The sequence below is a fragment of the Limanda limanda genome, chromosome 19, assembly GCF_963576545.1.
Source record: "Limanda limanda chromosome 19, fLimLim1.1, whole genome shotgun sequence".
NCBI lineage: Eukaryota > Metazoa > Chordata > Actinopteri > Pleuronectiformes > Pleuronectidae > Limanda > Limanda limanda.
In genome coordinates this window covers 1,833,433-1,905,521 of record NC_083654.1, presented here as the reverse complement: position 1 = coordinate 1,905,521, position 72,089 = coordinate 1,833,433, and the positions used below count along the sequence as shown (strand labels likewise).

Here is a 72,089-nt window from a genome sequence, read left to right as displayed (position 1 = left end):
ATATGCAATTAATTTTGGTCAATTTTCAGCGTGTGGTCTAAAATTGATGGAGTGGACTGTAATGCATGATTATTGGGCTTGGTCCAGCACTGCGTGACGGAAGCAGGAAGTAAAGAGTTTTTCTTCAGGTAAACCTCAGTTGTATGGCGCTGACGTACTACGGTAAGCGAATTGCATCATTTCCTGTTTTCCTGCCGCTGCTGGTGGCCACTCTCTCTAACACCGATATTTCTCTATATTACCACGGCTAAATGGCCTATAGTCTATAGTTAAACATCCACACATATCAAACCTTACTCTCTGGTGCTTTAGCGACTCTGTGTCTCTCCATCTGCTTGTCACCGAATTTTTCAATTTGAGCTGACAGACTAATACTATATATTAGCAATGACTTCTCTCCTCCATCTAGCTCCACTGCTCTCTCCTGCTTCGAGTGGCTGATGTTCATTTACTCCTCTGCCTCCTTTAACAGTAATGGTACATGAAACAAAAGTAGTGTATTGGAAGTCTCTTGAGTTTTTATCAAACCTAGTCCTAAAAACAGGTAAATATATAATGTCTGTGACTTTAATATTCATGTTGACAATAATAATGATAGCCTTAGCGTAGCATTTATTTCAGTAAAAGACTCAATTGGTTTCAGTCAGTGTGTACAGTGTACACCAACCTATTGTTGAAACCACACACTTGACCTTGTACTATCATATGGTGTCAAAATTGAACACCTAATAGTAATTCCTAATAGTAATTCCACGTAATCCAATTCTATCAGACCATAATTTAATTACCTTCGATTTCTCATTATCCAAATATATGGCACTAATACTACCTGATAGTACTGTAGCAAAACTTAAGGACATAATTCCAATTACATTTAACCCTGTATTATCGGTCGATATAACCAACAAATTCTTTAAAAACCCTAGCTCCACTGAGATTGACCATCTTGTCGATAGCTGTTTAAAGTCATTAACATTAAACTCAATAGCACCTCCAAAAAAGAAAATTGTAAAACATAGTAAATTAGCTCCCTGGTATAATTCAAACACACATGAGTTAAAACAAGCATCAAGTTTACTAGAAAGGAAGTGGCGCCCCAACAACCGGGTTTAAAATCATCTAGCCTGGAAAAGTTGTGTTAAAGCATTTAAGAAGGCCCTCCACAAAGCAAGAGCTACCTACTACTCCACACTAATAAAATAAAATAAAAACAACACCAGGTTTCTCTTCAGCACTGTAGCCAGCCTGACAGAGAGTCACACCTCCACCGAACCAAGTTTTCCTCGATCCCTGAATAGCAATATCTTTATGACATTCCTTAATGATAAAATTCGGACTATTAATAACTACTATAATAACTATTATAAATAAAATCAACCAAGAATAAAAATCGCAGAAACAGCTGAGAATCTTAGTAATTATTTAAACAGCTTCTCTATGATCACACTTCATCAGCTCACCAAAATAATTCTCATCTTCTAAACCCACAGCTTGTATCTTAGATCCCATTCCCACAAAATCACTTGTAGAATTTGCAAATTCTGCCCCTAATTGATAGTAAGTTACTGAACATCAACCATCTCTCATCATTATCAGGATTTGTACCACAGTCCTTTAAACTAGCTGTAATCAAACCCTTTCCAAAAAAAAAATCCAGGGACAGAGATTTTACCCAACTACAGACTTATATCCAACCTCTTCTTCCTGTCTAAAATCCTTGAAAAGGTTGTAGCCAATCAGCTGGGTGAGTTTCTCCAGGAAAGTAACGTATATTAAGACTTTCAGTCGGGGTTTAGAGCTAAGCACAGCACGGAGACAGCCTTGGTAAAAGTCACTAATGACCTTCTAATAGCTTCAGATAAGGGATTTGTGTCTGTCCTCGTTTTGTTACATTTTAGTGCAGCATTCGACACTATTGACCATCAAATTTAATTACAGAGACTAGAACAGTTAATTAGCATTAAAGGAACCGCCCCTACTTAAATCCTATTTTTCAGATCGATTCCAATTTGTGCAAATTGATGAGTCATCTCTGCACACCAAAGATAACCACGGTGTTCCACAGGGATCTGTGCTCAGCCCAATTTTATTCTCATTATATATGAGTAGGGTTGGGTACCGAGAACCGGTTCCAATACAACCGGTACCTACCCGGACCAAAATGCAACGGAGATTTCGGTGCCTCATTTCGGTGCCGGAGCCAATTGAAGACTGAGGTCTCCGCTCGTCCCGCCTCCTCACACTTCCACTCCTTCCTTCACGGGAAGCGCCAACCCCCGCGGGGGTGGCTGCCGGTGGACAATCTCTTGTCCCCGCGCCGCCCGCGCCCCGCGTGCGTCAGGGCTCCCGTGCAGGTGGTGGGGGGGGGGATCTCCTCGCGAGACCTCTCCCCGGCGCATTTCCTCCGTGGTGGTGCGCTGCGACCGGCTCCGGGGCGGTTTGGAAAGGCTCGGGGCGGGAGGAGCGAAGACCACGCCGAGAAATGTTTCATAAAAGCGACCGCATTTTAGGGGGACGAAGGCGGGCCGAAGCCTGCCTGCGACAGCCCCAGCCGCGGAGACACGGGGGTCTCTGAGTTATGGGAAAGCGACCCTCAGTCTTCATTTGGCTCAGGCACCGAAGTCAGAGTCACGAGTCAGAGTGTGTGTGTTTTGTATTTATTTTTATTTATTTAAGTATAGTGTGAACTTTTGTTAACAGTTCGTATGTTATTCATAGTTTTAAGTTAAAAAGGGTTTTGTATATGAGATATATATAAATATGATATAATGAGTGTGTTTATTGTGTATTACTAACTCCTAATTACATCTACATTTGAAAATATTTTCATTTTTAAACCTTATAGCAGTTTCAACTGCTGGACGTGTTTTGTCCCATGTCTCAAGAATCAGTTAGCACAGTCATGTTCACAAAGGCGCCGTGTTATAGAAGATATTATTAAAAACTGTTATTACCTTGGTTCTGTAAGGGTTATTTTCGCACAAATAACAGGTACCTTTTAAATAGGGTCCAAAAAATGCGAATGCAGGGGTTATGGCCCCAGCCCTACCTAAATTTAAATCCCCTTTGGTTCTCACATAGACCCTTTGATTAGCTAAAACTACAACCTATGGTTTTAGATTTGCCTTGAGCTAACCATCCACACCCCAAAGCTCCCTTGTATTAAAACAGTGTACCTGCTGTGCAGTGATACCATTGGCGATGGCCTGTTGTACTGACTCCCTTGTAACTTGAGCCACAACTACATTAGGAAAGTGATAAAGCATTTCACTAAAGAGAGCCACCAGAGCGATCTGAAGTTCGGAGTCTGGAAAGGACAAAAGAAAACACAGATTATCAATTTGAATTCTGTAAAATCATCCTCAGTAAGGCATCTTTTCAAAAGCTACAATATGAACCATATGAATGATGATTCTGAAACAGAGACCAATACCATAATATAAACATCCACAATCTTGAAAAATTATGATTTACGATGAACAAACCAGGATGACCCCGCCCACAATCACTGCTACAAGTGCAGACTGTTAAGTAATGGCTGCATATTTTGTAAAGATTTCACATTGCACCCATTTTATTGTTGATATCACCTTGACTAAACTCAGGAAGTCATAAATAGCCAGCCCCAATCACAAAGAGTTTAAGTAACAATTTTAAATACATTTTTATGCAGCATTAAGGGGGCTTGCACCTTTGTGCGTATCAGGGGATTTGCACATGGCCTGCCCTACAAACACATGATGCAACACCCTTATGATCTTTGGATTCTGCAAGCAGGAGCACAGTGTTCTGTTGAGTGAATGGATCATGCACATGTTGGTGGTGGACATAGTTTCTACTTTCTAAGACAGTAATGCATGTGCACACGTACACAAACACACACTTGGAGATTAACTCAAACCTTAACTATAGTTACTACTCTTCTAATCCTGATCCTTACAATAGTTTCTAGTCAATGGCATGTATGCAAATAAAAGCAGTGCTGAAACCACACCATTTGATGAAAACTCAGTTAAATTAAGCTAGCATATAATAAACTTACATGTTAACTTAGTAAATATGAGATATGAATAACCTGTTTTTTTAAAGTAAACTGCCTACAACTTCATGTTGCCTGCAACTGAATAACACTTTACCTACAACTTTTCTAGTCTCATCGACCTATCAAAGCACTTAACAGTACAAGTCCCATTCAACTATTAACGCACAGTTTCATACAAGTTTTAAACACAGCTCTTTTTTCTATCATACACCAATTATATACCATGCCAGCACAGCCGTCATGGGTAATTTAAGGTTCAGTGTTCAGCCCAATGACACTTCAGCTTGAGGACTTGAGGAGCCAGGGATCCAACCACCAATCATCTAGTTTGTTGCAACACACTGTTCCTCCTGAAGCAAAGATGATGACTCAGAATTGACATGTACATGTCTTAGGTCATGGCTGTGGCTTAGAGATGGAGCTGCTTGTCCACTAACCAGAAGGTTGTGGTTCAATCCTGGTCTCCCTCATTTTGCGTGCCAAAGTGCCCTTGGGCAAGATGCTAAACCCCTAATTGTTCCTGACATGGCAGTGTGTGATTGATATGTGATAGAGAAAGTGTTGCCCATAGATAACATGTATGAATGTGTGTGTAAATGCTTAAACTATAGAGTGCTTTGAGTGGCCATCAAGACTAGAAAGGCACAATATAAATATATTTAACTCTGATGGTGTGAAAGGTAATAAAAATCAGACTGTTTAGAGTCTAGTTACAATGAACAAATATACTGCCAAACACAGGTGCAAAGTGTCTATTTAAGGCAGAATATATCAGGGTTTAAATAAGAGGGGGAGACCAAGTTCATGGTATGTTAAGATTGAGTTAGAACACATGCATTCAATTTTTTCTGAATAAAACCCAGTTGGATACCTCTTTAATGTCACAAACAAGATCTAAAGCAGAAATACTCTTCAGGAAGAACCATGCACTATTTTCCCCCATGAAATCAAAAACGTGCATGCTGGTTGATGACAAAAAGGAATGAAAAAAAATTATAATTCAACATCCAGTATTTTGAAACAAAGATGAATTACACTGTCATAGAGAAAATATTGCTTATTTCTTAGTGTTTGCATCCAAAATCAAAAGTTCCCAGTGTTCTGACATACTTGTGTAAGCATAGATACGATAATTTGTTTCCACCACAATGAAGCCTTCATCTCCAGTACCAGGAGTGGAAGTGAAGTTGGAGCAGGAGGAGGCGCTAGTAGTGACCCCTGCAGCCAGAGTGATGGCAAGTCTGGTGGGGTAATACCGCCTTGACTTTCTCTGGTGAAAAAAGACATAAGCAGAAAAGAAAAAATTACATATAAGTGACATAATATATAGCATATCTATACAAATGTTCTCATTATTGTTTCGTGCAAATTCTCAAAACTAAATCTTTTCTAAATTCAGTCAAAAAGGACAAAGGCAGTGCAGTGTTTAATTTTGTTGACGAATACTATGATGAAAAATATTCGTAAACAAAATTTTTCCCATGACTAAGACAAGACTAAGATAAGGAAATAAGGGATCTTTCAAAATAAAAACTATGACTAAATCTATTTTAACTTTCGTTGACGATACGAGACGAAAATGTTGGTAGTTGACTAAGTCACAATAATTTTTTAAAACATCATCGTAGCAGGCCGTCATGAAGTACCAGGAGCAAGCGAGTGTGTGTTTCTGTGCTCCCAGATAGCGCACACACACCGGTCCCGGGGCTCCGCCCCCCGCTCCCACTCACTTGCTCAGAGACACATTGAGATTAGAGCTCGTTCATGTGGAGCAGCCGATCACTGACTCACCGGCTGCTTCATAACAATGGAAAAAGTGAAAACACAGAGTTTCTCTGGTCTCAGCTGCTCAGAGATCAGAGCAGAAGCTGCAGTTGGTTTTCACCGAGCTTCAGTTTCTGTGTCCGCCTCCAGTCTGACCTGCTCTCACTTTTTGTTTTCACATTTTGCCAACTAATATATATTGTTTTAAGCTATTAGGCAGCAGCTATATGTTTTAATTTATTTTAAAATAGGGTACTCCTTATTTCATACATTTCCCACAAATATGGGGAGGACTCAAATAGCCCTACATAGTTCTGTGTTTAATTTATTTCAAAGTAGGCCTACACTTGCATGTGTATTTTCTTCTCCTCTTCATAAGCGTTTGGTGTTTTCCTTTGTTGTAACAGGTAAAAATAGCAATAAAATAACAGTTTTCTTTATAGTCGTTCTATAATTTCATAAATTCATAAACAAACTATACTTCAGTATAGTATAACTTTATATAAACTTTATTAGCTCTGTGTTCAAATATGTTTTGCGGCTCCAGAAAAATTTTATTTTGGGGAAGAGGGGGCATGGGCAATGGCTCTTTTGATAGTAAAGGTTGCCGACCCCTGCAAGCTAGACTATTATGCAGTTGTAGACACAACACAGGGGGTCCCTGCGCCTGAGGAGGGAAGAAAAAGAGTTTAATGTGGCTATTAAATGTGACTAAAACTAGACTAAAATGTTCAGAGTTTTCATTGAAGAAAACTAGACTAAAACTAAGAAGGATAAAAAGGACTAAATGTGACAAACTGATTTGCATTTTCGTCTAAAGACTAAAACTAACACTAAATCAAAAATAGCTGCCAAAATTAAACCTGAGGCAGTGGCATAAATCTCATCACATTTGGCTGTCATTCATCAGTCACATGATGGAAGTATCACCTATGTAATCTTTAAATAACTAGCACTAACATTTTTACTTTGACGTACTTGTCGTTGCACTTTCATCAGATCAACAAGAAATCCCAAAGCGAGACCCTTGCGTGGGGAGGTTGGTCGGGCTGCCTTGGTCGACCGAAAAAAAATCGCATATTAAATCGCAACAAGAATGGCCTTGGCAAAATAACTGACTAATGCCCCCTTATCTCTAGTATGGATATGCTAGACCAAACAGCAAGCCCGCCATTTTGTATTTGGTGGCCATTTAGGCCATTTTCTACAATTTTACTCTGATGAACTTGTCCTTGGGATTTCATCAGATCAACTTCAACTTCTGGGGATGCCATCTCAACAAGATGGTAATATAAACAGACTTGGTATATTTGATTTCATCACAGTGTGTGGCCGTGGCGTGGCATCATAGTTTGATGACACGCAGTCAAAACACGAGCTTCTGTATCTCAGGCAGATTTGGTCCAATCGAGTCCAAACTAAAAATGTAAGACTAGAGTTGCGAAATCATGACTTAACATCACAGCGCCACCTGCTGGCTACAGGAAGAGAACTGTTATCCATGCCGCAGTCAGATAACGCATGCAACGCGGAGATGTGCGCTTGGTCATCGATTGCTCTCTCCAGAGTATCCATCTTTTACGAGCACAAGTACTCTTAATGACCAGGACAGTAGAAGAACACAAAATTAAAGAAGAATTACTCAGGAAGGATAAAGACAGAGCAGTCTGTGGCCATCACATGCAAAACCACGGCTTAACCCTAACCCTTTGTGGGGGTTGTCTTGATTTTGTTTATCCATTGCACCTGTTGGCACTTTAATTTGCACGAAAGCAGGTGAAACTGATTCATTATCACTTGTGCTTCCTAAATAGACAGATTTACATCCCTGGAATTTAACTGACTTGCTGTTATACTGTGACGATTAAGCGTTTCATTATTTTTTTGAGCAGTGTATAAGATCCCACCAGTGTGAAACAGTGGAAGACATGAGCACTGTCTATTGTCTAAACATAAAGAATATAAACGGATCTTCTAACCAAACAACATCTGGTATGTTGAGCCTTAAGCAACAGATTGTCCCTCGTTGAATTCAGATAAATTATATGTAAATAACTTGATCCACACGCAAAACCTTGAAAAAACTAAACATAGTGCAACTTGCTAACTAGACAACACTAGAAAAATAGAATTACCGGACTGCGGTTGTAGGCCTCCACCAACCAGTGCAGTTACCCTGTACATATTTCTTTCCCGAGATTCATATAAGATCAGTGTGACCTTTACCTTTGATCAATGAAATCAAATCACTTCATCTTTGAGTCCAAGTGACCACTGATCAAAGTTAAATAGAGTCACTGGCAAAAACCTCCTCCACCTTTCATCGGGTGACAAGGTTATTATCGCAAGTTGATTCCTCTCACTTGCTTTCCTCTTCATCATCATTATTTTTTCTGAGAGTTAAAATTTTTCAAACTTAACAAATGTGGTTTTTGGCTGTTGAACCCCGGTTTATTTCTGTGGTGAAGATGTCAGGAAACGCTAAGAACACATTTTCACTGATTATGAGGTTATGTCCTGTTGCAACTGAACAGGTAGGAGCAGCCTTTTTGGTCAAAAAACTGGAGAAAACAAATCCTTTAAAGGCGGATTAACTCTGAAAGACTTATTTAAAAACACCTTCTAGCCTTGTAACATAATTACAACCCTGTACCCACAAGTTATGAATATTTACACAGTTGACAATAAGGACTTAAGATGGTAGGGATATTAATAGATGAAGAACTTAAATCCCTTCTGTAGTCTGTCCATTGCATTTAATTACATAAAAATGTGCTCCCTTTTGTGTTGCTGCTTGAGCCACTCAGCATCTATAATGGTCATTGGTGCCGACAGTGTTCCTCTCATTATCATTCTCACCTTCCTCTGGAAGACCAGTCCAAACTCCCGCAGGTGCTGCAGGAAAGTGAGTAATGACTCACTCATGCCCTCCACTGAGTAATCCTGAGACAGAGAGTAGCAGATGTTTAATAACAACAAATAAACACGATTCTTTAAAGCCTCAGACTGCTGCATTATCATATTGTTATGTTGTATTTCGGCGCACATGTACATATTGCACACTGAGAATCAAACGGATGCAAAATGCTGTACACTCACTCTGCCGAGAGTAGAGAAACTGAGCTGGAATAAGAATGACAAGATCTCAACCAGGTCCATCCCTCTAGACTGCAAAAGAAAAAGGATGAAATATAGGCATTCATGAAAAGTACATTTTCAAAGAGTAATTTCTGCTGCTATTCAATAAGCTCTGATGAATGGATGTCAGTCTAGAACATTTCCAGTCTACAAAACATTGAGGGAGAGGAATTACATGTTCTCCAATTGCTAGCATGCTACATTGACTTTACAGCACTAATTCCATCAGATCAGTCTTGTCGTACAAACCACTCGGTGAACAGCGTCTTTTGGAACATAGATAATATTTTCATTCACTTAATTAAATAGTTTTTACCACATCTTTTAAATATAGTTGAGCTACTGTCACTTGAGCTTCAAACTCCCTTCAAATATTTGACAGGAGCTTACAAATTCTGAAATATATGGGCACTGTTCACTAACAGTAGATTGACATAGGTTATTGGGCGGCTGTGGCTGAGGGGTAGAGTGGTCGTCCTCCAACCTGAAGGTCGGCGGTTCGATCCCCAGTCTGAACCATCTGCATGCCGAGTGTCCTTGGGCAAGATGCTGAACCCTAAATAGCCCCCCATAGAATAACAAAGTGCTGCAAGTAGATGCACTGTATGAATGTGTGTGTGAATGGGTGAATGTGAAACTGTACTGTAAAGCGCTTTGAGTGGTCTTCATCAGACTAGAAAAGCGCTATATAAATACAAATCCATTTACCATTTACATAAAAATGTACATTATCTTCCTATACACATTTTCATTAAAAATTACAATAATAATAGATTCCTTCATATAATTGATTCTTCCTACTCTCTCTTTTTTAAAGGTATTGTAATAATGTCACCTTTAAATGCAACTTCTGAGACCATACATGCTTGACACAGACACTAAAATAATTGTTTGTTAGATTTGTTAAAAAATAATTCACATCTAAATCTCTGACCAATATGTCAGCAGTTGAGAGTTCTGGGATGCATGGTGCCACATTCCCTTTGCTGTCAGAACACAACTGCGTCCTGTTCCACATAGGAAGGCCTCGTCAGATGACATCCTCTGACCTCCAGTTTCATAATGAAATGAATCAAAGGTATTTTATGCTTCTCAGTGTCCATGTGACAACAGACACAACTGTATACTCAGACTGTGTAAAAACAACATCATTTGGTCACAGCAGACATAAATTAGTTATCTATAGTTGCATATGGAGCGGGTAATTGATATATGAACACAAGTGGTTAGAGGAGTCACATTTAGGGTGCATTTTAGTGCCAGATAAAGTTAGAGCTTTCATTTGTAATTGGATCTCTCAGAAAATACATTAATATCATGTCTAAACAGGGCCTTATAGTTAGAGTTTCCATGAAGATAAATGGTCTTGTACTAGAGGGGCTACTTTTCCCAAGTAAAAACAGACTTTTTCATCCTGCTACTCTTTTTATCCTTTTTACATTTTAAATAAAATGTTAGAAGAGATCTACTTACAGCAAGCACAACCCATGATATATTTTATTTGGTTAATGACCAATGGTTGAACACTACTTTTCTAAATGTATTATTGGGTACTTTTATACAAATATATTGGGTAGAAGGAATCTCACTTATAATTTTAAAAGTACTGCTACAAAATGGTAAACTGTAACATGAGTACTGAGTGAATTTGGACACTACCAACGACTGTCCAGCCAAATGGGTTACAACTCTAGAAGAATTCAATACCCATCAATGTTACACCATAAAAAAAATTAAACTGGAAGTGTATCAGGACTAAAGTTTTGAAGATACTTTTATGGTGACACACTCTGTGTGACATTTTTCCAATTGCCCTTAAATGTACCGCCTGCAATATAATACTTTGCAGAAATTTAAGGGTCAATTTAAGATAATTTAGGACCTTAATTGTGTTGGTTTTTATCTGAAGACTTTTTAAGAATTTTTAAGCAGCCGCAGGAACCCTGTTAAATAAATAGTATTAGTATACAGTATGAACCTGTGTATTCTCTGCAAGTATTTTATAATAAAAACCTTTTTTAAACAATTGAATTGATTCAGTCAACAGAATTGCTTGAGTGCTATTATTTTGAAATGGGTACATGAAGAGTTGCAAACAGTTATGTTTGACACATATATTTAACAACTAGACATTAAAACTGTGTTGTAAGATCATTTTCTCTGTCAATTTTGCTTTGAACTTAATCTCTAGAAGAGAAGCGTGGCTTCCGTGGCTGATCCGTGGCTGAACTGCAGCCAACGAGGCCGGGGGGATTTATTCTTATGTATTAACGGGCACCAAAGGAAGGCGGGTAACTTTCTTCGGAAAAAACAAAGTGACTAACTGTCGACCCTTTTTCTCCCTCCCAGCCTTCTGTTGCCTGGCTTTTTGTTTTTGACATCCTGACATCGACATGTCAAATCCACTTATAGCTCACCATCTGTTCTGTTATCCTGATCATTTTGTCATAAATGGAGGGGAAAAAAACACACAATTATATAATTTAACATTTTTAATTGATAAAATTATCATTTGAATTACATTAACTGACTAATAATAACAAAAATAATAAAAGCGTTCTCTGAGGGCCTCCTGTCTGCTCGAGGCCCTTGGAATCATCACCCCCCCCCCCCCACCACGTATGGGCCTAAGTTCTAACTAGAAGAGGACATATAGGTACCTGAGCAGTTTTGAGGTACTGCAGGGTGAAGTACCACAGCTGAGAGGCAGTGTCCAGGAGGAGGAACTGGAAACCAGCTGAGGTTATATAGGGCGCCTCTCCTGATTCACTGACAAACAGAGAATATGAGAGGACAACATCAGCTACATTCAAATGCCAAGATCTTCATTTATTGTCATTTATTCTTTTATTGTTAAATATTTTACTACATGTTAACAATCAAGTTGAAAAAAAGTCATTAAATATTGTCTGATTGAATAACATTAGAATCTTGCAGAGGCACCAAATGTCTGCTTTTGTAGCAAAATTTTCTCTTGCGGACGCTTTTATCCCAAAAAACATACAATTAGAGCATTCAACATCTTTGATGGGCTATTTAGGGGTTCAGTATCTCTGTTTTATATGCCCTCCCTTCAACTGACTCTTTCTCACTCATGCATCCTAACTCTGCCACAGACATTCTCTTTTCTACTCTGTCTTCCTCTCTTGATTCTCTCTTTCCTCTTACGTCCAGACAGGTCAACAAGTCCTCCCAAGCTCCGGGGTTGTCTGACTCAGAGGGCGCCAATAGAGCCACTATGCGAGCATCAGAAAATGGCGAAAATCGAAACACCCTTATGACCTGCTCACATATCAATCTCTTCTCTCCTCTGCCTTTATTTCTGCAGCCAAAAGCTCTTTGTGTGTTTATACTTTTATTTTCATAATAAATAATTTCCAACGGGACATTAAGAACTGTAATGTAATGGTTTTCACAGAGACTTGGCTCAATCCCTCGATCACAGACTACGCCGTTGTTAGCGAGGGGGTCGCAATCACGTTCACATTCTTAATAAAATCTTGTAAAATCAAGGGAGGAGGTGTCTGCTGCATGGTCAATAACCTGTGGTGCTCAGATCTGGAGATTATTTCTTTGGGCTTTTCTCTGGACCTGAAGCACCTCATGATTGTATGCAGACCTTATTATCTACAGAGGGAGTTTACGTCGGTCGTTAAAACAGCAGTGTGTATTCTGCCACATGCCTACACAAATAATGCCCTTTACGAGCTGCATGCAGTTATTGACAGAACAAAAACCTTACGGCCCAGAGGCTGCGTTTATTGTGGCCGAAGAGATATAAACGCCAAGCTGAGGAAAGTCCTACCGAGATAATATAAACACATCAGCTGTCGTGTGTGTGGTGAGAATACACTCAACCATGTTTACACACCTTTCAGGGATGCATATAAGGCCAGGTATGCGCTCTGGAGTGCTTTTAGCAGGGCTAAGAGACAGCACAGGCACAAAGTGGAGTCTCACTACCAGGGCTCCAACACTAGGACTTGACCTGGACTTACCCCACAGACTCCATCACAAAGACAGACAGCGGTTCTTCTTCCTCCGCAGGTTGCGGAGGCTCAACATGAACTCCAGGATTCTCTGTAACTTCTACAAGTGCACCATAGTGCCTGCTGCCATCTGGTCCACGGTACGGCAGAGTCCGGGACCGCACCATCAGGCTCAGAGACAGCTTCATTCCCCAGGCCATAAGATCATGTCATGCCCCCCCTTACAACCATAGCTGCAGCATGATGCACCCTCCTTAGTGTATCACATAGTCATTTATAGCCTCAATAGCCTGCCCACCTGCAGCTGTTGTTAACTTCAAATCCGCATACAGATCCTGATGACCTCTCTCTGTACACAGGCACATAGTATAAATACATAAGCATGCAATAAATGCATAGACAAATTTTCTACAACAGAACCAAGAATTGCCAGCGACTGCTGTACGTAATTATTGTGCACATGTCAAATAAGTCTTGAAGACTTGAAGCTCCTTCAGCTAAAGCTATTTACCAAGTGTCTGAATGAGACCAATCGCATTTCTGTCTTTGCTGCAGCTGTAAGAGACCGTCTCTGCTTCCAGTAGACCACACACACAAATTTCAGGGACTGCACCATGAACTCTCTTGGATTTAACTAATTTAACTGTGCAATACTAATTTCTATCAAAGCAATTGAATTGTACATTTATTCGACTCCCAACTGAATTTAAAAACACTCGTTAATGTCATCATTAAATACTGCTACTTCCAACTATGAAATATACTGTATCCAAAATTAAATTAGTTGACCGCAGCTCATTTAAAATGGTGCTGCTCGTATTTTAATTAAAACACACCGAAGTTCTAATATCATGCTAATCCTTGCATACTTTCACTGGTTGGCAGTTTAACTCAGGATGGATTTTACGTTTCTTTGAATTACCTACAAAGCTCAACGTGGGCTGGCCCCTAGATACATTTCGCAGCTCTTGACTTCCTACAATCCCAGTCGCAACTTGAGATCGGCCAGCCTGTCCTTGTTAGCTGTCCCTAGGTCAAGGCTGGCTACTCAGGGTGACCAGGCTTTCTCTGTCAGGGCCCAAAGGCTACGTGACGAGACGTGACGAGGCTTGCCATCTCACTACCTGTCTTTAAATCACGCCTCAAACCATATTTTTATAAAAAAATCATTTTTAACATATTATTTGTAACTCTGGTGCTACGTTTGTTTAAATTCCTTTTATACTGCAATGGATTTTATGAAGCACTCTGTCACGTTCAGATAAGTGCTAAACAGATAAAGTTATCATTATTGTTACTTACTGATAAGAGAATTGGGAAATTTTCTCTATTGCAGCAGCAAAGAGGAAGTGCAATTCAAGTCAAAAACAGATAACAGTAAATTTAATATACATGCAATATAAAAACAAGGACATATAAAAGATAGAAATAGAATAGAAATTATATATAAATATAGATACAGTGGAAACCGATTATGGTGATCCTGTTTGAACTTTGTCCCAGCCGGATATGATCACTATAAGCGGTTGATTACTATAAAAGAGATGCGTAGCGTCTGTATAAAAGTTCCAGAACTTGAGGGAAAGGCAACATTGCGCACTTGCATATGCACACGCACACACACCTGACACCCGTGTAAACTCAGACTGCGTGAAAACAACAGAATTTGTAAACTTAGACAATTTATGGAGAGCTGGAAAAGATGGTAGAGCGCGCTCGGCTTGGTTTTAACAAATTTCTTATGCCATTTTGCTGGCTCCTCCTCCCTTTTCTAAACTGCATGTGCAGTGCTGAGATGTAAATCATGTCTTTATGGGGTGAGCAACAGTAACTAAAATGATGTACTCAGTAAAAGGTTAGATAGTTCTACAGCATGGATACGAAAAATTAATATGTTTTTTATGCATTTTTAGCCATAAAATAGAAGCAACCATTTAAAAAGGTTCCTTATCTAGTATGTGTGACCAAGATATGTACAGAATACAAAGCATGACATTTGACAGTGTAAAAAAAAAACATTTGTGAGAGTACCTTTTCATGAGACCTGCTTGAACCAGCAGCTGTGCCAAGTCCTGACTGACGGCAGCACTGGGAGAGCCCACCATGAAATGCAGAATGACCTCCCAACGTTCCATAGCATAACGGTCAAGACTCTCAATGTCCCGTGAATGGCGGTCAGGACCCAAAGTGCTGCCCTCATCCGCCCACGCTGTGCCCCTGTGCGTTGATACAGGAGTGTTTTTGATTAATTGATTGATTATTTATTTAACCCTCGGAAAACACATTGAGGAATAAGACCCTCATTTACATGGTGCCGAGGGTACAATGAAGAGTTGATACATTGAAGAGTTAATTCATTGAAAGAAAAATAAATAAGAATGAAATAAATATGCATATATGTACAGTAATACAAGGGAAAAGGTCATCAACAATCATTTTTGATGATTCAATAAAATACTATGGTTAAGTCAACTAACAGTTACAATCACTGAAGGAGTGTGCTCTTTTAATTAAAACAACAGGGGATAATACCAGCTTAAGTGCTGGATTTCTATCTCAAATCAGCCTAATTGGCATAAAGTTGCAATCTTGAAGATTTAATTCCTGGTTTATTTCGTAACACCTGTTGTTACTGGTGGTACAAGCAAAGAGATGAAATACTACAGGTCATACAATTCTGCAAGTCATTTTAATTTAGGAAGAAGTCTGAAGTAGTTAGCCTTTGAGATCTGTTATCAGATGTTATCCTGTGCACAACAGGGGTGTGAATAGCATGTCATAGTGACATTGTCATTTGTCTGGAAATGTTTCCACAGACACATGTTAATAATGCTCAGTTATAGGCTCAGTCTTGTTTGTGTTACCTTATTTTGTATTATTATCTTTGAAAATATTCAATTACAAATCAAATTTGAAATTAATGCCTCTCTGTAATTCTGACCCAACTTGTTGGTCAATGATAAGAATTGAGTTAAAACAAACCATCAGCAGTTCAGTTTTTAACAAGTACCACACAAACTGGCAAACTTAAAATTTACCCTGATACAGATTTTTGGGTACAATACGTGGCAATACCTGGTGTGTTCACAGAAAGCAGACCTACCCGCCAAGCAGCGCAATCGTCAGGTTGTCTTTGAATACTGGATTCAAAATGTATCCCTGCCGACCACCCTGGAGTTGCCGACTGTGCCAAAGGCACAGTCCAACCAAGACTGAGACACACTCATCATGATCTCTGCAGGTAGAAGCCAAAGACAGAAAAAAATTAACTTAGCTGGCTATCACTCTGAAATGTGCATTTTCCTTCCTCTGAATACATGTAAGAGCTGCTAACACTTTCATATCTGCTGAAACAACAGTTACACTTTCAAATTGATTACATTCACTAAGGTTTTTCAACCATAAAGAATGTCTGTACTCTTTTACAGCGGCCACATTTGCATACAGTCTGATCACCCCCATCTTCCCACTGTTAAAGCGTCCCCCTTTCCTTCAATCTGGGTCATTCTACTGTCTCAGATACATTCTGTGCATCAGGTTCTACATATTCCCAAATACCAATAAAACTCACAACACTACAGCAAACTTTGAGACAGGACTCTGGTTGACATTTCTTTAATATTCCAAAACCAGGAGAGTGCTTGGCTGATACGGAACAAATTCATTAGCACTGTTGATGTGAATGAAAAAGAAGTCCCCCGTAACTGTAAGTGGATGAAAAGTTATATAGCGGCACAGGACCACAGTCACTGTAATGAAGAAATCACGAGGTAAGAGACTTACTTCTGATTGTCTTTATTCACCCACAATGCCACTGCTGCCTGTGGAAGTGGCTGATCCAGGAACAACATACGTATCACATAATTCTTGGCCATAGAAGGGAGTTCCCTGTAGAAGAACAAACAATATAAAAACATATACCTCAGATCATGTGACTAATATGGCCACATTAGTATAAGCACAGCCATCATACCTGTAGACCGCCAGACAAGTTGCTGGATGGTTGTACAGTCTGTCCAAGATGTCTGGACTCAGCTCTCTCAAGTACTCGTGCAAATTCTTACACTTAAGTTGGACACGCAGATTCATTATCTACAAACAAACAAGAATGTCACAATAACCAAATCACATACATGTTGAATGCACTGTATGTAAATCGTTTTGGATAAAAGCGTCAGCTAAACGGTAGGTAATTCCCATTACGTTGTTCATATCTAAGAGAGCAAAGGTTCGCATCAATTCCTTTTTTAAATCTAACTATTTAGTGTTGCTTTAGTATTGCCCTAACGACCACAGTCATAAGTGAGTGGAGGGGTTTCAATTCTTTAAAAGAACACTTCCCTCCGGCACATAGCTTATTCCGGAACGAACACAATAGCTGCCTAGAAAATAGGACTTGAAATGAGATTATTTGTATATGTTTGCAAAATGCGTTATTTACCGTACGGATTGGCGAAGGATATCGAGCAGGTTATTGTATATTACAAAATGACAACATTGTTATTATTTGGCGTCTCTCATCAAGGGGCCATGTTTAGCTTCCGGTTTCCGGGTCATGTGAGCTAAGGCGAACGCCAGGTTGAAGGGCACACTACTGCTCCCTGCTGGCCTTGTTATTTTGTTTTATTTGTCATGAATTCAATGCCTTGATGTTAGTACATTTTAAGTTTTAAATCAAAAGTTGGAAAAAAAGAAATGTAATGAAAACGTGTTCATCAACATATAATAAAATAAAATACTGCTCCCTGCTGTAATGCCTGAATGTCAGTTACAGGAGAGCAGTTTTAGGAGCCCATTTCCAGGACCCTAATTTTTGTGACAGCCCCATCTAACGAATTTGATGACCGAAAACTGAAATTTCAGGGCTGCATTTCTTGGACCCCACTTGGTTTAAGATTGGTTTATTCTACCAAAAAACTAATGTCTGTCTTTTATGCTTTTAAAGGTTTATTCCACCCAAATACTTTTTTCTGTTTCGCTTCTGAACTGGGTTGCTAAAAGTTAAATGTTGGGAAATTGATGAAATTAGCATTATGAGTTCATTATCAGGTTAAATAAAGATGAATTCTATGACCTTTGCAGTTAATAAATCTCAATCAGATATTTGAGTGGAGAGACAGGAGTCACCAAGACATTTCTTTTATATGATAGGATCGAGTTATTTTTACACATACACACACACGCACATGCGCACACACACATAGGAACAAACAGGACCCATAAACTTGATGAATGATGGAGTGCACTTCAAGTAGTGTCCAAGAGATTATCTCCAGGCACCAGTCAATCAATCAATAACATGTTATTTATATAGCCCATTTTCACAAATCACAATTTTAAATAGATGCTGCGTGTAGCTGAACACATCAACAAAATTGCAATATTTACAACATTGGTTAGAAGAAACCGTTTTTAACATGATGGAAAGGTGTGTAAAAGTATTTATACATTAGAAAATGTCTGATAAAAATGATTGGAGAAGCATGACAATTGAAATGGTGGAGTTATTGCCAGTATTGGTATAATAAGCAGTCTTGTTGTAATCAAAGTCCATGATCAGCTACCATCACGAACCACCACCACGATCAGAGTCCACCAGTCCACCAGTCGCCATACTTGGTGCTAAAGTTTCATCTTATAGAGACAGAGGGAAGAAATCAGCAAAAATTTAAAAAAGCTAAAATAAATAACACGTTAACATTTGACTTTTCCGAGCTGTTCCATATTCAAACACACGTACCAGAACTTCCTACTAATGTTTGGTCTTCTTTCCTCAACTGCTTCTCAATAGATCTACAAAATTGTCCACTTCAGTGAAATAGTAAACTGAAAACATTATCTTTGCTGGGTATTAACATAAATATTGGTAACATTTAAATCATTAAATTAATTAAATATCAATACCACTTCTTAATTAATATAAGTAAACAGTATGTAGAGATTTTATGGCATTTGTAGGGAAAACAGGCAGCCATCCTTGGCAAGTAGCAAAGAGAGGCACTATGCGCCCCGATGAACCGCCTCGTCCTGTGCACTGGTCAGCGTGCCAGGTTGGACAGCCTGAAACAGGTTGTTGGTATTCATGCATAGAGGTGAACCTCTGTGAAAGCTGGCTGATAATGATGTCCAGGGGTAACGTTGAGGCTATTGATAGGCACCCTGTGCCAACAATAAAGAAAGAATGTCAAGCTGCTTTTGGTGCTGGGAAAAACCTGCTCTGTTGCTCTCCTGTGCTTCAGCTCAAAACTTTGAGAAAATCTGACTTCAGGCCATGCCAACCTCAATATCCTCTGAAACAAGAAGCCACCAATGCCATAAGTCAGTTGAAGCGCAAAAACTTATAAAGGAGCACACACTCTAAAGAAGGCAGATCGGACTTTCATTTTAGCTTTGGGTTGGTGCGGATATCAATTAAAATATGCCTTGTTGGCCACTTATAGTGAAAAGAGGTCAGCTGATTGATATATATATATATACGTGTATATAATATATATATAAACTGATATTCAGGTAAATATATACATATATCTTTACCTGAATATATATATATATATATTCCTGAATATGACCTGCATGTATTTGCCTTACATGTATGTGTCTTATTTGGCCTCAACTAAAGTAACTACTTCGGGAATAGGCCTTGGAAGATTAATTGATCTTGTTGATGTTTTTCCCTTGTCAGGTTTGGTTTCACTCATGAGGAACTTCATCTTTCTCCCCATACCATCTGCACTTGGTTGTGCTTCTTCAACTCTAGCCAACTTCCATTATTTTCTTGGAAAGTTGTCATCTTGGAAGATCACAATGTCATCTACTTATGAATATCTTGATGATCATTGCAATTTTTGACATTGATGGAGGTTTAGCTAATATTCCCTCTTCCATATTTGCCAGAATCTATTGGGTAAGTACTGCACTCATTTCCACCTTTTGCACAGATAGGTCTTTTTTGCAGAACTGTCCTTGAGGGAGAAAAAGACCAATGATTTTGTGGTTGGAGTAAGTGATTCTGATTGGGAGGATGGTCCGTATTTATAAATGGTAAATGTTCTGTATTTATTTAGTGCTTTTTTAGTCTTGATGACCACTCAAAGTGCTTTACATTACAGTTTTTTGCCATTCACCCATACACATAATCATGCATGAATATGGGCTAAGGGCGGCTCCTGGCATAGGTGACATAGGCGGTTGCCTAGGGCGTAAAATGCGGAGAGAGGGCACCACAAGCGGCTGATTTATCAGGATGTGATATATACGTTAACCAATGCAGTAACATCACACCATCATCCTCTAACCCCGGGGACACACCAGAGGCAGAAGCGACGCAAAGCCTCGAAACGCTGTGCGCCTCCCATGGTAATCAATCGGGCTGTTCGCACCGGCAGCGTAGCGCCGGGAAGCTCAGACAAGCGCTGAGAAGCTCCAGGAAACGCCTGGAAGCCCTGTGGCCAGCTCGTGATCTACAGCGATGTTTTTGGGATCTGTTCTATTTTTTTCGCTCACCGCGAGCGAATCAGGCCAGAAAGCACACTGAAATTCGATTTTAAATGATATAAGTGATATATTATATATTATATAAATCATCAAATAAGCATACCATACTTTCGATTCCCCCGCTGTTCTCCTGGAGTTTCAATTTCCCCGACTTTTGTCTCCACATGATGAAATTTCCCCATCTTTGTTTATGTTCTTCTTCCACATATTTGTCAGTTGTGTCTGATGACCTGCAGTTTGGACATTCATCACAAACACACAGCCAATTGCTCGCTGTTGTTCTTGAGCCATTCCTTTTAGCAACTTAGAAAACACTCTGCGCCCAGATAATGTGTTCTTTGGTTGACCATAATTGAGCCACATGTCCTCTTAAGGCTACATTAAGCCATATCGCTTTAAATCATTTCTTCTTCATCAAGGACACATTAGGTAAAGGGAGTGTAGTAGAAAATTAACTAAGCAAGGTTGAAAAAGTATTTTGTATTTGGACAGTAAGGGTTTGAAGCCTTCTCAAGAGACTTTTATGACTTGTATTTACATACAACAAATGTTTGATGACTTGAGCTGTTTTATGGTCGGAACTGTTTATGACGTCAATACAGTGAGACCTTTTGCTACTTAATTACCCATCAAAGGAAGGAGTGTATGTCTTCTTATCACCTTAGGAAATACATGTGAATCAGCTGTTGTGTTTAGATTCCTATCCTTCCCCCACCTATGGAACCTGTCTGGATTGGTTCAAAGATACAGCCCTCAGTCCTCCTATATAAGATCTGTGTTTTTGACTGTTCTGCATCTTCACTATGAGACCCTTGCGGTTTCCCTGTGTTGATCCTTTCTGCAGAAAGCCCCTTATTAAATACACGTAGATAACTTTGTTGTTTCCAGCCTCTTGTATCTCCAGAATTCCATCACAGGAGCGAATGTCTTTGTCCTCTCCTCTGTCAAATCTGCCATTTGGTGAACCTCTTTAGTTCTTCTGTATCTGCTACATTTTACTTTTTCATTCTCTATATATATATATATATATAATATATATATATATATATATATATGTATATATTGTATATTAGTATTATTATTCTATTTGGAGAAGACAGAGAGTAAGCTGTGAAGGGGGCAGACAGAGAGTGGGGGAAGACATGTAGCAAAGGGTCCGGGGTCGGACTCGAATCCTGGTCGCTACGGGTGAGGCCTAACCTCAATCGTATTTTATTTTAATATATTTATTTCTACTTCAAATGTCAGACTTTTTATACATTCAAATTTTGTTCATTGCTCTTTGAAAAGCTGTTCTTGCATGATTATGCTATTGCATTATCATTATACCAGGGATTTAAAATAGTTTCACAATGATGACAATAATATCGTCTATCGCAATAATTTCTAGGAAAATATAATCCAACAAAATGTCTAATTGTGTCTACTCAGAGTGAGAGTCAAGACAGCCAGAGGTACAGAAAGAGCTTGTGAACTTGTTTGGACCTTGTTTGCACCCTGGACCTGTTGAGGACTGGTGGTGGATTTCAGGGGAGCTGAACATTGCTGATATCAAAAGAAGAGGATCAACCCCTAATGACCTTCGAAAAGGTTCTGAGTGGCAAAATGGAACTGAGTTCCTGAAGTGGCCAAAGAGGTCAGCTAGAGAGGTTGCAGCAGGTGCCAAGGGGGGCATACACAAACTCCAGAGGAAAGCTTTCTCAGCAGCACTAACCAGAGCTCAGGCAAAGATGAAGAGCAGAGCACTGCAAAACAACAAGAAAGGAGGTTCAGTCTTGCCTTGGAGTGGAGAGCTACTAAAAAGTGGAAGATGATCTCAGCTACTTGCAAAGCAAAGTGGGAGGCAATCCCTTCAATGGAAGAGGCTAAATCCAAAGCAAGGCAAGCTGTGCTTTCTGTTCAATAGTGTGATAATGCACAGTAGACCCACAGAACAAACCACTGGATATAATAAGGAACCCTCCAACAGATGAGAAAGAAAGCCTCGGTAGTAAAAGGCAGAAAATTGGCTTCACAGCAGTAGATCTGTTCTGATCTTATCAAGCGAAGGCGAAGTAAGACAGAAAGTAAAGCTCAATGTATGGGTATTTGTCTTCTGCTGCATGGCATCAAGAGCTATACAAGATTCAAGATTTTATTGTCATATGCACAACAATTTAATTAAGCAGTCAGCTGGCAATGAAAAGCTTGTAGGCTCTCTACACACAGATGTTGTTAGTGACCAGTCAACTAAAGGGTTCATTTTGGCCAGAGGTTCAAAGAAGATCCATCCAGCACACTAACCTCACAATATTTGAGCCACTGAAGCAGTCGTTTGTATTGTGAAAAGATTTCTGCATAATCTGGGAGGAGATGGAGTTTTCACATGGGGAGAATTTCGGACATTCCTCAACATGGCAGAAAACCTGACAAGTCACAGGCCGATTGATGCCAGATCTCAGATCCGGGAGGAATGCATATTCTACTATCAGCCCAAACTCTCTACTGCTTGGGAGAGCTAGACCAAAAGAAGACCTAGGAAGATTTGAGTTTAATGGTTATTCATACAAGAAATTAAGAGTCATCAAGGCAAAAAAAGACAGCTTCTGGGAGAAGTGGAGACAGTTCGCTGGACCCAATCTGTTTGTGAGGAGTAAGTGGCAGCAGAATGTGGTTGTTGGAGACATTGTCTGGCTCGCGGGACAGAATGCCTTGAGAGGTCAGTACAACCTTGCCAGGGTGGTCAGCGTCCATACCAACAAGAAGGGCATCTTGAGGGATGTGAATGTTCGGACATTCCCAAACTATCCCATCCCAAATGGGAAGCCTGGAGAAAAAAAAAAATACACAAGCAAGGCTGGTAAGACAAAGAGGAAACCTTTAACTAAAATCTCTGCTACAATTCTTCACAGAGATGTCAGGAATGTAACTGTATTGCTTCCTGTAGTTGAACCCCATAGCCCAGAATCTACAAATTGTGAAGAGGATGGACAAACAGGAGAACAGTCCACAACTCCAGATCCACAAGGGGGGGAACTCATCTCAGCCCTAACAACACCCATACATGGATTTGTGTGATGTGACATCCTTGGGTTCATGAACCAGGACCTTGAGTGGGAGGTGTTAAAATTCAGTTGCAGCGCAAATGCGGATAAATGGTAACTGTATTTGTATTAAATAGCGCTTTTCTAGTCTGATGATGACCACTCAAAGCGCTTTACAGTACAGTTTCACATTCACACACACATTCATAGAGTGCATCTACTTGCAGCACTTTTGTTATTCTATGGGGATAAAGGAGCTCACACTCTGGAGAAGGTGGACCAGACGCCGAGTTTTTCTTTTAGTTTCTGGCAGAGCTGTTACTTTGGTCTACCGCTGACATAAGAGGCGTTTCAGCATAAAAAATAGAAGGATTCTTCAGGTTGGACTCTCAGCACTCAAGAAAAAATACTTTTCAGCTTACAGTGTAACCTAAAAAGAAACTACTGGTAGGAAGAAAATCTTGGAAGCTTTTTTTATCCAAATCAGTATTATCAAGCATTTGCTTCCTTGATTTTCTTTTTGTTGATTATGAGAAATGGTTGTATAACTTTTTACGGTTGCACACAGTTTAAAGGGATTTGGTTTTCTGTTTTGAGTAAAATAAAACAAAAAATTGTTTCAATATTTAAAGAGAAAAGATAAATAAGGAATACCTCATGTAAAGAACTGATGTCTGTTTTGAAAATAATTTAAAAAGCATTTGCTTATGTTTTGGCTTTCTTTAAACCTATTAAAATTGAATAAACAAAAACTGGAAATGTGGCAAAGCAAACCAAATGGATTGAAAGTAAATAGAAGAAAGAGTTCTCCTGCGTCATGGTAGCTTTGCCCTTCGGCCTCGGGTCCTCTCCAGTTCCTCTGCCGCCACCTCTCTCAGGACCTGCATTCTCTCCTCTCTGTCGTATGTCCTCTTGTTCTTCCTCTCTGAGTCTGTCCCCACCTCTTGCACCAGGACCTGCACTCTCTTCACTTGGTGTTACTCTTCCTTTCGATCATCTGCTTTGTGTAGCAACCTGACCTGTACTTTCCCTCAACAATGTTTAGAAATTTGACTGCAGTACCAATTTAAAATGCTTGTCGAAAATATTGCATATAGCTCATTTAAACTCTACCTTGGTATGTAATTATGGACTGTTATTTTTTGTGACTCTTTTTTTGTGATATCTGATATTGTTACATGATATCATACCAAAGAGACAGCCAGATTTACATCCAGCACAACGCGATATATCAGGAATACCCAAAGCGAATTTCATTACATTTGGCACAAATATTCACCTGGACCCAAGGACCACAATAGAAGGTCATGCTGGCCTAAAAAAACCTGTTGCAGACAAGACGCCGGACTTCTGCGAATTCATGCGCAATAGCTTAGGCGCATGCACAAGACATCTCAGCCCTTGACAGGACATGATGTGATCATAGCAGCGTAAGTTGGTATTCTTTAGTTGTTTTCTCCCCTGTGACGTCAACATGGTGGGGATAGGTGGGGCTCTGATTATGTTGGATTTTGGCATATAAATATGGTCAGCGGATATTTAAATTAGTGGGACTTACTGTTTCGTGCCGTTATAACCACGGGCATGCTGTTGAAGGAAAACTTCAAATGAAACACTAATGTGGTGAAATCGACATTTAAAAACTACATAAAGCATTTGAAGTTTGGGTGCTTAACATGTTCACTCAATTGACAACTTCCTATGTTACTTTAAAACTTCAAAATTCCACATTATGCCACAAACATCTAAGATAACTTTTGATTGCACAAACCAAATTTCAGTTAGGACTTTATTTGCCACTGCATAAATATCATTGGGTGGTATGGCTCCGTTCAACAAGGGTTGTATTCAACGCTTTGTCTCATGAGAGAACAACACTACACTGGCTTCTGATAAAATCTAGAATAGAATTTAAAATTCTCCTCCCCACCTTCAAGGCCCTTAATAATATGGCACCATTATTACCATATTACGCCACTAGAGCAATGCACTCACAGAATTCAGGCCTACTTGTCATCCCTAAAGTCTCTAAAAGTAGTGTAGGAGCCAGAGCTTCCAGCTATCAAGCTCCTCAGGACTATGACCTCAAACACACCTCCAGGCGTAAGGGCTATTTGACCCAGAAGGTGAGTGATGGTGTGCTGCGTCAGATGACCTGGCCTCCAAAACCACCCAACCTAAACCCAAATGAGATGGTCTGGGATGAGTTGGACCACAGACTGAATGCAAAGCAGCCAACAAGTGCTCAGCACCTCTGGGAACACTTCAAGGCCGTTGGAAAACCATTTCCGGTGACTACCTCATAAAGCTGATTGAAAGAATGCCAAGAGTGTGCAAAGCTGTCATCAAAGCAAAAGGTGCCTACTTTGAAGAATCTACAATATTTAACATATTCTGGTTTGTTTACCACATAATTCCATATGTGTTCCTTCATAGTTTTGATGTCTTCAATATTAATCTGCAATGTAGAAATAAAGAAAAACCATTGAATGAGAAGGTGTCAAAACTTTTGACTGGTACTGTACGTGTATGTGAGTATTGTTTCTATGTATCAGAAGTCACTAACATAGAATTATTTCGCCTTGGACTTTGTGCAGGTTTCTGGGATGTGGGTGTACAATGAGGTTGTTATAAGGCAGGTAAGCAATCTCCCCCCGCTCCCTAGCCACCTCCTTGAATTTCAATTGGGTCCTTGCAGCAGTTGCTGCTCTGGCCTAAATTAGTCACAGTTAAGGTTTTCAAGATCTATATGCTCTTCATGTTTCACTGGCCAACCTAAAATCCTGGGAATGGAGAGATCTGGGAAGAAGGGTGCATATATGTAACATCATTCATGGTCAAAAATCTACAATACAACCTGGAGTCCTCCATTATAATGATTACAAAATGGGTACACAATGCAGTACTGCCTAATAGTTCACGTCAAACTTACAGTGCATTTACCCAGCAGATCTGAAAGTTTGTTTTATGTTCAAACTCTGACAGAGGACTCTGAAGAATTGGCTGATTTACCAAGGCAAATATGATGGGAGGCCTAATAAAAGGAGCTCTGTCTTTTATGTAAGCCTTCAAAACATCGATATCCATGGAGAAACAAATCCATTAATGGTACATTTTATAGCTTGAAGAGCAAAAGAGATGTCCGTGTGAGAATTCTCCAATCAGAACTCCCATCACCTGGTTAAGAGAAAGTGAAGGACTGACAGGTCATGACAAACTGACTTGGACAAAGGAAGCTTCTGACTGTTCTCATCAACTAAAACCTGTCCCTACGACTAAGATTGTCATTTCTGACTCAGACTGTTCATACAGACCTTTGATAAGAGACATAGATGCAAGAAGTGTATTGTAACAAAAGTAAAGTGGCCATAACAGACGTGTGGTCTGTTTCTCATCTGAGCTTGATCATTTAAGACAGCTGCAAAAACTGCCTCATCTAGCCCTGTTGGGGACTAGGCTATCTAGATTTTACCTGGTTAGTCCCATATATAGTTTCCATAATTTCGCTATTTGATATGCCTGATATTAAATGTCATTAATCCGGAAAATTGTCACTTTCAGATGATAGAGAACCTAATAATTGTATTGCCATGTTAACTGAAGTTTGCTCTCCCAGAATTGATTCATAAGAAACCACTGATAAATGCAAATTTTGAGCTTTTGTTCGATGGACCAGCATCATGCAACCCAGAGACCGGAAAAAAAGTTGGATATTCTGTGGTAACTACAGATGCAACATTAGTAGCAGAAACCTTAACACATTTATCTGTACAGGTTGCTGAATTGATAAGAGCATATAAACATGTTAAGGATAGGTTTGCTACAACCCATACAGACTCTAGGTATGCCTTTAGAGTTATCCATTATAATGGCGATCTTGGAAAAACAGTTTCAAACAAACCCACTGTTCCTTGGACACTTGTATCTGCATTCCTGGATGCTCCTCTACCACCAAAGACATTTGCTGTCAGTATGTCAACTACTTGTTAACCCATTTCTCCAGACCAGACATCGCTGCTAAGCAGAAGCAAGACAGGATTTGAACTAGCTGTGTTCACTACCACTTGTAATCCTAAAGCTGACTTACAGGATTTGCAGAGCAGAGTAACATTAGATAAAAAGAGAAAATGGAAATCTGCAAATCTTGTCTGCCTAGGTATTTGTTGACCTTTAATGCTATATTGACTTTATGGTAAAGACCATGTACCAAACAGGGGGGGGGGGGGTGTACAGAGGTAAGCAAATACTGGTATACTATCAACATTTGCTCAAAATTTTGAGTCCAAGTTTATTTTGAATTGCTAATAATATAGTTGTGAAGGAAGTTTTATTCATCCTCACACATTACATCTGTACACCATTAGGAGAATAGAGCCTGTTTCATTCCACAAACTCCCTTCTCTAAAAACAATACCCAAGGTAAGGTTATAGATAAAAGGCCAATTAGCAGGACATTGTAGTGTCTCCTCTAATGGACTTTCCTATGTAATTCAGAGGCACCAACTCTCCATTTTATGTATTACAAGAGTGGCAAGACGTACGGACACAAGGTGATTTAGGAATGCATACTTTAGGCTTAACTTTGTAATAGGATGCTATTTTATGGGCCGATCAGAAAACTGAAGGAAAAAAAGACAACTGCATCAGCCTAAAACGCACGTCGGGCCACCAGTTTGCCAGTCCAGCCCTGAACTACGTTTGTGTCAAATTTGAAAGGATTCTCTTGAGTGGTTTGTGAGGTCACGATGACCAAGTAAAGTCCAAGTAAAAAAGCCAGATGTACTAAAAATCCCTCCGGGTATTCCCTATACTGTATATCACATTAACAAGAATATGAGGTCACCATTAACTAAACCTTTGACCACCAAAATCGAATCGGTTCATCCTTGAATCCAAGCAAACTTTTTTACTCATTTTGAAGAAATCCCGATAAGGTAGTCAGGAGATATTGCGGTCACAAGACCAAAAATGTGTTTTTTAGTGTCACAGTGAACTTGACCAAGTTTTAATCAGTGTAATTTTGAGTCAGACAAGTAAACATTGAATAAATAAATAATATAATATATAACACATTTACAAATAAACTAATTAGATTACAAATAATCAGATTAGTCCGAGGAGGAGGGGTTAAAGATGTCCTATTACTACTACTACTGCTTCCGAGTGTGACATTGACTTGCTGCAGACTTTCTCCTTACTGATATAGTTATCACCACTGAGAAAACTACAACCAAATCTCCAGAAAAAGGCAGTGTGGGTGCTTCTTTGCCTTGACAAACCAGTTGCAGAACTTTTTCCATAGTTTTTTACAGAATGCCTAATCTTACCCGTTGCAATCTACCTCCTGGGGCCATGTGAGAGAATAGAGATGTCTGTAGAGACTGGCCCGTTCACAGACTCACTGGAAGGTCCGCGACTAGATGAAAAGAAGCTGAAACTGAGGCACACACCAGGGGAAAAAAACTAAATTCTGGCATGCGAGTATAAGCTAGGCATAAAGACCTAGTCAAGGCAAAAAGAGTTTTGCATTCTCAAATTTTAAATAGTTTTTCAGACTTCAGCAGTTGACTGACTGGTAGAGATGACAAGCATGTGACTATGGATACTGTGTTAAGGTTACACAATAATATCTAAAATGTAATTACATAGAAGAGAGCAGGAGGCAACTGATTTTTGAATAGAATGTTCAACCAATTTTTATTGTGTCCCTCTGTTGAAAATTAATGAAACTTTTAAGAGTCACATAAACCTTGGACATATTGTTGATTACACTAGCCAATATTCTTCCAATGGTTATCCTTGGTTTAGTTTCTGCAATGTCGCAGCGAGGAAAGGATGAAGGGCAACAGGTTGAGTGCAGGTCGATGCTCCTGCACCCCTAGAGCCACCGCCCCCGCCATTAGGGAAGTTATCCTGGGCGCGACAGGGGGCTGAGCTGGCATCATCTGTAACAAAGAAAGGAAAATCATACAGAAAGGCGAACATGATATAAAAAAACAGCTGACTGACTTCGTTTGGATATCAAATGTTAGGATAACAAGATTTTATTAGTTGTCTGTAAATTCAGCTGACAAAATCTTTGTCTGTGGTCCCATTTATTTGAGTAACTGACAGCAATTGGAACCAGGGCAGACAAATTGCTCCTCATTCTATCAATTTGAATAGGACAACACGACTAATGCCTGAAAGTGCCTTTAGTGATGTGACCCTTTCCAAATTTCTTCCTTTCTAGCTCTGCCAAAGAGGTTAGGTTTTGAACCCCCCCAGTTTGTTACCTCCACCAAGGAGTTTGTGTTTTTGCCCGTGTCCATGTACTTGTGTAGGAAGTGGGCTTGGTTTGGCTCAGCTCTGTGTTGTGTACTTAATCCGTGTTAAACTCGCATCTATTAACCCTCAGCAGGAACATCTTCAGCTGGTGACGGTGGTGAAATTAAATGTTTGCGTCGAAATCTGTAGCACTCGACCTGCCTGCTTCGAAGACATTAGTCTATGGAGGATTTCCTTTAGGGCACCACAGGTTCCCATGTTTTCCTCAATGGAAGTCAAAGTTTAGCCAAAGATCATATTCACTCAATATCTACTCACCACTATGATGTTACAGGGGTGGATGAAGTATTTGAGTCCACAAAACACTTTCCATTTACTTTTTGGGAGTCACCTTGGTTAAGCTCAGCTCTGTGTTGTGTACTTACTGCTTAGAGAAACCACCACAGTCAACTATTGTGTTACACTCGCACCCAACAGACCTCGTCATGAGCATGACAGAGCAGCAGAAGGTTCTGCTGGTGACGGGGCTAGCATAAACATTGGGAGAGTAACTGCAGTTATCTCCAGAACTTGCTAATCTTGCCCCTTCAACGAGAGCATGTATGCACAAACATGGCTCTGGGCTGAGGATAACAGTCAACATTAATGCTAAAATCATGGTTTAAATGAGGCTGTTACGACACTTGAATGACACCACAGGAGCAGTAAAGAGGCATTTTATGTTTTTTTATGTCGTTTTATTGTTTGAAAAAGTGGTTCTAAAAGTGTTCCTGAGATGTTGCGACCAAAAATGTTTTTATGAAGTCACAGCGACCTTGACTGATGACCACCAAACTCTAATCGGTTTGTCCAATTGAATGTTTGTGCTAGATATTATGAAATTACCATTGAGCATTCCTGATATATCGCATTCGCAACAACATGAGGTCAAGTGAACTTTACCTTTGATAGTACAGGTCCGGGGGAAGATTTGAATGCGCTTTATTGAGCGGAGAATATCTCAACTGTTATAGACTAATATTACCCCACTGAACAACGTGGGATGTGTGCCAAAATCCCTATCCGGGACGTAAGTCCTGAAAATGACCACAACAGGTGACACTATTATCACACTACAGGTGAATGGGACTTTTTTCCTTTATATATAACCTCATCAATTTCTACCAGATTAATGTTCATATTAAGAGAAATACTTTTTGTATTACACTTTGTCTAAAACATAATATTAAAATATGCAAATTAGGCAATATCACATTATATGTGCGGACATAAACCCTTGAAGCTACAGATTTTCTGAGGTGATCATAATGACCATGATTATAAGGTCATAGAAGAGTGTAAGCATTCTGATTTGATATAAATAAAATGGCTAAAAAAAGTTACAACTATAACCTATTACATACAACTAGCAACATACAGGAATTGCCAGTTGTTTATTAACCTAAACTTTAAAAGCTTACATTTCCTAGCTGTTCTAAATATTGCTGTCATCACGTCATCCCCTACAACTTTTTTTTCAACAAAAGTTTACTTGGCAGCCTGCTTTTCAGGCATTCTATGTTGAGTGGCTGACCACCAATTACAAAGGCACCAAACCACTATACCTTGGTAAATCACCACAGGCATGGATTGTGTCAGCGGCGAGTCACTGAATGAGCTCTCATCATCATTCCCATTACCTTGCAACACAGGGAATAAACCTGCTGTTTAGTATTTTTCACGTTAAGTTAACGTTCCAAAGATAATAGCAAGGTTGGATATAAAATGTCTGTATATCAATTAAATGCTTGTTTTCTTTCTTTTAAAAAAGTCCCATATTTGTATACAATTGTATTTATAATCCCCCCTAACACACACACACACAGCATCCAACCTGGACATCTACAGAGACACAATTAGAAATATCAAACCAGAATTATTACACTGTTAACATTGTGATCACCTAAGAAAATCTGTAGCTTCAAGAGTTTATATGTACGCATATTTAATGAGAGATTGCCTAATATGCATATTTTATTTTTGAGACAAAGTGTAATACAAAAAGTATTTCTCTTAATGTGAAGATTATCTGGTAGAAATTGATGAGGATGTCTATAAAGGAGAAAAAAAAGTCCCATTCACCTGTAGTGCGATAATAGTGTCACCTATATTGTTCATTTTCAGGACTTTCGTCCCGGATAGAGATTTTGGCACACATCCCACGTTTTTCAGTGGGATAATATTAGTCTAAAACAGTTGAGATATTCTCCGCTAAATGAAGCGCACACAAATCTTCACCAGGACCTAGACTATGACTTTTAATCACAAAAAATCTAATCAGAATGTTTGCAACAAAGTTAAAGATATTCTCACAAGCTGTTAAAAGTTCAAATTAGGATCACTACTTCTGGTAGTGGACTTTTCAGGATGTGTAAATGACCTAGTTTCAAGCCGAATATGAATGTCTAGGCTTGCGGTCACTTAGATGATACCACACGAGCAGTTATGTTTTTTTCTTTAGTTTTATTACATCTGAAGAAGGGTTCACCTTGGCTGCAACACTGTTTACCCCAGAGTCTCCTGAAGTGTTTTGAGGACTCAAACACTTCACCCAATCCTCCATCGGCATAGTGGTGAGTATAGTGGTGTGAGATAATGAGTGAATATTCATTTTTAGGTGAACTACCCCTTTAAGATATCATGCTCAAGAAAAACCCAAGCATCCTTTTGTGAGACTACTGTGACCTTGACCTTTGGCTAACAAAATCACACCGGGTAGTCTTTGAGTGCAACTGAATGTTTGTAGCATATTTTAAGACATTCTCTCAAGGCGTTCTTGAGATATAGAATTCACAAGAATGGGACATATGGAAGGACTAGGGATGCACCGATCCGCTTTTTTCACCTCCGATACCGATATCTGAGGTTTAGTATCGGCCGATACCGATCCGATACCAATACTAATTAAACAGTCGGATTCCCCTGGTCCGCACCAGTTCTAAGTCGGCTGCAAGGCGCCAGCCGAGGCGCACCGCCGGAGGGGGCCCCCCGTGCGAATGGAGGGTTCCCCCAGCAGGCGCGGTAGCTGAGGTGATCCGCGAGAAGGGCCCGACACGCGTCCAGTATCGCAGCCGCCGACCGCCGTACCCAGTCCCCTCCGACGGCCCGCCTTCCGCACCGGCGATGGACACCACCCCGCGGCCCAAGAAAGAGAAAAGCCCCTGCACAAGCGACGCCATGAGGCTCCACCGGACAAGGACCTCCAACCCCCCCCCCACTGTGTTGATAAACTCAAAAGTGACACAGGGGAGCCGATCCTTTCGCTCGCTCCATTTTGTCGCTCCAACACTGTAGGCTCCGCACGGCGTGTTGCTTGCGTATGACGTCACTCACAGCGCATAGAATTACACTGAAATGATTAAAATGTACTGAATAAACAAAAATAGAGGACATCAGCAAACATTATTCAGGAAGCAGCTGCATCCAACAAGTTCTATGATTAGTTGGAAGAGAAAAGGGGTGTTGGGAAGGCTCTTAACTACTCACAAATCCACTGAAGTAATTTCTAAATACCAGCAGGTACATATTGTAAGTGAGCTTCTTACCTTTTCAACTTTATGACAATGAATGAGTCCATCCTGTCCCATGTAGAATGTAGAGAATGCATCATATGACCTGTAACAGATTTGGATTAAGTTACATTATCAATCACTGTAAAAAGGGGTTTCTTGTACAAACACCTGAAATCAAAACTTTGTGTGAGGTAAAACAAAGAGAAAAGCTAGTGGAATTTCAAGTTGTCTTATCAGACAGTAACAAGTTTACCTATAAAGGTGAGATTTGTCTTTGCGATAGAAGCGCAGCACAGAGTGGAAGGGCAGGCCCCTAATCCTCCAGCGGGCCTTAATGGTTCTGTCCTCCATGTGTTTGGTGAGCTTCAGCACCTCCAACTGAGCCTCAGAGTAGTAAAAAAGACACAGTAGGCGCCACAGGGAGAGGATGAACTGGTACAACACACGGCCTCTATTCCAACACACACAGCAAAAATCACAGTGACATCATGACAGTGCAAATGTGTATACAGTATTTGGTCAGCGCAGATGAGTTGCAATCAAGACAAATGTATCATCAGCCCAAATAAAACAAACAGATTCACCTGGTCTTGGTATTCATGAGGCCATTGAGGAATTCTATATCCTTTGAGTACATGGTGTAATCATGGTTCTTTATAAAGAAACTTGGAAGCTGAAAAACAAACACATAATAAATCCCTTGATGTTGAAGTTAAACAGAAATTTCAGAGTGCAGTCTCATTGTGTAGTAAGTAAAACTACAGTGCGGAGCTTGAAATCAAATTCAATCTTGATAAAGCTAATAATGATTTTTTTGTTTACAAGACTTATTTTCATTTTTTATGTTACACCATTGCCTTATGTATGCATTAACTGCCAAACATACTTAAAAATAAAAACACTAATAACTTCACATATTCTCCATATGTTTTCAGGCTAAACAGTCATGCTCAACAGAAGAAGCGAGCCCATTAACAAGTGGTGGGGAAGCAGTGAGTTTGCACACATCGAGGTACATTACTCCGCTAATGAACAGAGATTCTGGTTCTCTGCATACAGACCTATTTCTTTGTCTGTATGCTAACCTCAATATCATGCAGGATTGGTCACAAGAGTGTGATGATCCAGTTCTACTACTTCTGCCTTTCAATGCTGACCGTTGTCCAGTAGCGTTGCTATTTGCAGTTCACATAACAAGTTCAAGGTTCAGTACATGCAGAGAAACTAAGTTCACAGTTCCAAAACTGAACTAGTTCATGCTCATTTCTTAATTTTTTTATTGGAATGATTTATGTGGGGGGTCTGTATGTGTGAGCTGGCTTAGAGCAGAGACACATGATGGCCTGATACGATGATTGAAAACATTTACGTGAACATCGCTCGGAACAGATTATGCACACAGAAATAATTAAATGTGGAAATAATTTTAAGTCACAATTATTCATGTATTTCTGTATTTATTTCAACATTATTAGGGCCAGAGCACCGAACGGTGGGAGGCCCTATTGAAATTGTAAGTGGTTTTATAATTATTTCTCTTTGGGGGGCTTTTTCAGGGTGTAGACATGCTCAAAAAGTTAAGAAAGTTTGCAGGAAATTCAAGGTCTACGGATTTTTTAGTATTCTGGAGTAATTTGAATTGGGCGTGGCAAAAGGGCTCAACAGCGCCCCCTGGAACCAGCCCCTAGGTTTTCCGTTGACCGATCTTCACCAAAATCGGAACACAGGTGTATCGTGACCAGTCAAAAAAAAAGTCCAGAGGAGCATTATGAGAAAAAGCCACAGGAAGCCGGCAATTTTGCATTTAGGGGCCATTTAGGCCATTTTTACTTTGACGTACTTGTCCCAGGGCTTTCATCAGATCAACTTCATATTCAGATAAGTGTCATCACAACAAGATGACACTGATTTAAAGATTGATTTTTCGTCACACAGTGTGACCGTGGCGTCAAAGTTTGATTTAACGCCATCAAAACACGAGTCCCGACCTGATGACATCTACACAGAAATAATGACTTGAAATCACAGCGCCACCTGGTGGCTACAGGAAGTGACATGTTTTATACTTTGTTGAACTGCTCCTGGCTGCTTTACAATTTACAGCTCAGAAGAGCTCAGTCAAGTCATTGGATCATGGTCAGAATTGTGACATTTTCTCAAACCGTGTAATGACAACAGTTATGACAACATCGTGTCCTTTGGGTCATAACTCCACTCTGCATTGTCTACCAATCTTCTGTCTCCTGATCAGAGTCTAAGCCTGAACAGCTCTATGTGTCAATATTTCCTGAGTATCATAGCTCCACCTACTGATTCGCAATTAAACAGGAAGTTCTTTGTTAATCAAGTCTGCATTATCCAACCGGCTCCGAACTACTGACCTATACCACAATCCTGATCTGAACAGCTCCATATATAAATATTAGTTCAGGGTCATAGCGTGACAATTAAGTTGTGGTAACATTGTCCAATTGACACAAAATTGCCCACACTACATCGGAGCGCCTACTTGAACAGATCAATTTGTCTGTGAGTAATAATAGTGATGGCGCCACCTACTGGCAACAGGAAGTAAGCTTTGTTTTACAACTATTATTCGAGTTACATACAATTTTCACAGTGGGATTTGCTTTTTGATAGCGTGGACCGTAATGAGAAATTAGCAGGCAAGGATCGACGTCACGTGACGGACGCAGGAAGTGAGGCGTTTATCCTTGCCGCAGTGCGCAACATGCATGCAACGCGGAGTGTGCGCTTGGTCATCGATCGCTCTCTCCACCGACCGCAACAGGCTTCAACGTGCAGGTGCTCGGGCCCGCAAGTGCTACAACGTAGCCCTAGTTTAATTTATTTCCTTAAGAGTTTTTGAAAAAAAAATCTTAAAATAAAGTGCTTAATTTTTAAAATTGAATAAACAGATTTGGTTTTGGTTTGAGTTTCCCCTCTCCTTATTTTTTCTTACACATATAAACAATCTCAACCAACATTAACGACTAAACAGCTTTGTTCCCACTCCCACGTGTGCTGCCAGGATTTACTACCGTAAAGACGTAAAAAGCTGCGCAGGTTAAAATAGGACTACAATAAATGTGACAAAAGGTGTGCAGGTTAAAAGAGAAACGCTCAAAATCTAATCACAAATCTGGCTCCGTATAGAACAGCGTCTGGGTCCGTTCCTGAACACGGTCAGACTATAGGTGACCTATGCTAGATGATAGTGGGCGATATTTTCTCTTCAGCTTGATCTTCAGGTGAGTCCATGCTCTGACTGTGCGGAGCCACCTTCCATAAGACACCTGGGCGCACTGGGCAACTCAATGTATTTACATAATTGATTACGTCGACCTTTCCCCCCATCCCTACTTGATATTAATGTGAATATTGTGCATTGAATACATGAAGTATAACTGCCTTTCATTGTGTATATTTATCCTCATACATTGACCCTAGGGGTGGAACGATTAAACGATATAGTCGACAAAAATCGATGACAAAAATAGTCGACGACTAATTTAATCGTCGATGATTCGTTGGTTACGTCATAGCGCATGTTTTTCGTGCCATGCAGCTGAACTAAACGTTGATTTACTGGAGGTGCTGATGGAAGTAGCTGAGGAGTGAGCCATCTCGCTCCCTTCCTATCTCTGAAAGTCGCGCATGTGCAATAGCGACACAACATGGACCAATGGCGGTGTCCGATGCAAGACAATCGCATACCAGAAAGTAAAAAGTATGGGAGAACTTCACCCTTAACATATCCGAACAAATACTACCTGAAATACTTGAGAAGCGGACGAGCATTTGAAGTGGAGGCACGTTTAACATTGTAACGTAGACGATGCAGACTTGCCTCAGTAAGATAGCCTGTTATCTAGCTTGCTATATAAACGTATATAGCTGTGCACAGGATTCTAGAATTACAAAAATATGGTTTAAACTTTTTTAACGAGTTTAAAAGCGTAATGTTATCCTATTGCCTGACAAACGTCTTTTTTAATCACAATTATGCAGTCCGAAGAAGACAGTAGTTTTGTTTGTTGATGTTTTAATTGTTGATACTTTCCCTGTCCTTTTGTTAACATAAAAAATGGATACTTAATTTTAACTTATTTTTAGTATCAGCACTTGGCCTGTTCTTGGTTCACAGGAAAAAGGGAAACTTGAATTTAAATATTTTTCTTTATATTGCCTGTCCTTGGTTTTAAATGGACAAAAACTGGATTGTATCAATAGTACCCTAATATTCAGCAAAGTTTATCAAAAGACATTTTTGAATGAATTATCGATCTTTATTGTCTTTATTTTCAGTCATCACATGCCGCGAACAACCTAAAGGTTAATTTAAAACCTGATGTCTAAATAAGAGCAATTGAGAATTTGTGTCATTCATAATCCGATAAGTCGATTAATCGTTTCAATAATCGATAGATCAGTATAGTCGTTACTTGCAGCCCTAATTGAGCCTTTAAAGTGATCAGTAGGTGTTGCTATGACCCTCAGCTAATATTGACATATGGAGCTGTTCAGGGGTCTCATTTATAAAAGAATGCATAGGATTCATACTAAAAGTGTACGTACGTACAAAAGCCAGAAATGGCGTACGCAAAAAGATAATTCCGATTTATAAAAACGTGCCTCCAAATCCGCCCTCCACACGCCCACTTTCAACCATAAATGGTCAAGGCAAAGCACGGTGTGAATAAATATTAAATTATGCTGCTGAATAGGTTTCCACCGTGAGTCCTGACGGAGTCACGTCATCAAGCGATATGAAGAGGAAGTGAAACTTTCTGACACTGACATCGAGGTGTCTGTTAGTGAGGTGAAGAGCAACTTTATGGGACAGCAGTGATGTCACTAATAAAGAAAATACACTGATACTCTGCTGCTGCTGCTGTGGATAACACACTGTGTGAGATCAGAGATCGCTGAACCCTCTCTTCCTCCTCGTTCTTCCAGTCACATGCACACATCGAGCAGATCCCCGCTCCGGTGTCACGGCAGTATTTATTTATTTAAAGCATCGGACCGATTCCATCACATCCGTGGATCCTCCTCTGGGATATTATTTGGAAAGTTTCTTCATTTCTTACAAGTGATCTCCAGTGCGCTCTGTGCACTGGGTGCTCTGTGCGCCTGATGGCACAGTCACGTTCACTGCAGTTATTTGATGATACAAGCACAGTGTTAGAAGATATTATTAAAACCTATTAATGACTCGGCTCTGTAAATCGAATCTGAACGTTATGTGCTGTAAGTTGTTTGATATATTTTTTAATTAAAAGGTTTGTGTGGAACAGATTTGTCGCACAAGCAAAACAAAGCTGTTGGTTTTAATGTAAATGATGAATTGGATCAATAATCTGCTTCAGTTCACCACCTTCACTTCTGCATCGCCACTTTCCCGTCTCCAAAATGTTCGTACACATGGGTCAAAGTTTGCGTGGAAATAGCAAATTCTCCCGTCAAGTTTGTTTTTACAAATCCCAACGTTGTCGTGAGAAGTGGCATACGCACGTTTCAGGCCACGTTTTGTGCGTACGCAACGGTTATAAATGAGACCCGAGGCCTGGACTCTGATCATGTGACAGAATTTGGGGGCTGATTGGACAATCTACAGTAGAGTAACAACAATTTATTTTTCACGATTATCACTAGGTGGCACTATCACTACATACAGACTAAAACCTCTTCTCAGGTCTGGACTCTGATCATAGGTGAGTTATTTGGTGTCGCTTGGACAATGCACAGTGGAGTTAAAAAATAATTCCTGTTTCATGCCAAATCAGTAGGTGGTGCTATGACCCTGAGTTAATATTGACACATGGAGCTGTTAAAGCAAGGAACGTGATCATGTCACAATTTTGGGGGTGATTAGACAATGCACCATGGAGTTATGACAACTTTGTCTCCGATGATCAACCTTCGCTGCACCTCACGGTTTGAGGAACTGTCACAATTGTAACCATATTATAATAGCCTGTCAGAGTTCATTTGAGCTTTATATTGTAAAGCAGCCAGCAGTAGTGCGTCAAAGTATAAAACATCTCACTTTCTATCACCAAAAGCTGGCGCATTGATGATGAGTCAATATTGACTGATACAATATAAAAAAATCCCTCTTTTTTGACAACCATCAAACTTTGACACCACGGTCAGACCCTGTGATGTACACATTCAAAATTTGAGGTCGTTTTCATCTCATTGTTGCTGAAAAGGCCCCTAATGAATTTAAAGTTGATCTGACGAAAATTTTCTAAGAGGAGTTTGTTCAAATGTGTAAATCATCAATAATGACAGACTTCCTGTTTGGTCAGCAACCTTTTTCACAATAAGTGCAAATGTGACATTTTTTTGTTACTTAGTGTGCAATATCAAAACAGCCCGATAGGGGTCTCTCTGTTCAAGAGGTAATAATAACCACTAATAAACTGCCACTCTGAAAGGGTTATCACATTAAAACATAATCTAGGGATGTATAACAATTAAAAAATAGCACCCAGATGTTACCGATATGTGAAATTTCAGGTCTGGGCCCATGGACTATATGTAGATAGTTATTATTTCTTATTTTGTTGTGAATCATTTAAAATGTAGTAGGCTCTGTATTATTATAGCCTGACAATAAAACCGCTCTTATTTTGTTCTTTCCCTTGTTGGCTTGTTTTTTGTTTGTGTGTTGTTTTAACCTGATCCTATAGATGCCTCTTATTTAAATTGGAGTGTACCATTCAGTGTGTGTAATGGGAGTTTATCCGTCCATGACAAAAACAAAGTGGAAGTGGCAAAACATACACACACTGAATGGTACACTCCAATGGAAGTGGCAAAACATATTTTCTGATAATTGAATTAAAATGTTAATGTACTTTTCACCCATCGGTCTTTTGAATCATCTTAACCCCCACCTTTCCGATACAGTGCTCTGATTGGTTTAATTGGATTTTTGAATAATCATCTTGCTTCTGCTTTCTGGTTCAACGAGATGTCTGAGGTAAATTGAGAGGCTGAGAGAGAGAGATACTGAAAAGATCCCAAATGTGCATTATTTTCCCACGACTTTTTAATAGACAATGCTTGTGAAGATATTCAAGAGCATACACTAAGGGCATGGGGAACTGACGTGTGCGTCGTGAGCCATGTGTGGAGCGAGGTGTATGTGTGGCGTAGCTGTTTGTGTGTGTGTGTGTTAGAGACGGAGTGAGGGTGAACATGGTGAGCAGATTGTTCCTGTAACACAGCAGCCCGCCGAAGCCTGCTGTACACGTACAGTATGTGGTTCAGTTTTCTTATTAAATGCTTTTTTACCTGGCTTCTGGTTAAATTTAGAATAGAATTTAAAATTATCCTCCTCACCTTCAAGGCCCTTAAAAATTTGGCAGCATTATACCTCAAAGAGCTGAAAGTACCTTATCAACCAACTAGAGCACTGCGCTCCCAGAATTCAGGCTTACTTGTCGTCCCTAAATTCTCTAAAAGTAGAGTAGGAGCCAGAGCTTTCAGCTATCAAGCTCCCCTCCTATGGAATAGTCTCCCACTTTCAGTTCGGCAGGCAGACACCATCTGTACATTTAAGAGTAGACTTAAAACCTTCCTTTACCATAAAGCTTATAGTTAGAGCCGGTCCAGTCTTAGACCTGCTCTTAGTTATGCTGCTATAGGTCTAGAATGCCAGGGGACACATGACACACAGAGCTTCTCTTTCCAGTTTCTCCTTCCTCTTCTCAATCCTTATCACATCAAAGAAATGAATATCTCATCAATACATGTTACTGACTTCACCTCTTCCCTTTGCCTTATCACCCGCAGATCCAGGGTCACCGGCCACATCGTGGATTATGATCTGTGGATCGCGTATCAGAGATCGTAATGGTGGATCCAGTATGGTGGATTCTGTATCATGCTGGCTGATCATGATAATAATGGCAATTCTGTTTCGTGTCTTACCAATGCTGCTAAATACCCTTATCTTGATGATGTTCTCCTTTACACTTGACATCTTTTGCACGAGGGATCCCTCACATGTGGCTCTCTCTGAGGTTTCTACGTTCTTTTTACCCTGTTAAAAGGGACTTTTAGTAGTTTTACCTTACCCTTGTTGAGGGTTAAGGGCACACCTTGTTAAAGCCCTATGAGACAAATTGTGATTTGTGAATATGGGCTATACAGATAAAATTTGATTGATTCATTGATGTACAGTGAGATATATGGGGATCAATCAATCAAAGCAAATATAATGAGAATAAAATTGGGCCGAGCACAGAGCCCTGTGGAACACCATGGTTAACTTTGGTGCGCACAGATGACTCATCATTAATTTGCACGAATTGGAAGGGATCAGAAAAATAAGATTTAAACACGTTCAGGGCAGTTCCTTTCATGCTAATTAACTGTTCTAGTCTCTGTAATAAAATGTGATGGTCAATTGTGCCGAATGCTGTACTAAGATCTAACAGAACAAGGGCAGACACAAATCCCTGATCTGAAGCTATTAGAAGGTCATTAGTGACTTTAGCCAAGGCTGTCTCTGTGCTGTGATTGGCTCTAAACCCAGACTGAAAGTCTTCATATATATTATTTTCCTGGAGAAACTCAAAAAGCTGACTTTTTCTAGGATTTTAGACAGGAAGGGGAGATTAGATATTGGTCTGTAATTGGCTAAAACCTCTGGGTCTAGTGTGTTTTTTTTGAGAAGGGGTTTGATTACTGCTATTTTTTAGGACTGTGGTACATATCCTGATGATAATGACAGATTGATTGTGTTCAGTAACAAACTATCAATTTGGGGCACAATTTCTTAAGTAATTTTGTAGGAATGGGATCTAAGATACAGGTTGTTGGTTTAGAACCTGAGATTATTTTGGTGATCAGAGAGAAGCTTTCTAAATATTGGGTAGGATTCTCAGCCGTTCCTGAGATTTCTGTTCTTGGTAGGGTATTAGTGCCAATTGAGGGCAGGAGATGGTTGATTTTATTCCTAAAAGTTTGAATTTCATTGTTAAAAAGGTCAAAGATATTGCTATATAGGGATAGAGGAATACTGGGTTCGGTGGAGGTGTGACCCTCTGTGAGCCTGGCTACAGTGCTGAAGAGAAACCTGGGGTTGTTTTTATTCTTTTCTATTAGTTTTGAATGGTAGGCATTCTTGCTTTGTGGAGGGCCTTTTTATATACTTTAACACTACTCTTTCAGTCTAGGAGATTTTCAACACGGTTGCTGACGCGCCACTTCCTTTCTAGTTTTCTTGATACTTGTTTTAACTTGTGTCTTGGAATTATACCACGGAGCTAATTTACTATGTTATACATGTTTCTTTTTTAGAGGCGCTATTGAGTTTAATGTTAATTGTTATGAGTCTGCAGAGCTATCGACGAGATGGTCAATCTCAGTGGAGCTAGGGTTTTTAATAAATTTGTTTATATCAACGGATAATACGGGTTTAAATGTAATTGAAATTATTTCCTTAAATTTAGCTACAGCACTATCAGGTAGACATATAGATAAATTAGTTTTTTATTAATAGCACATATTCAGATAATGAAAATTGAAGGTTAATAAATTATGGTCTGATAGAATTGGATTGCGCGGAAGTACTGTTAAATGTTAAATTTTGACACCGTATGATAATACAAGAGTCGAAGGTCATACAATCAACATTTATTAAACAGGATAGACAGGAAATTAGATAAATGAAAAAATAAAACATATTTAGGTTGGCTACATTCTACCTTTATGTACAGGTGCCAGAGCCAGTTGTTCGTCAACTTTTGCATCAGTGAGACGACTCCTGTGTTGTTTTTTGTTCATCTTCATCACAGAGAAAAGCTGCTCACACAGGTATGCAGTGTTGTGCCAGTTCACGGTTCCAAATATGTTGATTTGCTCAATTTATTACTGGGATGTGTTTAGTTATTAATCGATGGTGTCGGATCATTAATGTTGTCACTCACGTTCATCGTTCAAATGTGATTTAGGTTTTCAGATGTCCTGAGTCTACATTCTGTACATTGATTTTGTCGTACACAAGCATCAGAAAGTTTTCCATCCAAATTTGTGTTGCGAGTGATGTATTATGTGATTTTTGTTATTCCAAAAAAGAGAACTAGAAACCCCACTGAGGAAAATGTGATTTGAGATTTTGACCAACGCAAAAAGTATTTCAAGTATTTATGTGTCATGTGTCATCATTTCATGTATCATATAAAAAGAATCATTATCAAATGAATGTGATTGTTGAATTAACAACCAAAACCATTAATTGAAGGACACCCCTATTGTTAACAACACAGCAGGAGAAAACATTCAGTGCCATAAATGGTACTGTGAATTTAAGACCAAATTTTTTTATAAATGTCTTGTTACCAGTGTTACAAAACATACATTTTGAGGATGATTGGACACTACACTGAAGTGAAACAAAAATAAAAAACGGACATGGTGGCATTGTGAGGTTAAGTCAATATAGGTGTTTCCTGTTGCCACCACTGTGATTAGAAATCAGGATTTCTGTGTAGATGTCATCAGAAGTGTGGAGTAGATTGGGCCGTGTATGTCCAAGATACAAAATCTTACTGTTTCATGGGGATTCAGTAAGTGGCGCTATGATCCTGACAAATTTTTGAAACGTGGAGCTTTTCAGTCCTGGAGTCTGATCACTTTCTGATATAGTTTGACACGATTGTTGTCAATGGACAACGAGGAATTAATAATAGTATAAGACGTTGAAAAACCAAGACGTTTCCGGCTGCCACCAGGGAGCGCTGTTATTTTAAGTCATGATTTCTATCCAGATGTCATCAGGCCGGGTTTGGAGTCAAAATACAGAACATGTAAAATTGCCAAAATGGCCACTAAATCCTAAAATGCTGACTTCCTGTTGCATTAATCAAATTGGTGGCAGGGACCTTTTTCTGTCCGGTCATGATACACTTGTCTACCGAATTTCGTGAAGATTTGTTAAACTAGACGGAATTGCTTTGTTTTAGGGGGCGATGTTGAGCAATATTGCCACAACCATTTCCAATTACTCCAGAATACGTCAATTTCCACCCGGCCTGAAGTGCATGCAAAGTTTTGTGAGTTTTCCAGTATATTCAATCCATAAAATATGCGATTCATTTGCCTGAATAATCAAACGAAAAGCTATAGGGCCTTCGCACTGTTGGTGCTCTGGCCCTTATAATCAAAGCAATAACAATAGGGCCTTTGCAAATCGGTGCACGGGCCCTAATTACCAGTTGTACCAATAGTTCCCCAAAACTTGGTCTGTTTTATTAGCCATATGATGAAGGGTTCATAAAATAAAGTGAATATTCTGTATTGTATGATTCTGTTCAGCATTCTTTGCTAATCCCTGCTACAATTAAATTTAGATTTGTAATATTGATAGCATCACCATTTAAAACTTATTTTTGAAAGGCATACAGTATATGCCTATATATGCCTTTCATTAGGTTTGTAGCCCTATTTGCACATTTATGCAACTTTTTCTGTTTTTTACAGTTCATGAAGGCATTGTGATTTACTTCAGTATTTATTGTTGAATAAATTCTAGCAGTTCAAACTTTGGAACTTGACTTAATGGCGGAAAAATGTGGGATGCTAGATCAGTTAAGTAAAACTTCTTTAAAACAATGACGGCTGTATAACATTACAAAAATAACTTCATATCCTTGTTATGTGCACTTGTTTGGGTGTTTAGGAGTTATCCACATCAAATTAGCAGTGTCAGGTAGGGGTGGGCCATATATTGAATATACTCTATGCATCACGGCTTGTACCACGTGCGATGTATAAAATGACTATTGCGACCATAGAGTATAAATGTTCACGTGAATGTTTTAAGCAGTCAGCATGAAATTCTCTTTGAGATTCGCTTCTCTCGCTCTCTCTTGTTTTTTCTTGTTTACCGCTGAACCCAACGAAACAGTTTATAAATGATGAACGTGAACGGTTTTCACTCCAGCGAGAGTGGACGCTTGTGTGTGCTCTCAAAGCGAGTTGGAGTACACACACACAGGCTCCGGGGGCTCTGCCCCTACTCACTCACTTGCTGTGAGCTGATTAGTCATCGCTGTGAGTTCATTAATTAATTCAGAGACCATGTGTAGCATTTAACTTTTGCTATATAGGGTTGGCCGATTGGATTTAAAGAATGTACTCACAGTATACCCACTTTGTAGACAAGATGTTAACCAAACGGTGTGCATTCTTACCTCTATACCCAGTCTTTCATACATCACAGCCAACTTCTCCTCTTCTCCAGTGTCTCCTTTAGTATATCCACCCTCTTCTCTCTCTGTATGGCTACACAGAGTGGTAGGATGCAGAAGAGGTAGCTCCACAGGCTTTTCATCAAGTCCAATACCCAGCCTCTTAGATTTCAGCTCACTGCAAGGCACAGGTTCTGTGCCCGGACAATGGAAACAATAATAGTGGGAGCCGCACATGAACGGTGCAGGACACCTCTCTGCTTCAAACAGGCTCCTAAAACAGCCTTGTTCTCTCGTTATAGCATCAGTTCGTTCTTTCTTAAAGCTGTCCATGCTGATATCATCCTCTCTGCTGCCATCCACCATGGTTAAGGGAAAGGAGAACTCAGAGGATTTGTGAGCCCCCAGAGCGAGGAGCTCTCCGAGTTTAATGTGACTGAACAGAGGGATTTCCAGCAAGGTGTGGAGACCATCTGACTCACCCTGTCGCACCAGCACACACACTCTGAGAAACTCCTCCAAGTCCTTCTCATAGTAGCCTTCTCTCTGAAGATGGCTGACATTGTGGAATGGGTGGGAGAGCACTGGCTGCTTAATGTTCTGATATCGTAGGCTGTTGGGTGGTTCCAGGGCCCATGATGCACTGCTCAGGGGGCGTGTTTGAGGGATCCAAAACCAATTGACTGCCTAAAGGAGCAATACAAACTTAGTAAAATCTTAACATACATTATTGTAATAGCAACAGTTTCCTGTGTCTATTGATGCTGAATTTTTATGACATTATCAATGTAGAAGTTTTGACCTCTTAAGACTGTTTTTCCTTTTCCATGCAGCTTGGAACTTAGTGAAGTTGTTCCAGAAACCCCGGATTGCTGCTACTTCCATTGAGCTGGCTCTGCAAAACTATTACCGCCGCTGCTTCAGGATCATAGCAGATATTATAGGCCCGGTATCCTTGTACCGTCACTATTTATCCTGCTGCATTTCCTCCCTTCCCACTCTCCCGCTGACCTGTGCTCACTTCACACTATATCAATAAACACCAACACTAATCAGATATTACTAGAACCCGTACAGGACTTGACATTTAATTTGTGTTTTTTGTTTGAGTCGCATTGAGTTTGAGCCATGTATTTAAACAAATTGCCCCCACTGCTGAAATAAATCGAGGAAACACCTCTGCTCTTCTTTAACTGACATGCATTCAGAGTAAACTTTATCTCTGCAGCTGTACATGCTTCCATCTTTGTACAAGTGCTTTTATTAAATACTTGTCAATACAAGTACCAGTCACTATAAGCAGCCAGCATCTAACATTCCCTCAATGAAACATAAGTTTATTGTATATATTGCATACACTTTTACCAGCACCACACACATGCACACAAATATGCCGATGCAATACCACATTGTTAATAATAAACAAGATCAGACAAAAAGTACCAAACTGATTTGCACCAAACTTGGTGCAGAGATGGGCCAGGGAAACACCCAATAACTTTTGGTGCAGATTTTGAGATCCTGAATCATACATAGAGAGTGAAGGTAAGTAGACTGGGAAGAATAGAAAGAATCCTATCCAACAGAAGTTTAACAAAGTACCAGTGCATGAGGTATGAGGGCAATGTTATGCTGTTTGTGTATTATAAGTAATGCAGACCGTCCATTGCAGGCAACTCTTAACATGTAACCAGGTCAATACAGTTTAAATTTGAAACACTGAACTTGCACCTTTCCTGAACCCTGAAGGGATTCATGCATCACTGGCCCTGCTTAGACCTTAAAGGGATAGTTCACAGAAAAATAAAAATGCACTCATTATCTACTCACTACTATGCAGATGGAGGGGTGGGTGAAGTGTTTGAGTCCACAAAACACTTCTGGAGTCTCATGGGTAAACAGCGTTACATATGTCCCCCTCGTTTTGAGTTGAATATGAATGTCGGGGCTTGCGAAACACGTGGTTGACACCACATGAGCAGAAGAGGTCGCCTTGGCTGAAACACTGTTTAGCCCCGAAGCCCCTTAAGTGTTTTGGCGACTAAAACACTTCACCCACCCCTCCATCGGCAAAGTGGTGAAAAGATAATGACTGAATTTTCCTTTAACCAAGACCATGACATCACCAATTGGTTTTGCGAACTGGTAGGGTAATTTGGCAATTGGACAGCATCAGCTGACTCATCATTGTCTCTTTTCGCCTTGAGATTACTCCAATTACTTTAACTGTAACATTTATTAAAAACAAAACAAAATACCAGGTAAAAAATTACCCTGTTTCTTTTTGTCGTCATTAAAACAATAATGTGTGTTAAGATTTGAGGCCACATTTATGAGCTGATCACTGATCAGGTAGCTCAAAGCACCTGTGTCTGCTGCCTCACAGACATTCACTGTTTACCTGCACCTTTGTTGAAGTCTTCTGTCCTGTTGCCAAGTAATTTATTTCAATATTTTGATTATTAAATTAATATCATGTGATTACTTTGAAATATGTTTGTTTTGTGCTGTTTATTGATTTCTTTACTTTGCAAAATCTAGATTCTGATGTACACCTTTTTTTCACAATATTAAAGCACGATCACAATTACCTGACTCATTCACCAACGCCTGAATACAAAATAAAACTTTAAAATGGAATTGAAATGACCTTCCCTTTTTGATGTACATATCATCACAGTCTACAGCAGGCAAATCCCATCCAACAAATGGTCCTTTGAGCCAGACTTTAAAGACTTGATGATATGAGCCCGGATAACCCTGACCGAACCTGGTGTGTCCAAACCTGACTTTCACCCCAAAGCTGACACAGCAGCTACACAGACTAACCAGTAAGGAGCCAGGCCAAAAACAATGCCATCAGGAAGAAGCAGGGTGCAGCATGACAGGCGCCCCTGAACCTATCTTAAAGACTACGTCACTACAGTTGGTGTTCAACATTTGCCTTCATGCGGAGCTGCACAGGAAGAGGAAAACAGATCATCCATCCATACTCACTCCAATGGACACCATAGCCATGCCTCCTCTGGAATCAAGAAGGAGTAGAGCTTCCTCAAGAAAAGCTCTGGACCCACTACAGTGCTCTGCTGGAGGAAAAACTTAAATTAATGGAACTGGAGGAAATCACACAACAACATAAGGGGGAATTGAGGCAGAAAAAACTTAAAGGTAACTTGATGACCAAGCACATGAAGCCACACAAACCCACGGCTTCTTACCCGATAAACATTCAAGAGCTAGGAGTCTCACACACGCAGAGAGGGAGCTGGAGAAGGGTAAACTGGTTTCCAGCCTCTGACAGAGTAAAATAGCATACACAACTACTCCCCCTGAAGAGACAGCAGAGGTTGCAATTTCATATTCTCCACATTTATCTCCTTTGATCTGTGCTAAGGGTGGAGTGGCTAAGTTACCCCCTGTCTGAAATGACAGCTGCTCCATGGGACTCTGTTGTTTCAGCTGATATACCAGTGCAGTCTGATCAATTGAAAGTTAACAAGCAACATAAATTGTCAATGATGTCAAAGTCAACTGAGCCTGGAAAGAAACTCCACCTCCTTCTTTCAACACATTGCCATCCCAGGCATCCATAAGTTCTTCTTTTGACCATTTTAGGCCTACTTGGCTACCTCTGGCCACAGCAACAACTTGTGGGCCTTCAGCAACTCAGTCACTCACTACCTTAACACATCAACATTATCTTAACCAGGGACAACAGCCTATGGTATCATCCCATCTGCCCGTTGCTCCCCAAAGTATTAATCCAGTACAGCTGGTGACCTCAAAGCCAAAATCATACAGAATAACTTTTTTTCCTAGACTGCTTATTTTGAAAGAGATAGAGTGACTATCGACTCCTCCAAGAGGGATCTGGATAATCGTGTTGGGAATCAAGCTCATCTCTCAGAACAATATAAATATCAGATTCTGCTTGGGTGGCTGAAGTGTTTGAGTCCACAATAACCTTTAATCAGGGGTAAACAGTGTTGCAGCAGAATTGACCCCTTCTTCAGACATAATAAAACAGAAAAAAACACAACTTGCCTACATACTGCTCGTGTGGTGTCATCCAAGTGTCTGCAAGCCCCGACACTCATATTTAAATCAAAACAAGGTAATTTATACCGTGTTTGAAGCCTAAAGGTCTACTACCGGAAGTAGCGATGCTAGAGGACGTAACAATACAGACCAAGGACACGTGCACCTGTGCAAGAGTGCTGCGGTTTTCTGATGTGCTTGTGAGAACATGAACGCACCCCAGAAGAGGATATAATAGGAATTGTAGGCTAAAAAATGGAGTAAATGATGCCGTTTTGGGTTCACTCTGCTCCCAAAAAGTAACTGTGTGCTTCTAGGTGTTCTGAGCGAAGAGGTAACTGTAGGCATGCTAATTAGAATTACAGCTGGACACTTTGGTAAATTAATGTTTTAATTGTCATAAAGACACATAAGGAAAGTATTAATTCATATCTTAATTATTGAATTTATTAAAATCAAAATGTTAAAGGCCTGTGATAAATTCCAAATTCGAACAACACATTCATCAAAGTGTTCTATACATGTTATATACTGCCAGCAAATGTCTTTAGACTGGCTCTCATACTGCACAGTGGCCACTGTGTTTCACATGGATGCCTATTACTGTTGCAGAGCACCTGTATGATTAAAAATAACCATCAGTGTTGTTTAATTGCAGCATAGTCCGTTTACAGCTTCCCTTTGTCCTGACATACCCTGCCTCATCACCTGTATGTGTGCTTCCGTACGAAGTCCGGTGGCTCTAGCTCTGCTGCTAATTACTGTTGATTGGTGGAGAGGGAAGTAAGGCTTTTGGGAAAATCCCCACAAACAAATGACAAATATATGTTTCTACGTTATAGTAGACACTGAGATTAAAGTCTGAGCGTGGCAGGCTGGAGCTCTCTGTCAGTGTCTAATGCAGTGATTCTCAAACTGTGTGGCGCGCCCCACCGGTTGGGCGTGGAGGCATAAAAGGTGGGGTGCGTTGCCGGTAGGAGGAAATGTGAGGCGGAACTAATATTATAGTCGAACTAATGTTTTGACGTCTGCATCTCTTTAACGGCGGAGCAGTAAACAAATCGGTCTTTCGCCGTAGACAGTGGTCGGCAGCCCGCGGCTTCAGCCCCTCTGCAGTGGCTCCCTGTGCAGTGTTGTGCATGTTGTGCACACGCTGGCCCCAGGGCTCCGAGCCTCCGCCCCCACTCACTCGCTCAGAGACACGCACAGGGGATTAGAGCTCGCTCACGTGTAGCAACCGGTCAGGGACAAACAAGAGGCAGTGTTCAAAAACCAAGTTGAAAAGAAAGTAAGATGAAACCTGTCTTGCTCTTGGGTTCACAGTCAATGTGGTAGGACATGAGGAGAGACCAGTGTGTATTTTATGTCTGAAAGATCTATGAGACCAGACAAATTAAGAAGACACTGAGAAACATTACACCCAAGTCTCACCCCATGTATTGTTTTTGGTTGAGCTTTATCATCTTTGTAACAAAGTGATTTTAATTTAATACATTTTTTCTCTATTATTGAAAAAGTAATGGTTATGGCACTATTTTTTTTAAATAAGCGACAAATGTCACATAAGTTTTTAGAAAAAGGATTTTTCAAACAACTTTTTGTCAGAAATTCCTGAAAGTAATGTGGATTTAATGTTCATGTGTATGTTATGTAAATACACATGTTAAACTTGGCCCATTTTGTTGGGGCGGGGGAGCGGGTGGGGAATGAAAAATATTCTAGACCCAAAGTGGGCCATGACAGAAAAAGTTTGAGAACCACTGGTCTAATGGGAGGAGTTAGCTGAAAGGACGGCGCATTACGATGTTGGCTCAACTCACTCATACGCACACACAAAAGTATTTCTTATCCTATTACTCGATGGAATAATCGATAGAATACTCGATAACTGCTGCCCTACTTAACATTACAAATTACATTACATTTCATTTAGCTGACGCTTTTATCCAAAGCGACTTACAATAAGTGCATTCAACCCCGAGGGTACAAACCAAGAACAACAAGAATCAAGAAAATACAAATTCTTCAAAAATAAAGCAAAACTACAAAATGCTATAAGTAAGTGCCATTTAAGTGCTACTAAATTGTTAGTTTCAAAAATTGTTAGTAATTTTTTTTTTATTTTATTCAAGGTATAGTCTGAAGAGGTGTGTTTTTAGTTTGCGGCGGAAGATGTGTAAACTTTCTGATGTCCGGATGTCGATGGGGAGCTCATTCCACCATTTAGGAGCCAGAACAGCAAACAGTCGTGATTTTGATGAGTGTTTAGCTCGCAGTGAAGGAGCAACGAGTCGATTGCCCGAAGCAGAGCGGAGTGAACGGGCTGGGGTGTAAAGTTTGACCATGTCATGGATGTAGACTGGACCGGATCCTTTCACAGCACGGTACGCAAGTACCAATGTTTTGAAGCGGATGCGGGCAGCCACTGGTAACCAGTGAAGGGAGCGGAGGAGCGGAGTAGTCTGAGAGAATTTAGAATTTAAGCCTTCTATGTATTATGTAGCATCATTTATTTATTCAACTATATTAACAACATTGTATGAAATCAGTGAATGAAAGTGTCAACTGTTTATTATTATAACCAACGAATTCTTTAAAAACCCAAACTCCAGCGATATCAACCCTCAGTCCTGCCCTCAGTTGGCACTAATACCCTATTAGTGTTGTCACGATACCAAAATTATGACTTCGATACTATACCTGCCAAAATATCACGATACTCGATACTTTCGATATGATACCACAAATACGGTACGATACAACAAATATGATACGATACGGGTATATTTCTCTATGATAGTAATAAATAAAACATCTGTAGGGTTCCTTTTTTTACCAGCTTGTTCCTGCCCAGCTTTTTGAACACTTAACAAATGGTATTCATATTAGTATTAGCCTACAGCAAGATATTAATTAAAACTACATGGTGACATCATAGCATTGATTATACACGGAGATGTAGGCCTATTGTCCGTATCTGACTATATGACTACATAGTTATTTCCACAAGTATGAGTTACATCATTTTACAGATGTGTGTTTGAGGTGAAACAAGGTAAAAACATGCCACCTGAGCGAGTGAGCCGGGGGTGTGTGCGCTGTCTGGGCTCGGGCGCGCGCGCAAACACACACACACGCCCGCTCCTGGTTATTTCATGCTGGCGTGATACGATGCTGATTTGACAAATTAACGTGACGTTCCCGTTCAACATATGAACACTGCACAGGGAGCCACTGCAGAGGGGCTGAAGAGCAGCGGGTTGCGACCCCTGGCTCCGGAGAAACAACGACTTGTTTTAGTGTTCCGCCTAGTGTTGTCACGATACCAAAATTATGACTTCAATACTATACCTGCCAAAATATCACGATACTCTATACTTTCGATACGATACCACAAATACGATACAATACCACAAATACGGTAGGATACCACAAATACGATACTGGTATATTTATCTATGATAGTAATAAATAAAACATCTGTAAGGTTCCCTTTTTTACCAGCTTGTACCTGCCCAGCTTTTTGAACACTTAACAAATGGTATTCATATTTGTATTAGTCTAAAGCAAGATATTAATGAAAACTACACGGTGACATCATGGCATTGTTTATACACGGAGATGTAGGCCTATTGTCCGTATCTGACTATATTACAACTTAGTTATTTCCACACGTATGAGTTACATCATTTTACAGATGTGTGAGGTGAAAAAAAAGTAAAAACATGCCACCTGAGCGAGTGAGTGGGGGCGGGGCCTGTGTGTGTGTGCGCTGCCTGGGCGCGCGCGCAAACACACACACACTCCTGTTTTTTTCATGCTGGCCTGATACGATGCTGATTTGACAAATTAACGTGACGTTCCCGTTCAACATGTGAACACTGCACAGGGAGCCACTGCAGAGGGGCCGAGGAGCTGCGGGATGCGACGTTTTAGTCCCGCCTCGCAATAAAACCCACTCTGGACCTGGATGTTTTAGCCAACTACAGACCGATATCCAACCTCCCCTTCCTGTCTAAAATCCTTGAAAAGGTTGTAGCCAGTTAGCTGTGTGAGTTTCTCCAGGAAAGTAATGATGTGAGGACTTTCAGTCAGGGTTTAGAGCTTATCACAGCACGGAGACAGCCTTGGCGAAGGTGACTAATGACCTAATTGCTTCAGATAATGGATTTGTGTCTGTCTTTGTTTTGTTACATCTTAGTGCAGCATTCAACACTATTAGTCCAGGCAAAGTATTCCATTTTGGAGCCAAAAATAGAAGTAATTGTAAAAGATTTTTTTTCAGCATAGATTATTTCTATGAGGTGGCCAGAACAATATACTAAAAGTGGCAGAAATACCATTCATATGTATGACAAAAACATCAATCTTCATCTCTTCGTGCTGCAGTCTTTCTTGCACTACAGAGGACTACATCTAGTATTTCTGGTGGTGCCGCAGGCTGATCGTCATTATCGGCATAAATCTCCCATCCAAAACATGCCACCCCCAGTCTTTAGGGTCCATAGGTTCACTTCCCCTTTTCCACTCCATCATTTGGTAAGCCTGAAGAGTATGGAGCTTTGCAGCTGTTGACGTTGGAGGGAGAGTTTGAGAGTTCCACTGGACATGAGTTCTGAGTAAATTAGGACATATTCAATAAGTGGAGAGCTCATGTGCATATTCAAATTCCTTTCAAAAGAAACTTGTAATACAAAAAAGTTACTTTTCATGTATACTTTTAGTATGTAAAGTTTTATTGTGGTAGGAGTAAAGGAAAAAAATAAGCCTATTTGGGTGTATTTTGGGCATATTCGATTAGTGTATAGCTCATTTGCATCTTCAAAGTCATTTTTAAAGAAACTTGTAATACAAAAAATGTTACGTTTCATGGTTACTTTCATTGTGTAATGTTTCATTTTGATAGGAGTAAAGGAAAAAAATAGCCCCATTGGGGTGTAATTGTTGCCTGGCCTTATTGGCACACATCTTGGATTGATGAGAATTAAACATATTTCCTCAACTAGGATTTCTTAGGACTTTTAGTATGTTGTTCTGGACAGCTCATAGAAATGATCTATGCTGAAAAAAATTATTTTACAATTAGTCGGTCGTAAAACGCTACATTGCCTGGACTACACCGCGTTCCACATTATTATGCAAATTGGATATAAGGGTCAAAAACATTCATTTTTTAGTTTTTGAATTAAACTCATGGATGGTATTGTGTCTCAGGGCTATTTGGATGATTGAAATCAATCTCAGACACCTGTGATAATTAGTTTGCCAGGTGAGCCCAATCAAAGGAAAACTACTTAAGAAGGATGTTCCACATTATTAAGCAAGCTACATGTTTCAGGCAAAATAGGGAAGAAAAAGGATCTCTCTGCTGCTGAAAAGCAGCAAATAGTGCAATTCCTTGGTCAAGGTATCACAACATTGGATATTTCCAAAAGAATTGCGCGTGATCATCAGACGGTGAAGAAATTTGTCACTGATTCACAGCACAAGCGGGTTCGTTCAGACAAAGGCAAAATAAGGAAGATTTCTGACAAACAAATGCGTAGGGTTAGGAGGGCAGCCACTAAAATGCCATTGAATAGCAGCAAACAGGTGTTTGAAGCCGCTGGTGCCTCTGGAGTCTTGCAAACTTCAAGATGAAGGATGCTCAAGAGGTTTGCAAGTGTCCTTAAACCTGTTATTCGTTCCTCTAAACCAAGCTCACAAGCAAAAAAGGTTGCAGTGGGCTCAGGACTACATAAAGACTAAGTTCCAAACTGTTTTGTTTACGGATGAGTGCCGTGCAACCCTTGATGGTCCTGATGGATGGAGTAAAGGATGGTTGGTGAATGGCCACCATGTCCCAACAAGGCTGAGACGTCAACAAGGAGGTGGCAGAGTCATGTTTTGGGCCGGAATCATGGGGAGAGAGCTGGTCGGCCCCTTCAGGGTCCCTGACGGTGTGAAAATGACCCCGGCAAAGTACGTAGAGTTTCTGACTGACCACTTTCTTCCGTGGTACAAAAAGAAGAACCGTGCCTTCCAAAGCAAAATCATATTCATGCATGACAATGCACCATCTTATGCTGCAAATAATACCTCTGGGGCATTGGCTGCTATGGGCATAAAAGGAGAGAAACTCATGGTGTGGCCCCCATCTTCCCCTGACCTTAACCCTATTGAGAACCTTTGGAGCATCATCAAGCAAAATATCTATGTGGGTGGAAGGCAGTTCACATCAAAGCAGGTGCTCTGGGAGGCTATTATGGCATCCTGCAAAGACATTAAAGCAGAAACTATCAAAGAACTCACAAGTTCAATGGATGCAAGAATTGTGAAGGTGATATCAAAGAAGGGGTCCTATGTTGACATGTAACTTGACCTGTTAAGATGTTTTTGATTAAAACCTTTTTTTGATTTCAGTAAATATGACCTCTTAATGCTGCAAATTCAACAAATGACAATTTTTACTTCTTTACAACCTATAAAATATCTTGAAACTCAGAAACTCAGAGACTGCATAATAATTTGGAACACTGCATTTTGAGTTTTTTATTTTAAAAAAAAAATACTGTTATCATTGGGAGGTTTGTTCAATAAAATTTGAATTATACTCTAACAGTTGATGACTTGAAAAATATACTGACTGGCTGTGCATTACTATTTAGGAAAATCTGAGCAAAGTGTAATCTGCATAATAATGTGGAACGCGGTGTATATTGACCATCAAATTGTATTACAGGGACTAGAACAGTTAATTGGCATTAAAGGAACCGCCCATAGCTGGTTTAAATCGTATTTTTCAGATCGATTCCAATTTGTGCAAATTAATGATGAGTCATCTATGCACACTAAAGTAAACCACAGTGTTACATTACATTACATTAAATTTAATTTAGGTGACGCTCTTTTCCCAAGCGCCTTCAACCATAAGGGAACGCCTTCAACCTTTAGGGAACTAGCCCGGAACAACAAGAATCAAGAAGTATAGTAGTTTGCGGCGGAAGATGATAGACTTTATGTGTCCTAATGTGTTCCAAAGGGTTCTGTGCTCGACAGGGTTCTGTGCTCGGCCCAATTTTATTCTCATTATATCTATGCTTCCACTAGGAAACATTATCAGGACACAGTCTGTAAATTGCCATTGCTATGCGGATGACACCCAGTTATACTACGTCAATAAAACCAGAACAGTGTAATCAATAGGGATGAGTGAGTACAGCATTATCTGTATCCAGGGTTTCCCCCAGTGCTGTATAGGCCTGGCGGGCCGCCAGGCTTCCGACCCCCCCCCCGCCAGGCTAAGCGTCGATTGTTTTTTTTATTTAAAAAAAAAAATAAAAATCCGTCACTCGCGCACATCAACAACACTTCACTTCCTCATTGAGCCCCGATCAGAGACATGACCCCGATCCCAAAGCAACCATCCTATTGGTCCAAACAGTCACATGTCCCACCCAGACCCATTCACTGACCGTCGGACATCAGAACGCTCCTTCAACACAGTGTTTTAATGAACATACATCACCTTCACTGACCGTCAGAACGCTCCTTCAACACAGTGTTTTACTGAACATAAGTCAAAACCAAACATAAACATAAACCTAGTCCGTTACACTATTAGGCTGCAGCTATTTGGTTTTATTTATTTAAAAATAGGGTACTTCTTATTTCATACATTTTCCACAAATATGAGGAGGACTCAAATAGCCCTACAAAGTTCTGTGTTTAATTTATTTCAAAGTAGGCCGACACTTGCCTGTGTATTTTGTTTGTTTGTTATTTTGTTGCTTGTCTGTTTGAGTAGCTGGCTGAAAGCAAAGAAGTAGTAGGCTTACCTTTTATTGGTAACCAAACTGTTACGGGTCATTGTTTCTGAAATAAGAGGCCTGACTGCTATGTTAATGCAGCACAAAACAAAATGTAAATAAAGGCTCAAATATTAAAGTGCAAAACTGTAGGTTTAAACTAGCAACTCCAACGTGATAAAAATAAATAAAAAAGAGGGCTTATAAGTTAAGTCAGCAGTGCAACTCAAAAAGATATCAAAGTATCTATTTAACCCCTTTTCAAAATAAACAAGTTAGGTGTGCATATTAAACAAAGTGCAACCTGTTTAGAGTATAAGATGGTATGATATATGGTGTCCAGCTCAAAATCCGATTCAACACCCCCCCCACCCCCCCGCGGGTGCCTTCTAGCAGCCCTACCACCAGGCTTAGCAAGTTTTCTGGGGGAAACCCTGTGTATCTGTTAACCTTATGAATTATCTGTAGCCGTATCCGTACTAGGAGTGGGCGGGGCCTAACCCGGAAGTGGGTGTGGTTTAACCCAGAAGTAGGCCGGGTTGTCTTGAAACGGCCGGGGCTTTAACCAGTATGTTATTTAAAGCATGCAATTGATATGGGTTGATCAGAAATTGTTATATTTATTGCTGATTAGAAAACTATTACAGGACAGCATCAGCATTGAGCTTCAGATCAATGATTTTGATCACAATAGCAAACGAACTATTTACAGAACAAGTTTTGCAACAATGAATACAACACATGCTGTTGCAATTATGAAGTGAAATGTAATAACAAGTGTTTTCATACTCAACATAACTTTCTTTTTTAACTTTAACTGATTTTTTTATTTTTATTTTTTTTTTAATTTATTTCCACACCTGGTGTGTGTGTGTGTGTGTGTGTGTGTGTGTGTGTGTGTGTGTGTGTGTGTGTGTGTGTGTGTGTGTGTGTGTGTGTGTGTGTGTGTGTGTGTGTGTGTGTGTGTGTGTGTGTGTGTGAGTGAGTGAGCAAGAGAGAGACAGAGAGAGAGAGGGGGGCGGGGAGACTGTGTTCTACGGATCAAATAGTCCGCGGGTCTCTCCTGCTTCGGATGAGGATAATTAAAACAAACAAGGTATAATCACATTCATGTGAACAACAGCGATGCAGCGAAAAAAAATCTCCGACAGGCAGAGACGCAACGCGAGTCGCTTTCTACCAGCACCACGTCTGAACGAACCCACGTTTAACAGAACTCTACTGGTTAATAAGTAAGTACAAACTGAAATAAAAACAAACTTCAAGCTGAAGAAACCCTAAACGTTAACGGAAAAGACCCGCGAACCTGAGTGACTGAGAGGCAGAGAGCTGTTCTGTGAGTGAGCGAGCAGAGCGGTGTGTGAAGGGGAGGAGCGCTGTGACGCTGTGTGAGGATTTTCATTCAGTCCGAGATCCGGCTCATCTCTAGTAATCAATTAGCTAAACTCCAAGCATGTCTCAAGGTCATTAAAACCTCGATGACCCACAATTTTCTCTTATTAAACTCACATAAAACAGAGGCTCTACTACTTGGCCCTAAACACCACAGTATGAAAATGAATAAGCTGCGCGCGATGACATTGCCCTTGCTTCCAATGAAACAGTCAGTAACTTGGGAGTGATCTTAGATCCCGATTTGTCCTTTAATTTTCACTTCAAACTAATTTCTAGGACTGCCTTTTTTAACTTGCGTAACATCTAAAAAATCAGACATGTCCTCTCTCAAAAAGATGCAGAAAAATGTGTCCACGCCTTTGTTACATCAAGACTTGATTATTGCAATTTCTTATTATCAGGATCCAGCAGTAAGTCGTGAAAGACTCTGCAGCTTGTCCAAAATGCTGCAGCACGTGTCCTGACAAGAACCAGGAAAAGAGACCACATTTCTCCTGTATTAGCTTCTCTACACTGGCTTCCGGTTATATCTAGAATAGATCAAATCATTAATAAATTATTGTAAATAATCAGATCATTGTTATAGTTTTATTAAAGCTTAAGTCATCTGACATTGAGTTTATGTGATTTCTTTGATCGTTAAACACGGGCAAGCAGGAATTACTTATCAGGGCTCCAAACTCACTCTTTACATTGGTTGCAATGGTTCACCTAACTTTTTTATTTTTCATTTAATTCGATTTGATTCGATTTCCAATTCGATTCAGTATTGATTAAGTTAAGGATATTTCATGGATATAACATGAATTTTCATAGAACTAGAGCAGTAAACTGTGCAACAAACCTCTTACTTTGCGCATTATTAAAGATATTAAGGTAGGACTGTCACAGTAAGACATTTTTTTGGACAATATATTGCAATAAATGATAGTATTGTCATCGTTTTTTAAACTAATTTATACCACTGATATAATGATATTATAGCATAATTATGCAAGTACACCCTTTCAGGGAGCAATGAACTATTAATGATTTAGAATATTCAGTCTAATATAACATTTGAATTATAATTAAAACATCAAAATATCCTAAATAAATAAATCATAAATAAAATAAACCACACACAACCAAAACCATAAATAAAATGACTCTCTGGCTCTGTTAACAACAATAACTCTACATGAAAGATTTGGCACAGGATATATGTTACAAACTCTGTAAAAAGGATGGGATGGATGTGTTTTACATGAGGTTTTAGGTTTGTAATGTATTAGGTTAGCATTCCAGTGCTTCTTTTAGGATTGTGTTTGTGTGTCTGCTTATTTCTGTCACTCTCCACACACAAACAGATAATCACATATATTTAAATATTAAAAGATGGTGTTGGATCATGAATACGGATCGTTCCGGTCACTTTAACGATGATGTCCTGGTTATTTGCGTTTCATCTTGTGTGTGGCAGGTGAGTGCCTACAAATTGTTGGACTTTTTTTCAATGTGTTTTAACACTTCAGTACGGTTCAGGTCCCAATTACTTCTGATTAGTGCTGCTGTTTATTGCTAAAATGTAAAGTGACTGCAGGTCAACACAAGTGTGGAGAGAGCAAGCCCAGAGAGGAGACACAGTACAAACCAACCAGTACTTCTGCCCTCATCCTGAAGCAGCTGTGCTAATCGTTTTGCATTGGTGGTCCATCCTGGAACCCCTGTCCTACCACTTTTTGTTGCCACTATTCCACATACTACCTTATTCATGTTAACAAGCTCCCATCCCTCATATCTGCTTCGCTGTCCATTTGGCTCATGTGTGAGTGAGCAAGGACGGGCTGGCCCGGGGCCTGTGAGTGTTAGTGTAAACTCCACCTCGCTCCCAGACTTGGAAGAGAGGAGATGAGAGAGGCAACACAACTTGCTAAAATACATAAAGACAGACCCGCTAAATGTTTGGGGGAAATTTGATCACACAGATTTTTTTATCGCATGTGCAACAGTGTTCATTAAAACTCAGTACTACTCCTAGTCAGATGACTGAGGCCTACTGAGTGCACATGCCATGTTGACTATGCTTGACTATGTATGAGCAGATCATTTGTAACTAGTGTAGTAAAGCTGAAGAAACTGCTTATAAGTCAAGAAGATATCTTTATTGGTGTGAACATTATGTGAATATAGAAATGTTTGCCACTTTAGTAACTTAAATAAAAAGATTGGGTCAAATTAAACAATTATTGTTGCTTATAATGGTCTTGTCAAACGTCATCATGATCCTTTTTTCATCACTCAGTCTTCTGTTATTGGTTTCAGGTTCTTAGTCAAATCGCTTCAAATGGTTCTAATGGCCTTCAAAACCTTGTTTAACCTTAACCAATTCACACACAGAGGATCCAAGAATCAAACGGATTACCTGGTTTAGGGTCCAGCTCCGTTTTTTGATGAGTTGCCTTCTGCCATGGCTGCCGACACAACCCATCCAGAAAGCAAGAACACCTCTGCACACAGCCATTCACTACAGGGGCCACGGCAACCCCAGTCACCAGCAGAGCATCACCCACAGCACAGAGGACACTGCAAAGACACAGACACTGTGTCCTTGAGACCTGAGAACACAGATAAGACAAATCAGAGCAAGAAGCAATCAAAATTGGTTATTGCCCATGTCCTCTAAATGTTTGAAGTTTAAGGCAGAAAACGACAGCCAGATATTCACTGTTTTTACATTGGCAGTCAGGGCTGATGCCAGGAGCACATGACCTTAAGGAGACCACATGTCTATAATCAGAGACTCCACCATGACAGCTCAGAATGAGTTCTGCAGTCATGAAGATACTCCAAAATAAATGTTTTTTACCCAAACAGATTCTAAAAACCTGTACAGGGTAACAGTATCTGTGGGTATAAATCTTCTATGTGAATACCTTCCAGTAAAAATAAAATGTCACTTAGCAACATATGAAAGGTATGTCGATTTTCTTGGGTCAAAGGATAACAAATATGTAAATTACCTATATTTTGATCAATATAGGTCAAAATTAACTAAAGTAAATTGCAGGCCTACTACAACAGATGGTAATAAGTATTTCCTGATAATTGGTGGTGGCAGTTATTTAAATGCGGGTATTAAGAATAGTGTCTATATGGCGAAAGAACGGACACAAAACATTGGCACTGATTTAGTTTCAATAAATTGTGATAATGAGAGATTGACGACACTATTTTTTACATTAATCCGAACGTTTATGTAATGCCAATAACCATTTAGGTTGAATTCGAAACGGATGCATTTAAAGTATTTATTTATTACTGTTTGAGACACAGTTACAAGATTAGTCGGGACACATGGTTTGAGATAGCTTCCTTTAATCGCTGACACTACAGTCCGTGCCTTTGCTAGCCCCTACTGCCTAATATGAGTCAATAGATGCTAGCTTACGAGGGTTCCCCGCAAGCACCTAGCACTGAGCTAGCTACCGGCAAGGCAAACGTGCGGTAAATTTACCTGTTGCGGACGAAAACCTTGTTAAGGTCGACAGAGGTTCAGCAAGCGCATCGCCATGACATGTGTTATATAGTGGTAACCAGTGGCTTGACGATGCTAACGAGCTAGTAAGGACTACTTAGCTAACTTGCACAATGTCATTGCAGCCCTGCGTGTCCTTGCCCGAGTGACAGCAAACTCAAATTGTGGCAGCGGCAGCTTGCAGCAAGACTTCCGGTTTCAGCGGAAGCTGCCACATGTAACTTCCGCTGTTTGTGGCAGCTGCCGCAGCATATTGGCGTATGACATATATTTATTGGCGTATCATATATCTCAAACCAGCTAATCGTGTTGTGCTCCGGCTAATGATATTTAGGGCCCCAGCCCCGACAGTTCGTTGGCCCATTTGAAATGTAAATGGTTATTATTATTAGGGCCCGAGCACGTTCATTTGTTCTATTTTTTAATGGGATGATTTAGGGGACACTCACGTGTTTATCAAGCAGTTATCACAGAAACTCCAGCGCGGTACAAACGAACCGCAGCTTCTGCTCTTATCATTGAGCAGCTGTGACCAGGGAAACTCTGTTTCCACTGTGTCATAGCTTCACGTGAAAGAGCTTTGATCTCAGTTCATGTGTCGCTGTGCGCGGGTGAGTGGGAACGGAGCCTGTGTGTCCGCTTTCTGGGAACACACACACACAAACCCACCTACTTCTTGTAGTTTATATTTGCGGTTGGCAAACAGCACCTTATAGGTACATTACCGACAACTGCTGGACTGGAGTGTGGATCAGTAAATTAGCAGTACAAACAAACATAATAAATAAAAATAAAAACAAGACGGCCAAACAAAAAATAACCTAAAATGTCATTATTTCTTTAAGTACTGTTTCTCTTAAATAGTTGTTTAGAAGATTATATCTTTTTTCAGTCTTTCCTAACACATTTTTTTTTTCGAACTTTTATTAGAACAAGTTCCTTGATAGTGAGTCTCACACAGCATGTCATACAATATTAAAAGTGAAGATAAAATAACAATAAAACACAAATGGCAGAAGAGTTATCCCAATGGGTTCACATAGTTTCACATTCAGTCTAGCTTGTCGAGTCAAAGTAACTTCACTCATCACAGAACCCACTTCCTTTAAAACCCCCTTTCAAAATAAGAGTCACTACCAACAACCCGCTTAGAACAGGAAATACAAATCAACCCTCGACAATAACGTCATTAAATAAAATAGCTTACAATTATAATGCCGATATTATTTCAGTATAGAAATATCAGGCACCTTTTAGGCATGTATATCACAAAACAGGCAGAACAAGAGATATATTTAATCGCTCAAAAGAGTTAGGATGGTTCGTTAATGGTTAGCCTATGCATACACCTCGAACTAGCTGACGTTATTGCTAATGTTAGCATACTCAAATATGTTATAACTTAGGTGCAAGCTAAATTGAGATTTTACTGTTAAACATTATGCATTTTACAAGTAGGCCTAACTGACGCCAGCTAGATGTTACTTTACTTTACATTCTATTATGCTTTTATATTAGATTAGATTTATCAAACAGTTGATAAATAAAGGGGGAGAGCACCTTGGCTGCATGCTTACAGTATTAAATATTTTGATTTTGGACTTTATTTGAATGTGTGTTTTAGCTGTTCTACATAGTGTGTTTACAAAGTTAAGTAAAATTGTGTGAATTTTCTGCCTCTAAATCTTTTCTTTATTGAAGAAGATTGCTATCTTGTATACTTCTGCTTTTAAGTTTGTATCTATGGATGACTATTTCATTTTTACGAAGATTTTGCACATCCCAATACTTGCGCAGGAGCTCGGTTCAGTTCAGTCTTTATTATTCTGTCTGAAATTTGGCCTGCAGCAAAACTAGACTGTGTCCGGTGATTTTTTCTTCTCTGTACTAGCACTGCAGGTTGTTAACAAAAGAGAAACTATCTTATTTTTTGTTGCTTAGCACTTGTTTGCTTTTGCTGGGTTATCATGAGGGGCATTGTGTATCATTCCTGCTACTGATTAGAAATTGAAAGGTCCATGTTTATTTCTCCGGTGACTTTAACACCATCCGACCTTACAAGAGTGGGCAAAAACCTCTGCTTGTACATCGCACATAAAGATCAATGTCACTGTGTGACTGTTAAGAAGGGTGTACAGTCTGTTCGTGTTGTTGAAGACCTGCAGTGTGATCATGAAGAATGTGACACAAGGGTGCTTCTATATGCACAACATGCTGCATGGGAGCATAAAGCTGTCATTATCAAGAGCTCTGACACTGATGTGGTAGTCATTGCTGTAAGTGTGCAGACAGATTTGCCATGCAGCTTATGTGTTTTCACAGGGACTGGTAACAGGACACGTATGATTGACATTACCAAGGTGTCATCAGCTCTCGGAACCGGTGTGTGTTCAGCCTTGATTGGAATTCACACATTCTCTGGGTGTGACTCCACAAGTGCCTTTTATGGCAAAGGAAAAAGAAAGACATTTTCTGTTGCATGTGAGAGAGATGAGTACCTTAAGGCTTTTAAAAGTTTAGGTAGTAGCTTTAACTTGGAGCAGTCAACATTTGCAGTTCTTTGCAAGTATGTATGCCACTTATATGATCAGCCAGCTGTTGAAAATGTTAATGAAGCTAGGTACAAAGCTTTCTGTATGGCATCATCGGCCTTGCCAGAATTATGCATTCCCCCTACTACTGATGCCCTCCATCAGCACTGCAAAAGGGCAAACTACCAGGCTGCAATAATGAGGTCCTGTCTCAAAGAAAATATATGTGCTCCATCACCTGCTGGATTTGGTTGGCAAATAGAGGATGGGACCTTGCAGGTCACCTGGATGACCAGAAATCCGGCCCCTGACAGTGTTTTGCATGTGGTACACTGTGGCTGCAAAACTGCCTGTGAGACAGGCAGATGTTCCGGTTTTTCTGCAGGACTGTGTTGCACAGACTTATGTCATTGTTGTAATTGTGCCAACACAAAAGAAACTGATGTACTGGAAGATTACTGTCCTGACACTGACAGTGAGGACTGAGTGTCCTTAATCTGTTATTCATTATTCTGTTTTGTACAGTTTTATATATCATATTTCATATTTGTAATAAAGATTGTTTTTAAGGTTGATCAGTGTTGTTTTCATTTGTGGAAGAATGAATGAATAGAGTACAAGTACTGCCTTTTATTGATACAAGGAAGGATGTTTATTTGTAACATACATAGAAATACTAACGTAAAGCATGTAGTGAAATTTCGTTTGGTGAAGAAAGAAAGATCAAGAAATATTTTTCATAAATAGCAAGAGGGAGTATAAAGTGCAGTGTGTGTACAGTCCATGTGCAAGTGTGAAAAAAAGTGTAATTGCAGTTTATATAGTCATTGTATTTGTTCAGGATACGGAATGCTTGAGGAAAGAAGCTTCTCCTCAGTCTCTCTGTTCTGGTCTTGAAGCAGCAGAGACGTTTGCCTGACCTCAGTGTTTTGAAAAGTCCATGGTCATGTCAGGACACTATCCACAGATGGGTGCTGATACTTTGAACTTCCTCAGCTGACGTAGGAAGTACAGTCTTTGCCTTGATTTCTTCAGTGTGTGCGGTGTGTTCACAGTCCATGTTCGATCGCCATTAAGGTGTATTCCCAGGTATGTCAAACTTGATCTAAATGACTTAACATAAACATAACATTATCGTATATTTGCCTCAATGTTCTTCTTGGACGCGGCTATGTATACAGCACTGTTTAGAATCCATTTGGCCCACTTTTGAGGACGTTCGGGTGTTTTCGAATCTAAAGGCCGATTTATAGTCGGCTTTTTACGCACGCACGCACGCACGCACGCGAGAGACGCAACACGCCCCTCCCGTACTTGCGGGGGGGGGGGCGTGTTGCGGCTTGCGTGCGTCAGCCAATTTTTCTAACTTTACGACAAAGCGACGCAAGCCTCACGCAGCCCGCGAGGCTTGTGATTGGTCTGCTTACTACATCCCGTCCGGAGTCGCATTTCCGGTTTCATGCCCGGAAACTGCGGAAACCACGGAAGATTTAGAAGAACAAATATGGACCAAAATAGAAGAGCACTTGGCAGAAAAGATCCGAAACCTATGTCCACTAGTATAACCCGTCACTGACCGGCGGATTTGTCCGCCAGAAAAAGGCTCTGAGGAGCCGCTGTGGCGATGTCAATAAACGTGTGCCACACACGAAGAAGAGCCGACTTCAACAAAAAACATTACTCCGGCTAGTGGTCTGGCGGTGAACACGCGCAACTGTGGGGGAACTATAAACCAAAACGAGTCCGTAGAAGCTGCGTGCGTGCGTAAAAAACGACTATAATTCGGCCTCCACGGGAGCCGCCATGTTGCCACTCTGTTGACAAAAAGCGGCTACATCATTGGTGTAGAACGATCACGTGCCACCACTCGCTACCAAAATCCTATTATGCTCTGAAGAAAGTAGTTCTGCATAAAACATACACGCAGCGACAATCGACTGGAATTTCAGCGACAAACTTTTTTTGGGTAGCTTAGCACGACTCGTTTTTTTGTGAGCTAAAGATTGTGTAGATGCAAGCGTGTGGAGCGGGATGAAACGATAACAGGGTTCACCTTACGGCCTAACAACAGTGACGGAGAGTAGGACCCTGAGTAGATTGCGGACTATCTTAAACAATGAGCACCACCCAATACACATAACTCTCATCGGACAGAGGAGTATATTCAGTGTCAGACTCCTGTCACTCTGTCATGCTCATCGGAGAGGCTTAGGAGGTCCTTTGTCCCCAGGGCCATTCAGCTTTATAACATCACGCTGAAGAGGAGGGGGGGGGGGGGGGGGGGGGGGGTGATGTTCCGTGCTTGAGTCTACCTCAGTCTGCCATCCCCTTCTCTACTCATCTCATCTCATTTTTATATACCTACCAACTGTCCATCCCTTTACTAGCTATACTAGCCCCATGCACAGACTTTACCAATACATATTCTTATATATTTATATATGTATATATTTTTGTTGTTTTATATATATATATATATATGTATATATATATATATTATTGTACTTTCCACTCCAGCAGCACAAGAACACTTCCCTACTGGACACTGACACTATCACATCATTGCATTCCATTCCTATATCTGTATATATTCTCCGTATGTGATTTATGTATGTATGTCAGTGTGGTGTTTAAGTGTTAACTGTATACGCTACTGGATGATCTGAATTTCCCTCGGGATTAATAAAGTATCCATCTATCTATCTATCTGTTTAGGGATATTTACAGTTAACACTTTTTTAGTGGTTATACTGTGGTCTATTAGTGTTCTCAGGCAGACACAATATGCACTTGTTTATTCTGTTGTGTTGGTTCTTTGTTGTCCCTAGAAGTTTAGATGCACTAGTCCGTTACTATTTGACACTCAGCATCTGGGATTCAACATTTTTAAAATAATACATTATATGTATTTTTTTGTTATAAATTCTTCAGTCAGTAGAAATAAAGCCTGAAGAGAACAATTTTGGGTTGTTTTGTGTCTGTAGTGGCCTACTGTAAAAAGCACTTTGTATTTTCAAGTTTGGTACTTGTACTTTTACTTTTGATACTTGAGTAGCCTACTTTTCAGCACCAGATACTTTTGATACTTAAGTACATTTAATATGAGCTACATTAAGACTTTACAGGTGACTTAACTTACTTTTTTTACTTTAACTGGAGTCACTCTCAGGTACGATATCTGTACTTTTACTCAAGTATGGCTTTCAAGTACTTTATACGCCAATGCTGTTTTCTAGGCTGGTTGTGCTACCTTTGGCTGGTTTTTGGTAGATTTTGATTGGCCACTGGACTGGTTTTCTCAGACCTGGCAACCCTGCTCACTGCCACACGGACACAATGGAACTGGTGTGACAATATCTAGCAGACATCCCTTGTTGTAACAGAGTCGTGTCTCCGTCTGTCAATGCAACGTTGAATCGGTCTTGTCTTAAGACTGTTAACAGCTATCTTATTGTCTTTTTTGCATTAACGAATTAGCTTGGTGAGAGCGCTAACGCTTGCTAGCTAAGCAGCTGCTTGAGCTCTGCTCCTTGGTTTGGTTATATTGCCTCAGATACATTATTGCTCTCCAACTAATCTGATTGAGAGGGATTATGGCGTTTCCTTTTGATATTAACCAGTTATTCCTCGAGAGGGTCACACTCTTGGACCAGACTCTTGTTGCGGAAAATCGTAAATCCACAGAAAGGTGAGTTAGAATGTCCGATGTTCCTCTTTGTAATTAGTTTGTGTTTTACATAGTACCCACTGACATATAGTACTGTGTCTGGATCTCTTAAGTGGAGAGAATCTCACATCTCATTTCAGAATCTCAATTTAAGGTGTCATGCGGATGTAATTGAAACCTTTCCCTTTGTGTTTTCAAATTATTCTCTCTGGCTACTGTCATACAAAAGATAATGTCTTAGCTGTTTTACAAAAATGCCCAACTGCCTCTTCTTATTTTATCATATTTTGTTCTACCATGTTCATCTTTGCAGACCAGATATTTTGGAACACATAGTAACGGTCATTGATGAACTTGGAAGAGCCTCGGCAAAGGTGAGTTTCTGTAGGTGTTTTTTATGATTTTATGTTTTTAAGTATATTAAAGCACAGTTTATTTTGTAGAGATATATATACTCAGTGACCACAGAAATAGAACCCTTATTGTTGAGAACTGCCATTTGCTGTGATATTAATTCTTGACGGAATCATTAGCATTTCGTGTGCATAATCACACCCTTTCAAAGAGCAATTTACTTTTAATGAATATTCAGTATGACATTTGAATTAGAATTAATAAATAATAAATAATAGCTGTGCAACCACACCCATCAACAGTGATGTCAAGGTGTTATGATATAACTTTGAGTTCAGTTCTTCATCACCACAGGTAGGGTGCTTGATATTGTTGATAGTAGATATTTGTTAAAAATGTCTGAACATCTGGGTAATGTACTCATACATGTGGTTCCTTGTTTTCGACAGGCCCAACAACTCACAACTCCAATAACTAGTGCTTCCAAACTACAGTCCCAGAAGCATCAGCTGTATCTGCTGAAGGACGTAGAAAGCAACAGGTACACCTTGTTTTGTCCTTCAGCTTTAACGTATTTCACACACACGTCTCTGGACTTATTTCCTCAGTCATACTCTGCCATTACTATAGTGAGAGACATTATTCATAGCAGAGAGTCTTGATCACTGCACTTAACTGTACAACCTCCTCCATCCCTTTTGAATTTGCTACCCCTCCTTTCTCCTACAGAGGACATGGTATGGTTGTGGGATTTCTCAAGGTCGGCTACAAGAAGTTATTTCTTCTTGTGAGTCACCTATTTTTCTCTTTTTGATAAAGAATTATGTCTTTTCAGGCCAGCTATAATTCTACATGTTAAAATCTGGTTGAACTTCCTTTATCAGCTATACAGTTATGCGTGTTGCTCTTCCTCCACAGGACAGACAGGGTGTGCACATAGAGGCAGAGCCAATGTGTGTTTTGGATTTCTACATTGCAGAGAACTTTCAGAGACATGGCTACGGATCAGAGCTGTTTGACTTCATGTTGCAGGTGAACCATTTCTCTCTTGGCCAAATTATTTCTACATCGACAGACAAGGTGGGATGGGACAAGACAACACAGATCTTGTTGATGGGAGAGATTGCATGTTTTTGTTATCTTTTAGGATAATGAGAAAATGGGAAAAGTGTAATCAGTGTTGACCAAACAGGTGACCAGGGGCCTCATTTATAACCGTTGTGTACGACTAAAAAGAAAGAATGCGAACGCCACTTCTCACACAACGTTGAGATCTATAAAAACAGCCTTTATGGGAGAATATGTGCACTTGTGCTTAACTCTGACCCATGCGTGTGAACATTGATCATCAAGATTCAAACTAACAGCGTTATTTGTGCTCGCAAGACATAACTCTATAAGAACCTTCAATTGAAGAAGATATAAATCAACTTACAGCAAATAATGTTCAGTTTCCATTAAAAAGTGTAGTTGCAGATCCAAATCATTAATAGTTTTTAATATCTTCTAACACTGTGCGTCTATGTACAAAATGGACACAATGTGATTTAAGAATGCATACTATAGGCTTAACTCTCCAATAGAATACAAACATCTACATGTAACATAGAGAGTGACAGCAATTCTAGCCATTTATGGATGTGTTAGAACGGGTGATGCAGCTGCTGCCTGAGATCTCCTTTCACCAGCTTTCAGAAAACTTCCTTAACACCACTGATGTATGAAGTAACAAGTCAAATTCATCTTGATATATGAATACTGCGGTGACAGTCTGGCATAATGCACTGGCACTGATAGAGGAGTGCAGCAAAGATTAGGAGGACACAAGTGTTCAGGGATCACAAAGAATTTTTGTCCCATGATGATCAGCTGATATAGATTCTATAGATCTGTGATCTTGGATCTTTGTGCTGAACTGGGTCCAGCATTACACAGTTTGACTCACCACTCATTAGCCAACAGGTCTGTGTGTGGTATGATTAACATTTTATAATATTTATCTTTCTATGTAGAGCCTCTTTTAATCATTAAAAAAAACAAATTCTGTTAAATTCTATAGAATTCTCTCCCTACCCCACTGTATAGTGCCGCTGAGCAAGGCACCTTACTCCCCAAACATCTGCTCCCCGTTGCGCCGTGCATGGCTGCCCACTGCTCTGTGTGTCCTGCTGTGTTCACCAGATGGGTCAAAAGCAGAGGACAAATTTCCCTACTTTGCATGAGTGTGTCTGTGCATGTGTGTGGGATTAATAAATGTGTCTTGTATCTTGTAAACAAAGTTCATTGCTATGTGCTGTATCACTAATGGCATGTTTTCTCTTTCTCTACTTTAGCACAACAATTTAGAGCCGGTGTTGATGGCTTACGACAGGCCCTCACCAAAATTTCTGTCGTTCCTGGCAAAGAATTACTGGCTGACACAAAGTGTCCCACAGGTATAATATTCATTTTCCGATATATTATGGATGGGGTTAGGGTTAATGATTAGTTCTCTTTTCCAGTTCTACTAATGAGATATCTCTTCGATATCACTTTCCCTAAGGGGGCACAAAGACAACAACATGCGCTTTAATCTGACAATTTGAAAATCCAATAGGGCAGATTTAATAGGGCAGTGCATAACCCAAGGCTCCTGCATGTTGACCTGATGTTCAGGGGGGTTGTGGGAAGGGTGGGTCTACAAAGCAGCACTCAGTTTATGGTATAAATAAATCATAGAAACATTTTGTTCAATATGTTGTGTATTATAGACTGAAATGCATTCTATGGTGTAACATGCGTCTACTGATGCACTTGGACACAATCAGTGGTAGCACCTGAGGTCATTGGGTGTTACGGGTCTTTCAACTTCAGACACCCTTGCACATTGATCAGTTCCCGACCTGGGTCGTGGAAGCAATAGCCAACTGTTTGTCCCTTATTGATCCACAACCATTGTGACACTGCCTCTGAAGCTCTCCCAATGGCTATACTAGGCTGACGCCGGGTTAAATGTACCCCTCTGCCCATCCACTACAGCCACACAAGCAGTCATATAGATAAAAAGAGGGGGGGGGGCTACGTATTCTCCACATAGGCTTGAGTGGAGAATACGTAATTTACCCTCAACACCCGACATTGAACGGAACAGTGGAGAAGTTCTTGAGGATGGATGACATTAAATTAATAATTGAAGTGGAGTAGTACAGCCGTGGCCAAAAGTTTTGAGAATGACACAAATATACATTTTCACAAAGTCTGCTGCCTCAGTTTTTATATATTTATATACTCAAGAATGTTATGAAGAGTGATCAGATGAATTGCAATTCATTTCAAAGTCC

At 40.0% G+C, this 72,089-nt stretch overlaps 3 protein-coding genes across 7 annotated transcripts in view; 1 reads left to right on the top strand and 2 right to left on the bottom strand.

Moving 5' to 3' along the window:
• gtf2h4 (general transcription factor IIH, polypeptide 4) overlaps positions 1-17,479 on the bottom strand; it is a 24,546-nt gene extending 7,067 nt beyond the window's left edge. The window contains exons 1-10 of the mRNA XM_061092799.1: positions 17,375-17,479; positions 16,907-17,025; positions 16,717-16,821; positions 16,037-16,168; positions 14,965-15,150; positions 11,605-11,713; positions 8,906-8,974; positions 8,666-8,749; positions 5,153-5,312; positions 3,177-3,307 (exon numbers count right to left, since the gene is read on the bottom strand). Coding sequence (XP_060948782.1) covers positions 3,177-3,307; positions 5,153-5,312; positions 8,666-8,749; positions 8,906-8,974; positions 11,605-11,713; positions 14,965-15,150; positions 16,037-16,168; positions 16,717-16,821; positions 16,907-17,022 — 1,092 coding nt within the window. The 5' untranslated portion in view covers positions 17,023-17,025; positions 17,375-17,479. The remainder of the gene's footprint in view (positions 1-3,176; positions 3,308-5,152; positions 5,313-8,665; positions 8,750-8,905; positions 8,975-11,604; positions 11,714-14,964; positions 15,151-16,036; positions 16,169-16,716; positions 16,822-16,906; positions 17,026-17,374) is intronic.
• An 11,638-nt stretch (positions 17,480-29,117) lies between these two features.
• On the bottom strand, positions 29,118-62,361 carry c19h6orf136 (chromosome 19 C6orf136 homolog). 3 transcript variants are annotated; one of them, XM_061093258.1, is made up of 7 exons: positions 62,197-62,361; positions 61,105-61,297; positions 45,484-46,167; positions 33,853-33,941; positions 33,522-33,719; positions 33,302-33,371; positions 29,118-29,395 (listed from the first exon to the last, which is right to left on the bottom strand). In XM_061093258.1, exons 2-7 carry the CDS (start codon positions 61,201-61,203, stop codon positions 29,255-29,257), a joined length of 1,281 nt encoding a protein of 426 aa, XP_060949241.1. In that variant the 5' UTR covers positions 61,204-61,297; positions 62,197-62,361; the 3' UTR covers positions 29,118-29,254. The 3 variants fall into 3 exon arrangements, with proteins under 3 accessions (XP_060949241.1, XP_060949243.1, XP_060949242.1); XM_061093260.1 differs by lacking the exon at positions 62,197-62,361 and adding an exon at positions 48,478-48,566 and having other exon boundaries at positions 61,105-61,163; XM_061093259.1 differs by lacking the exon at positions 62,197-62,361 and adding an exon at positions 48,478-48,563 and having other exon boundaries at positions 61,105-61,160.
• A 5,706-nt stretch (positions 62,362-68,067) lies between these two features.
• The window catches only part of atat1 (alpha tubulin acetyltransferase 1), a 14,122-nt gene continuing 10,100 nt past the window's right edge, over positions 68,068-72,089 (top strand). For all 3 annotated transcript variants that reach the window (XM_061092849.1, XM_061092850.1, XM_061092852.1), the window contains exons 1-6: positions 68,068-68,436; positions 68,729-68,789; positions 69,219-69,310; positions 69,499-69,556; positions 69,688-69,801; positions 71,103-71,204. In XM_061092849.1, coding sequence (XP_060948832.1) covers positions 68,342-68,436; positions 68,729-68,789; positions 69,219-69,310; positions 69,499-69,556; positions 69,688-69,801; positions 71,103-71,204 — 522 coding nt within the window. In that variant the 5' untranslated portion in view covers positions 68,068-68,341. The remainder of the gene's footprint in view (positions 68,437-68,728; positions 68,790-69,218; positions 69,311-69,498; positions 69,557-69,687; positions 69,802-71,102; positions 71,205-72,089) is intronic.

Bases quoted from the DNA above. Each gene is read 5' to 3' on its own strand.
- c19h6orf136 (XM_061093258.1), bottom strand. From the start codon at position 61,203: ATGGCTGTGTGCAGAGGTGTTCTTGCTTTCTGGATGGGTTGTGTCGGC. The intron at 46,168-61,104 runs GTAATCCGTTTG...TTGCTCCTTTAG, and splicing joins GGAGCTGGACCCTAAACCAG to GCAGTCAATTGGTTTTGGAT. The intron at 33,720-33,852 runs GTGAATCTGTTT...GTGTTGGAATAG, and splicing joins CTCATGAATACCAAGACCAG to AGGCCGTGTGTTGTACCAGT.